General features: G+C 35.0%; 5 protein-coding genes across 5 annotated transcripts; all 5 read left to right on the top strand.

The window, feature by feature from the left end:
• The first annotated feature begins 661 nt into the window (after positions 1-661).
• Positions 662-3,807, top strand: LOC111879241 (F-box/FBD/LRR-repeat protein At1g13570-like). Its single transcript, XM_052763594.1, has 4 exons — positions 662-819; positions 1,185-2,014; positions 3,097-3,261; positions 3,336-3,807. The coding sequence occupies exons 1-4, from the start codon at positions 816-818 to the stop codon at positions 3,624-3,626; spliced, it is 1,290 nt and encodes a 429-aa protein (XP_052619554.1). The 5' UTR covers positions 662-815; the 3' UTR covers positions 3,627-3,807.
• A 4,079-nt stretch (positions 3,808-7,886) lies between these two features.
• Positions 7,887-13,406, top strand: LOC128127623 (F-box/FBD/LRR-repeat protein At1g13570-like). Its single transcript, XM_052766276.1, has 7 exons — positions 7,887-7,953; positions 9,434-10,062; positions 10,183-10,275; positions 10,412-10,582; positions 10,680-10,943; positions 11,689-11,742; positions 13,359-13,406. Exons 1-7 carry the CDS (start codon positions 7,887-7,889, stop codon positions 13,404-13,406), a joined length of 1,326 nt encoding a protein of 441 aa, XP_052622236.1.
• An 83-nt stretch (positions 13,407-13,489) lies between these two features.
• Positions 13,490-14,680, top strand: LOC128127624 (F-box/FBD/LRR-repeat protein At1g13570-like). Its single transcript, XM_052766277.1, has 4 exons — positions 13,490-13,984; positions 14,072-14,176; positions 14,289-14,456; positions 14,516-14,680. Exons 1-4 carry the CDS (start codon positions 13,490-13,492, stop codon positions 14,678-14,680), a joined length of 933 nt encoding a protein of 310 aa, XP_052622237.1.
• A 12,146-nt stretch (positions 14,681-26,826) lies between these two features.
• LOC111879244 (F-box/FBD/LRR-repeat protein At1g13570) lies at positions 26,827-29,864 on the top strand. Its single transcript, XM_023875713.3, has 4 exons — positions 26,827-26,960; positions 27,328-28,157; positions 29,174-29,338; positions 29,415-29,864. The coding sequence occupies exons 1-4, from the start codon at positions 26,957-26,959 to the stop codon at positions 29,703-29,705; spliced, it is 1,290 nt and encodes a 429-aa protein (XP_023731481.2). The 5' UTR covers positions 26,827-26,956; the 3' UTR covers positions 29,706-29,864.
• Positions 29,865-44,402: 14,538 nt separating this feature from the next.
• On the top strand, positions 44,403-45,585 carry LOC111879270 (uncharacterized mitochondrial protein AtMg00810-like). Its single transcript, XM_023875730.3, has 3 exons — positions 44,403-44,583; positions 44,699-44,811; positions 45,133-45,585. Exons 1-3 carry the CDS (start codon positions 44,403-44,405, stop codon positions 45,583-45,585), a joined length of 747 nt encoding a protein of 248 aa, XP_023731498.3.
• The last annotated feature ends 26,504 nt before the right edge of the window (positions 45,586-72,089 follow it).

Consider the following 72,089-nt stretch of genomic DNA (forward strand, 5'->3'; position numbering starts at 1 on the left):
TATCTGAAGTTAGAATTCGCCATGGAGAGTCTCCCTTAAATCTTAAATCTCTGTCTAACTTAAATGAAGTTGCTTGGAGCAACAAATTTGGATCGTAAGATGTTTAAATCTATAAATATTTAGGATTTATGTAATGAGAAATTGTTTGGCATTTAGGAGTTGTAAATTCAAAAGTGGTTAAAAATTTTGAATTTTTAGGATATATGAACTAAAAGAACAAATAATCTATTTAAATAGATTTTTTTAGCATGAAACTTTCCCGTTATGCATATACATGGTACTATACTGGTGGACATTCATGTTCAAGTTTTAAATCAAGTTCTAAATTCAATTCTAAATCAAGTTCAAGGATGGAGGTAGTGAGAGATGGACGGGTGGTGTTGGGAGGTGTATGTATGATGATCGTGCTAGTTAGAGATGGACGTTGGTGTCTTGGTGAAATATGTTCTTTGTAGGTTAGATTTGCCGTTCAAAATAATAATAATAATAATAATAATAATAATAATAATAACAACAACTTAATAAGGTTCTAAGATTTTTGGAAGTATATACTATATATAATTAAATTGGAAAGATCATGTGGATGCCATGTTGACCCTTTCTATTGAAGTTAGCACTACATGAACCCCCACCTCACCGATATTACCCGGAGACAATTTTTGGTGAAACAAAAGAATGTTAAAACATATAGACCAAATTTGTAATTACGTCGATATTTAATTTAGGGGCTGGTAGGCGGGCAACATACCCTAAATTGTAAATTCCCAATTGTTTGACATTCTAATTTGGTCTCTCCGATCGTATCTCCATTGTGAATGGGTAAGTTTCTACTTCATAAACCTAAGTATTCAGTTCTCGTACAACAAATGTCGATATCCTTTTACTGTTGTGTCGATTTATTTGTGAGATTTTGGTCGAATTATGCTCTTTGTGCTTTCTTTTCCTCAATCCAGTTGAATCCACAAACTCTGTTTTTGTTAATTTCATTGTCAATTATCACGTATCCATTGGAAAACATAAATCAAGAAACCGATTTGAGAAGATCTATTACATACGATTTGAAACATAATCGGATAGTTGCTAATTATGCAAGTCAGCAAGTATTAAAGGGTTTAAGCTAGGTTTTTCGTGTATATTATTTAGTCATGTAATTTCATTAGATTTATATCCCATTTTTATGACAGGGAAACGTAAAAGGAGATCTGTAACTTTTAATGGAGAAGATAGAATCAGTAACTTGCCAGAGCACTTAATAGACTCAATCTTAGAGCGGGTCCCATTTGAAGATGCTGTAAAAACAAGCATTATATCAAAAAAGTGGAGGTACAAATGGACCTCAATGAAGGTGTTGACTTTTGATAACCACTTCAATGCAAAAATTGCAAAAAATGGAGCTATTGATTACAATGAATATATAAGCACCATAAACCAAGTGTTAAACCTTCACAAGGGTCCTATCTCAAAATTTGTTATCCATATACCACCTATGCTTCTTGATAGCTTCGAAGAAATTGATGAATGGATGATGTTGTTATCAAGAAACAATGCGACAAAACTCGTTCTTTATAATTCCAATCGACGTTATGAGCTTCCTTCTCATGTGTTTTCATGTTTAGGATTAACAGAGTTGATATTGGAAAATTGTTTCTTCAGTCCACCACTTCAGTTTGAAGGATTTCATAATCTTGAAGAACTTTTTCTTCTGCATATTGATTTTGGGAAGAGTTTAAGTGGAAATCAGATGAACTTACCACAACTTAAGAATCTGCATTTTCTTGAGTGTACGAATGTTCACAATTTCAACATCAAGGCTACAAAGATGAAAAGTTTGATTCTAGTCACGTGTCCTGATGCTAATTTGCTACAATTGTTGGAAAATCCTTCTATTGTTGTGTTTGGTGTATCTTTTCGGACTTTTGAAGATTTTGATAGATTTGAGATGATAAATTCCATCAGCTTTTTAAGTAGCTTAACAAGAATTGAAGACTTCTTAATCGAGGGTAATTTTCTTAAGGTATGATACCAAAGTAAACTTTAAATGCTTTCCATTTACGCATCCTTAATTACCCGTATATAACATTTATCAAAATGTTATACGTGATTGAGTATTGACAAGGCTAATTCAAATTTCAAACTATTTGGTTTTTTTAGTGAATTGCATTTTTGGTCCCTGTAGTATTCAAATAGATAAAATGACAGAAATGGTCATTGTAACTTTTTTTACAAAAATGGTCTTGTGTTTTATATACAAAATGACAGAAATGGTCCCTGTGTGAGATTTTTCTTACAGAAATGGTCCTTCTGTAAGAAAATTACAGAAACGATCCCCGTCTATGAAAAATTACAGAAATGTTCCCTCTGTAGGAAATAGAAAAAGTTACAGAAATGAACCCTGCGTAAGATAAAGCTACAGAAATGGTCCCTCTGTGACTAAATTAACCAAATGATCCGTGTCAAAGACAATTACAGAAATGGTCCCTCTGTAGGAATAGAAGAAATTACAGAAATGATCCTTGTGTAAAATAAAGCTACAGAAATGGTCCCTCTGTAACAAAATTACAGAAACAATCCCCATCTAAGACAAATTTACAGAAATGGTCTCTCCGTAGTCTGTAGGAAATATACAAAATGATAGAAATGATCCCTGTGTAAGATAAAGCTACAAAAATGGTCCCTCTCTGACAAACATACACAAACGATCCCTATCTATGACAAAATTCATAAATGTTGCCTCTGTAGGAAATAGACAAGATTACAGAAATGATCCCTGTGTAAGATAAAGCTACAGAAATGGTCCCTACATGACAAAATTATAGAAATGGTCCCTGTCTAAGACAAAATTACAGAAATGGTCCCTGTATAAAGATAAAGTTACAGAAAGTGTCCCTGTGTAACAAATTTATTTAAATAGTGCCTATATATAGGAAAAAAATTATAGAAATGGTCCGTGTGTGTAAAGACAAAATTAAAGAAATTATCTATGTTTAACAAAATTACAAAAATGGTCCCTCTCACTGCAACACACTGTCTTAAAACCCTGGTTAGATGTATTTCTCACGTTTTTATGCAACTTAAAATCTCACTTTCACCTCATAGTTTTTGTCTACAGAAGAGATTCCAAAGTGGCTTCCATTATCGATGAACAGCTTAAAACGTTTAGTGCTGCAAGATTTTGAAGTTGCTGATTTGGATCAACTTCATGTTGCTCTTTGTTTGCTTCGAAACTCACCAAATCTAGACACATTACGTGTGCACTTTGAGGTTATTAACTAAAAAATGCTAAAATTAGATTTTATTTTATATGTCACAAGAGTTGAATTTTTATGTTTTTTCAGGAGCCTCGATATTTTGTGGGCCTAGCTTTAGATCATTTCAAAGCTGCAAACTGCTTGGACTATACTTTGAAACAGTTAAGGACTATGGAGATAACATGTTTAGAAGGATTAGAAGTGGAACTGCTTTTTATAAAGCTTCTACTTGCTCATTCACCTAATCTTGAGAATATCTCCATTACACCAATTGGACGTCTGACTTTTCGAAGAAGATTTGCGATTGCTAGACATGTTATGAGTCTCCCTCGAGCATCACCAAAAGCAGTAATCATCTACTTGAATCCCGAGAAATAGTTATATAAGAATATGTTCAACTTGAAATTGTTGTTTAGCATTATGCTTTTCATTGTTGTAAACATAGTGGAATTGGTTGTTTTTCTTTTTATTCCCCTTGATTTGTTTGACATGGGTGATTTTCGATAGAAGTGTCAAGTATGATGGATTTTTTTTAGTTTACATTACTTCAAATGGTTTATCGTTGTCTCAAAATCATAGGATCAACTGCAATCTCTATAAAAAAACTGTGATTTTTTTTTTTTCAAAATTTTAAGTACAATGTTATAATTGTGTGATTATTTTGGAAGTGCAATGTTATAATAAGAAAAACTTGAAAACAAATTGCTATAATTAATAAACAAAACAATGAAAGTTTCTTGATATCTCTTGCTTTTAACTGTAAATAAAAATCTCACTTTTGCTTCAGAGTCTAGTTCATGAATGCATGAAAGAGCCCTACACATGCTTGTCCGTATTATAGACTTTGTGGCTAAATTGTCAACAATTCAACATGACAGTTTTATCACCTTCATGGTAAAGATTATCTTTGATGCTTGTGAAAAATATTTAAGATGTTATCCATTGCTTTTTAAAGATGATGACTTAATGTAAAAAATAAAACAAAATAAAATAATTCAATGGTTTTTAAAGGTAAAATGATAAAACACAAGCGGGGAAAACGGTGGGTTTTGTAACAAAAATACAAACATTCAAAATATGGGAAAATTTCAATGTTAAATATGTATCAAATACACGCATTCTAAATTTGGTATCAAGAAGAAATCACAAACAAATCATTTTAGGAATAGTTTCCTTGCAGCTATCATATAAAACTTATTAAGTATTAACCAAGTTATAAAATGCAAATGTCGAGTTAACTTACTTGCTTGAAGACGTTACAGTTAAAGTTTATATAAATAAGGATATAATGATTTATTTTAAAAATATGATAAGGTTAAGACTATCTTATTGACAACCAAAACTATAGAGCTGACAAAAATCGACCTAACAAACAAACCCAACCCGAACCCCGTTTATTTTTATTTTATTTTATTTTATATTCTAGTCGAAAGACACATAAGGGTCAATTTATAAAGTTCAACAAATTTATCTAAACAACATTGTAATGCATTGATAGGATTAAAGACCATCCAAATATTTATTTCTTTAATACAAGCAAAATTTGGGATCTTTTTTAATTTTTTTTAAATAATATTATTAATGTAATAATATAATTTTTTTCAGATTTATCCAAGAAATTATTTTACACAAAACCATCACAACTTACTATTATTTGTAATTAATCTAATCCAACCACTTCCAAAAGGTGGATATAATCACCCATTTTTAACTGTTACATAATCTTATCAGTTTTAACTTTTATGTTAAATTAGGGTAAAATATGATTACAAGAGAGATACAAATAAATCACAGAACCTTGTTGGTCATGAAAAAAGAAAAAATACACCCAAAAAACAAAGTTGCTTAATCTTATCAATTTTAACTTTTATGTTAAAGAAGGGTAAAATATGATTACAAAACAAATATAAATAAATCACATAACTTTGTTGGTCACAAAAAAAGAAAAAATATAACAAATTAAAAACAAATTTGAGAAGAGAGACATATTTATTGCAAACATATATGTGTATTGAATCTATTCGCATGCACATGCTGAAAACAAACCTATTATCTATCAGTGGTGGAGTTATATGGGACGGTGGAGTACTATAACATCGCCAAAAAATGTTTTTTTTATAACTAAAAACATTATTTGTAAACATGTTTTATGTTATTGTATCTCCAACTAAAAAATTATACCATGTTTTTAATACACGGGATATGATAACTATACAAAATATATCATTTACGGTTACTACGATAATGATAGAAAGAGCTTTTCGGAATGACATATGTCAAAAATAAATTGCAGAATAGCACGAATGATCAAGTTGTAAACGATTGTTTATTCATTTTTTTTAAAAGAATGTGTTTTTACAAGTTTTTCATAATAATAGTATTGACCGATTTCAAGACATGCCAAGACAGATTCAATTGTAACGTTTGCTTAAATTATATATATGTATATATATATATATATATATATATATATATATACTAGGTGTCAGACCCGTGTAATACACGGGCTGATTTAAAAAAAGATTAAACATTAAAATGTAAACACAAAATATTTTTTAATATACAACTTTAAAATAAAAAAGGAAGAAATGTATTTATTGCAATTTAATATCATATATATGATATTTAATACTTTACATATATAAGTTTATGATTTTAATTTTAAAAAATTTAACAAACCAAAAATTGACAAGTAGATACTATTTATTTCAAAAGTACCACAAAATGACAAATGTCAAAACTCATGAGAGATTGACATGTGGCAAAAAAAACCTTCATTTATTAAGGAGGATATATATATATATATATATATATATATATATATATATATATATATATATATATGGGAAAAGTGAATATATGGCTGTCATGTATGTAATATAAGGTATAGAACCATCAAAATTGACTTCATTTTGATTAAAAAAACATAACGTATTTTCATTGTTAGCTTATTTCTATTGCTTTTGAGCTCATATTATTTCTGATTTCATAATTTATCCCCAACATCTATGTATTTCGAATGTGCTGTTTATATTAGACCTCTAGTAGACTTCATAACTTCTTTGACATCTACCATATGTATACTTGCATGGTTCTTTTTGATGTGTTATGGGAAGAAGTTTATTAGGTTTTTAGTGATAAATTTCAATCATTCACTATAGTTTTCTATATTAAATTTGAATATGAAGACTTATAGGTAATTGATAATGTATTCTTGTACATGGTTTGTGGTGCAAAATTAAATATTTAAAACTCCATAAAAATATGTACAAAACCTATCATCTAGTCTTATAGATGATACAAGATGGATGGTAAAGAGATTTGGTTGCATTTTGTTAAAACTATGTATTTTTTGATGGTTCTATACCTAATATTAGGTACATAACAGCCACATATTCCCTAAGCCCTATATATATATATATATATATATATATATATATATATATATATATATTTCGATTTACCACTATAAATGTTAAGAAACTCTTTGAACATATAATTTTGAATCTGGAAAAAGATTATATACCCCGTATTAAAATTCCTTGCTCCACCACTGTTACCTATGCCTTCTAGTTGCAACTTTAATGACTTTTGTATACCATATATATCCTGCTCACTTTGATATAACATTTGGTTTGATATGTTTAAGCATTGAAACTATCATACACATGCACACATAATTGTAAACAACAAAATATAAAATATAGCTTAGCATTATAAGCACCAAAATTTTCAAATTACTAAATATTTCTATATATGTTGCAAGAAAAACCATCTCAAGAACGAGCTACAAGCCAGAACAACGGTGACGGGATGTAGTGAGTTGGTTGTCGTGGTGGCATTTAGGGCTTTTTATAGAAAGAAAGAGATGCCAACAATGGAAAGGGTAAACTGTGATGGTGCTCTGTTGGTGGCAGGGTGGTAAGTGGTTTGTGTTTAGGGTTTTTTTAGCGAGGGAGGGAGAGAGTCTTCCAAGAACCAAGCACATCCATATGCTTTTTAATTCCTTTCTACACCCCAATCACCGAAAACATGAAAAGATGGAGGTAGTTTTAACCAAATCTCCTTTTTTCTTCTTCAAAGTTGTTCCTATATGGTTCTATGGAAGTTTATGTAAGAATCAGAAGCGATAATGGACAATTGTCTGGCAGATTAGTCTATTAGTTATTCATTATATAAGGAGAGGGCTGTAAGTGATGAGTGGTGAAAGATGTGATGGTGGTGGTGATTGGTTTCTCGGGTAAGCTTGTGAATGAACTAAGATAGGTTAGGACATATAAAGTAGATATGTGACAGTGGGTTTTCACGAGGGATGAGATAAGGGATCGATTAAAATTTTGAATGGAATGGAAGTCAAATGATTAACGCGATATTATAATGATGGAACATAATTAAAGGGGAGCAAGTCAAAGATATGCATTCGTAAATTGTACATACAATATAACAACCAGACAAAATATACCATGATTACATGATCAAGTATAAGTAACTTACAAACCATGAGTCAAGGCCGATTTTGGATACATATCACAAAAGTAGTATTCATAAGGAAACTTCATAAAAGTCACTATATTTTGAATAACTACTATAAAAGTTTGATACTCAAAATATAATGTCAACAATTAGAGTAACCTAATCATGCCTGTCAGCATTACGCATTATCAAACTTCACATGTCAACCAGTCAAATTTTGACTTGTTAAACGGTAAAAATTAAAACAAAATAGTAAAAGGAGTGTCACATTTGAGACAAAGAATATCACAATATTAAAATTTAATTTTTGTGAAAACCTAGTGTTTTTAATGGAATTTATCCACATAAAAATATACATTGATATTCTCGTATTATACAAGATAACAACCCTAAAAATGAGGGTAACGCATTCAAATTTCAACTTTGTATATGGGTTGGATATAGATCGCATTCAAGTTTCAAATCTGTATATGCGTTGGATATAGATCATTAGATTGGTTGGCAACTATTTGTTAGTTGTTACAAACCTTCTCGTTTGCATTTAAAAAATTAAGATCGCTAGAGTAGTTGTTTTCATCTAAAATTTTTGACATTCGCTCTGAAGGTATCTTCAAGTGATGATGCGTAAGTTTCTACTTCACAAACCTCTATGTATTTGATTCATTGAAAGTCGTATGTGAAATCTCGATATCATGTCACAGTAATTAATATCTATTTGTTTGAAGTCTGTTCTTTATGATCTCTTTCCAGTGGAATAAACAAACTTTGAGAAGATTATGTAGTACTCAGTTACTGGTTAATTCTGCAAGGCAGGGATTAAGCTAGGTCTTGCCAGTAGAATCTATATGATATGGTCATGTTATAATTTCATTTGTTTGAGTTTCTATAAGTTAGGTTTTGCCAGGGGAACCATTGATTCAATTATAAGCTTCAGGATAAATCAAATAAACCGTAGACCAGGGAAATACAATGAATAACATAGAGAGAGGTGAACCCTTTTTAGGGCTTTGCTAATATTTAAAGTATAATGATTAACTCACAAATACTGCAAATATAACAATTCTGTTATGTTACTATACCGAAAAGATTACAACCATTAACTTATAAACAGTGCAAATATATCAATTCTTTTCTCAATCTATTACAGTGTTTTTTAGAACATGACAATTATAATGTGTAATTAATTTATTTAATTTCTAATAATATTTTGTGTTATGAAAACGTGTCAAAATTAAAGTGACAAAGAGGAATCATTGTAAGCACGTTTGTAAGAAATAAAACGTAAAATGGAAATTTACGGATAATAGCAATGGACTTTTCTCGCTATACTAATATGAGCAATACACTTTATTATTCACCCACAATAGGAAACTACGAATATTCACATTTCTATAACAATAACAACAACATAAAACCCAAAACTTGTGAAATGCTTTCAAGTTTCATGCATGTTACGTAATGCTATTATCAATAAAGAAATGAAAGTGCAATGTTATTTTGAGTAGGCATTTAGAAGTATGTTGTTACTATGTGCAATTAGCAACATTCCCTAACAAAATCAGGAAAATTCACATGTTAATCCTTGTTCAAAATCTCCATTGACAATAAAAGGAAATTAAGGGAATACAAGTATTTTCAAGTTTCTCCATGTTTTTTTATTCCTTCTATTTTCTTGGAAATAACCTAGACGTGTTTTTTTATTCCAATAACAGGGACATATAAGAGGAGGTCTTTAACTTGTGTTAAAGAAGATAGAATCAGTAACTTACCAGAGCACTTAATAGACTCAATCTTAGAGAGGCTCCGAATTAAAGATATTGTAAGGACCAGCATTATATCAAAAAAGTGGAGGTACACATGGACCAAAATTAAGGTGTTGGTTCTTGATGAGCAGTTCTCCATAAAATTTGCACAAAATGGAGCTTTTGATCGTAATGGGTTTATAAATACTATAAACCATGTCTTGACCTCTCACAATTGTCCTATCTTGAAATTTCATCTCCATATACCAAACATGTTTCTTGATAGTTACCAAGAAGTTGATCAATGGATGCTACTCTTATCAAGAAAAAGTGTTAGGGAACTTGTGTTAATTACTACTTCAAATCGACGTGATGAACATCCTTCTAATGTGTTCTCTTGTCTAAAATTGACAAAACTTGATTTGAAGAACTGTTTCATTAAGCAACCACTTGAGCTTGAACGATTTATCAATCTTCAAACTCTTTTTCTCCTGAATATTGTTTTTGGAGCTAACTTTTGCGAAACCGAGATCAACTTACCAAAGCTTAAGACGTTGTCCCTTAGTAACTGTACACATGTTTATAGTTTCAACATCAAGGTTACAAACCTGCAGATGTTATTTGTCTATGGTTGTCATGATTCCATGTTGCTCCGGTTATTGCACACTCCATGCCTTCGCCTTACTGATGTTAGTATAGTATTTATGAAACCCATACAGGATTTTGTTCGAGCTGAAAGATTGACATTGGCTACAATGTTATCTAACTTGCCCAAAGTTAGATCTCTAGTTACTGATGGTCATTTCCTTAAGGTATGCTACAAAGTAATTTTTTATTGTTAAACCTTTACTCTTTCTCAAATGGAGATTGCATAAACGGGTCCCACCTTTCCCAAATATCTAATCTCGTTTTTTTCTGATAAGTTAGAATCTGATTTCCTCCTCATAGTTTTTGAGTGCAGAAAAGAATCTGAATTGGCTTCCACATGCGGTTAATGGTCTACACAATTTGTTGTTAATGGATTTTGAACTTGGTGATTTGGATCAACTTCATGGTGCTCTTTATTTGCTTCGAAACTCACCCAATTTAGGAGATCTGGGTATAGTGCCTTGGTACATGGTAATGTAAAGAGTGCTAAAGCATATTTATTTTGCTCATATAGTACACGAATTATATTTATATTCTACAATGTGGTTGCAATTTTATGTTTTTTCAGGGGCCTCAAGTTGATGCAGCACCCGCTTTAAATCATTTGGAATCCCTAAACTGCTTGGATTATACATTGAATGAATTGCAAACTGTGATGATAGTATCTTTAGAAGGATCAAGACCTGAACTACTTTTTATAAAGCTTCTACTTGCTCATTCTCCTTCTCTAAAGAAGTTTACCTTTAGACTAAATGAAGTTGACGTTCAAAAAAGACTTAAAATTGGTGAGGATATTCTGCAGTTCCCCCGAGCCTCACCAAAAGCAGAACTGGTCTACTTGAATCTAGAGCTGTAACTCTATAAGAATGTTCAATATAGCTTTAACTGTTTTTGAGTTATCTTTAATATCTTTTTATTCACCTTGATTTGTTTGTTGTGAGGGTGATAAGTAAAATGGTTCTTGACTTCTTTATGCCTTTCAGGACTGCAATGTATCTAAAATCCAATTTCTGCATATCAGAGTGTTCTTCTTGACATTTTAAGTTTTAACAAGAATAATGGATTCCTCTTCTTCCACGAAGCCCTGCTCTAAACTTCTACCTTCAAATGGTTTATCTTTATTAAAATCAGATGATCATCTAAAATCTATAAGTCAGTGAAGGAAAATCTACAGAAATGTAGACATATACTTGCAGACAAATTCAAGACTTCATCGATTTATTTTGTGAACTTTTATACACAGTCAACGAAACATGGAGAAAGTTCGTTTACGTCTTCATCCCATAAAGAATGTGACATCTCTGTTGAATATCTCTTTTAAATACCCACTTATTGCGCTATCTGCTTTGCTAGTTGCTACATTGCATCTTCCATATTTGTACTTGTTTTATTGCTTAATTGTGGTGTAATACTTACAAATAGCAATACAAGAAATTCCATCAATAAACATGTTACATAGTATGTTATCAGTGGCAGACCTTAGTGGGACATTTGAGGTCCCGGGCCACTGCTCAATTTCCGGTACGTAGTGTAAATTTTATTTATTTATTTTTTATTTTTTTGGTTTTTTGTATTAGGTGCTCCCGCTTGAAGTACGAGGGACACCCCTATTAAAACAGTCTGTGTCCGCTGTGTCCACCACTGTATGCTATATCGTTTTTCTGTGAAAGTAATTTATATTTGTGTTGAAAAGAACCGTAACAAATGGTTATGGTTTTTTTAATTGCGTTAAATAAATAAAAATCATTATATTTTGGATAGTTATTTCGAGTTAAAAATGTTATTTTCGGGAAATGTCGTTTTAACCCGACAATATTTTTTTAACTAAGTCTATTTTGCCGGTTAAATAAATCCTTAAACATTTTTATAAAAGAATTTTTTTAATATGTTCCCTAAGGGCATATATATAAAAAACCATTAATTATAAAAAATATTACCATAATTAAATGTGATAAATATTAATTATGTGTAATATTACCAAATTAAATATAAAATACATTAATTATAAATAATATTATTTATAACTAATATGGTATTTTCTAATATGTACCCTAAGGACACATATAAAAAACATTAATTAATGACAAATATTACCATCATTAAATATAAAATACATTAATTAGTATTACCATAATTAAATATGAAATGCTTTAATAATCTCCATAAAAATTTATTTAGAATATAATTATGGTGATATTTTTCATAATTAATACTTTTTATATATGTTGTTAGGCACATATTAGAAAATCCCAATTAATATTTATAATATATAATTATAGTAATATTCCTCATAATTAATACTTCAATTATTAGTTCTTATATGTGTCGTTAGAGCATCCACAATGACTAGTCTAATGATAAATGATAGAGTTGAATGAGGTGGCAAGTCAATGTGTCATTCAACGCATGAAACTCTACTATTGTGAGATGCGACATTGGCATTCAATGGATTTGGAGTTCAATGACCATTGAACTCTTCATTGGAAAAAATGAAAGTTTTTAATTCTTGAATATTTGCTATAAATTACATTTTGCAACTATCTATTGAATTTTGTAGAGTTCAATGCATTGTAATAAAAAAACTAATAGAGTTGTATAAATTGTAAACAGATGATGTGGCAATCAATTGAACTTTATTGAGTTGAATGCATTGTGGATCCCTCGGGGCATATATTAGAAAATTCCCTTTTCCAGATGTGTTTTAGGAATTTATGGGAAATTTCCTTTGGGAATAGCTATATACTTGCTATGGGTGTCGTAGGGCAGCGAACCCAACGTTCCTGACATTCTAAGTCGTACAAATAAAAAAAAACAATGACAGGTTAGTTTGTACTTCGCAAACCTCCATACTTTTTTACTCTTTGAAAATCATATGAGAAACCACGAAAGCCTTTTACTGTTATAACAATTTATATGAGCGACATTGTTTTAATTATATTGTTTATGATTTCTTCTGATCATCATTCAAACAATGTTTTCTGGTATCTTTTCAAATTATCTCGTATCCATATTAAACTGAAGTAGCCACGCAATATATTCATTATATTTAAGTTGATTTAAATTATATTTTGCCTTGCTACTACAATAAAAGTTTATTTACTCATAACTTATGTTACCACACCCAAAACCTCGATAATAAAAGGAAATTAGGAGTGTTAGTAACATTAAGTTGTTCTATATTTTCCATTGTCCTTTGAAATAACTTAGTCCAACTTGTTTTTTAAAACTAGGGACAGAGATATGTGAGAAGGGATTTGTGAAGAAGATAGAATTAGTAATTTGCTTGAACACTTGATAGACTCAATCTTAGAGCGCCACTTGAAGAGGCTGTAAGGACAAGTATTTTATCAAAAAAATTGGAGGTATAGATGGACCACAATGAGGGCACTTGTTTTTGATGAATACTTCTCCAGAAAATTTGCAAAAAATGGATCTTTCGGTAGTAATGGGTTTATAAGGATCATAAACCTAGTCTTATTCCTTCACAGGGGTCCTATCTTGAAATTTCATCTCCATATACCAACCATACTTCTTGATAGCTTCAAAGAAGTTGATCAATGGACCCTAGTCTTATCAAGAAAGGGTGTTACAGAACTTGTCCTTACTAATTCAGGCCGACATTATCAACTTTCTTTTATGTTTTCTTGTTTAGAGTTGACAAATTTGCATTTGAGGAACTGTTTCTTCAATCCACCACTTGAGTTTGAAGGATTTCTCCATCTTAAAAAGCTTTATCTCAAAGATATTGTTTTTAGGGATAATTTGTGTGGAACTCATATCAACTTCCCACAACTTAACAAGTTGTTCTGGAGAACTTGCATGGATAGTTACAATTTCAACATCAAGGCCACAAAGCTACAGGGTTTGAAAATTGTCAATTATTGAGATGGCATGTTGCTCCAATTATTACACACTCCATGCATTAATAATCTTGATATATATAGTTCTTTCCAATTCCAGGCATCCATAAAGGATTCGGTACCAGTTGAAAGAATAAATTTGGTGAGCATGTTAAGTAACTTGCCCAAAATTGAAGTTCTTTCTATCGATGGTGAATCTCTTGAGGTATGATAGAAAAGTAAAATTTTAATGTTTAACCTTTGCTCTTGCTCCTAATTTTCATGTCTAATATAATACTCATTTTTTTGTAAGCTAAAATCTCACTTGCATTTGGCAGGATGTTATCGAAGAAAATATGCCAAAGTGGCTTCCATATCCGGTTAAGAGTTTAAAGTGTTTGAACTTGCAAGATATGAAACTCCGTGAACTATGTCAACTTCATGGTGTTCTATGTTTGCTTCCGAACTCGTCAAATGTGGAAAGTCTTTGGATGGAACTTTGGAGGGTAAATTCTTTTTATAAATTGAATCATTTGCAAACTGCTTGGACTGTAAATTGAATCAGTTGCAAATTGTGGAGATGACAGTTGTTAAAGGATCAAGAATGGAAATTCTTTTTATAAGGCTTCTACTTGCTCATTCCCTTTCTCTTAAGAAGTTTACAATCACACCGTGTGGAGCTTGTGGTGTTGACATGAGTAAGGATGTTATGCAGTTCCCTCGAGCCTAACCAAAAGTAGAAATAATCTACTTGAATCCCACATCATAATATTTTAAGAATGTTCAATGACATTGCACTTTAGCTCTATTCATCCTTATAGGCATATCAAGATTATATTTATTTTCCGGATTTCTTTTTCATGGATTATATGCTTAAGAAATGCCCATTATGATTAACTTTTTCGGCATTCATATTACTACAATATGTCCTAAATCACCATCCTTGCAAACTAAGTGTTTTTTTGTTCTTTTCACAAGAATGATGGCATTCTCTGCTTCAAAAAGGCCTTCTCTACACTTCTACCATGGAACAAATGGTTTATTTTTTTGTTAAAATCACATGATCAACTACATTTTAAAACTAAGTGAACAACAATGATTTACAAGAATTTGGCCAGATAATTACAGCGAGGCCATGAATTTCTTGATGCAATTTTTAACCATGTATACATTCTTAAATAGACTACATTTCCAACTTAATACTAGAAAAATGTGAGATCTCCTCATCGAATCTCAACTTTAAATATCCTTTTATTTAACCTACATGCATTGAGACACTTGCATTTTCGTACATCGTAATTGACTTTTGCTTCTGTGCAGTTTGTGTCTTGTAGATAGTCGTATGAATTCATTAATCCTCATGTTAAGTATCATCCAACCACCATCATGGCGGCCTAGTGGTGTTCACTGTGTATGAAATTCTCACTATCTTCTCACTACAACATTAACACCCTATCACGACGACAAATTCGGACACTATCTAGACAACAAGTCGTCGGTATAGGATATGCCGAGGACTAGTCGTCAGCAACGAGTCGTTGGCATAGGCGTGTCGGCATAGGTCAATATTTTTGTCGACATAGATGTTGTCGCCATAGCTACACCTATTGCGACGACTTGGCGTCCGTATAGATTTTGTTAATCATATTTTCTGGGAAAAAAATAAAGTTTTTTTAATTACCTGTCGCGACGACACGTCGTCTGCAAACCTCTCCCGACGACTTGTCGTCGCTACACGTTTAATCTATTACGATGACTAGTCGTCGCTATAGGTTTTTCACAGGACTCGACTATATACATATAGCAAAGACATGTCGTCGGGATAGCCACGGGTTGTTTTTTTTTAGTTTTACAAAATTAGTACATTACCATTCTTGCATTTTTAACAAATCCAAAAAACATTGCAACATATATCAATTGAAATAAATTAACTAGGTACCATTGTTCAAATTCAAAACATCAAATTCAAGTTTAATATTACAATAAGTAGCTAGTAACATTGTTCAAAATTTTAAAAAAACGTCAACCATTATTATCATAATCATATCCTTCTTCTTCCATCCTTTCGGCAACTTGTTGAGAGGTACTTGGTTGTGTGTTAGAGTTGAATAGAAAGTTAGGAAATGGTGGTGGTTGGAAGTTCGGAATACATGCCCCCAATGATGCATTATATTGTTGCAAGTATTCTTGTATTTGTTGTGCATCAAATTTGGATTGAGATTGGGACGATTTGGAAGTGGAAGGCCGTTCATTTAGAGTTAAACCGAAGTTAACGGTTGGTCTCCTACCCACCCCGCAAGCATGCCCGTGTCTCGTTCCAAGGGCACGCTCTAAACATTCTTCCTCGTCTACTTCTCCGCCTTCCCCGTCCTTGCTTTGCATTTTCTCATATTTCTCTTGAATTTTCTCCTAAAATAAAGAAAACAATACACATACGTTAATTAAAACAAACAACTAAACTTAAATATTAAAATAATAATAATATTCATTAAACAAAATACTATAATTAATAATAATAATATATTTAAACAAGACATTCATTTCATTTATCACTTACCCAATCTTCTTGTGCTCGACTTGTACACCAACCCAAACCTTCTTTGTAGAGCATTTGTCTCCAACCCTCAATATGTTGTGGCTTGATATCCTATAATAAGTGAAAAATTGTAACGACCGAAAATACGACCCAAAAATTTTTGTTTTAATATTACTAAAAATCGCAACGTCAACTATTAGATAATAAAACCATAGTAAATGTATCGGTTCAAAAATGAAGTTAATATCATATCAAAATATCTAAATAAAACTCCTAGGAATAAACTGCAACTATGGTGTGTGCCATGCCATCAATCTGAGCTCTTCCCCTTTCTTGCGGAAGTACCTGAAACCAAAACTGAAACTATAAGCACAAAGCTTAATGAGCTCCCTCAAACTACCACATACCATACAATAACATATAAAGCACATACTGGGCCTTGCCCACTGCATCAAACCAAAGTCCGGACTAACCAGGGCCTTGCCCCTGCATCGAACCGAAGTCTGGAAACTGCATCGGGCTGAAGCCCGGACTAACTGGGGCCTTGCCCTCTGTATCGGACCGAATTTCGGCTAACTGCATCGGACCGAAGTCCGGACTAACCGGGGCCTTGCCCCTTGCATCGGATCGAAGTCCGGACTAACTGGCTGAACATGGCATAGCATAATCATAACTACTAGCATAAACACATATACTGCATACTGCATCGACCCGAAGTCCGGAACACATAACACAAAAACATGCTTGAATCACAAAGATGTCAAGAACACTGAAGTACTGCATCGGACCGGAGTCCGGAAACTACTGCTAACTAGACGAGTCGGCATTGTGGCCGTAGATCCGTTCCTACTAGAAGGAAAGCTCACCTAAACTACTGAACTCGGCCGATAACCCTCCGAATGTTAACCGACAACTCTCCGAAATGCTGCTCCTCTAGCTCCCCGAGCAACCAATGCCAATGACAACAATTATACTAAACTGTCTTCCCGGGGTCAATTAATTCAACATTGGCCAAAGTTCTGGTCAAAATCAACCTTCCTGATTGACCCTACTCGCCGAGTCAATCCGCCGAGTTCTTATACTCAAAAAACTTCCATAACACGACTCAACTCGCCGAGTCGCCCTAGGAATCGTCGAGTTGAACGATCTCAGAATTCCGTCTTGACCAACTCACTGAGTCACCAACCGACTCACTGATCCGAAGCTTAACCAAAAGCAGTTGGGGTTCTACAACCTGACTCGCCGAGTCCACCCATGTGACTCGCCGAGTCGCTTCAGATCTTAATCCATACAGTGTCTTTTCGAGCCATGCAGGGGCTCCAAACTGTAGATCCACTCTTCTAAGGCCCACCCTTCACATAAAGTTGCAAACTTTACTTGAAACCAAGGAGCTATAGGCTTAAAACACTCTAGGGCTAGGGTTTAAGACAAACATGCTTCACCAACACACCGAGGGCTGCTACTTTATGGTTTTTTGGACCAAGACAAGCATAGATCTGAAGTAGCAACCTCCGATCTGGACTTCTAACTCGAAATGGCTCCTTAACATGCCAAAATGGCCCCAAAACATCATCCAAGAAAAGATCCAGAAGCAACAAGGCAAAGTGATAGATTGTTACCTTCAAACTGATGCTCACAACCAAAGAGTTGAATCCTCCAGCTCCTTAGTGGTCAAATCGTCCAAATCTTTCTCTTGTAAAAGCCCCAAACATACTTTCCTCCTCCTCTTTCTCAAATTAGGGTTTGGAAATTGCTTAAATAATCTTCTGGACGACAAGGGGGATGAGGAGAGGACATAAGGTCCTTTAAATAGGATGCAAAACCTTATATTAGGGCTTTTCTCGTCTAGACCAGACTCGCTGACTCGCTGAGTCGGTCACTTATTCTATAACCCGCATCCAGCTCCGACTCGGCGAGTAACAATACCTACTCGTCGAGTCCCCTCTTCAATCTACACTTTAAGCTCTTAACTCAAACTTCTAAAATTTGGGATGTTACAATTATCCCCTACTTAAATTAGGCTTCGTCCTGGAAGCCTACTGCAGGATACGCTTCCGAACTAACCACTTGCACTGCAAACTCCCTATTCCCAAATAACTCAGGTCCTTCCAAACCCTACCATTGCACCGCTTTTTCAAATAACTTCTTCTCACGTAGCAGCCTTGCCAAAACTCGATGCCGACCACCGGCCTCAATGTCATCACATAACAACCAAGTATCACCCGAGGATACTGTCCCCTTCCTGACAAGAACACACTTTCATGACTTGCGAAAGTTATATACCACAATAATTCACTGGGTTCTCTCTCGGTGCCAAACTATCCTCCCTTTTTCCATATCTGCCGATAACCCGAGCAACTCGCAAGGTTGGAACTCATTATGTCCTCTTCATGAGTCCATTCCTTTCATGCTAACTACCCCAGGTTCTCGCTAAAACAACAGAATCCACAGATCCACTTATTCCATTGATTCACTTATACTTGGGCATAAATCAAATAATCGTGCTATGAGTGGCTTGCCACTCCTCAAGCTATCCATAAAAGTCCAAAATACCATCACCGCTGGAGGCCCAAGACTTTCTGAAAGCACTGAACTGCCTGATCACTGACTGCCTGAAACAATGACTGCCTGCCTGAACATTGAACTGCCTGAAACAATGACTGCCTGCCTGAACACTGAACTGCCTGAAACAACATGCTGCTACATGGCTGCTTTCCTATATCTCTCGAGACCTTTCTTTTCTCAATTCCCTTGACAGTCATCTGAAATATCTGGTTCCAACCCGGCTGCAGAGCCAAAGGACTCCTATTTTTGTCGCCTCACACGACTTCCGAACAAAATCCTTCTCTGGAACTAGTTGCCACTAGTTATCATGTTACTGAGGCTCTAAACGTGATTGCTACTAGACCAATTGTAGCCTTATATAACACGTAATCTGAAGCAATCCATTGCTTCCCTGATCTCAAAACTTCAGTGAAATGCCTACAGTCTTATCTCTGGCTCAACTAGGTCTAATCCATCCAGATAATCCCGACATCCAATTCATGGATTTCCACATCCTTACTGCTACGCCTGATCTGGGAGCTAATGTTTCTTCGACGTCCTAACAATGTGCTCATCCTATCTACCAACCTGGTGGATGCTACGGCTACACCTGCAGACTTACAACACTCTATCACTATCTGGCTGCTAGTGAATGCTACGACTACACCCGCAGACTTACAACACTCTAATACCATCTGGTTACTAGTGAATGCTACGGCTACACCCGCAGACTTACAACACTCTAATACTATCCAATTGCTAGTGAATGCTACGGCTACACCCGCAGACTTACAACACTCTAATACTATCTGGCTGCTGGTGAATGCTACGGCTACACTCGCAGACTTACAACACTCTAATACTATCCAATTGCTAGTGAATGCTACGGCTACACCCGCAGACTTACAACACTCTAATACTATCTGGCTGCTGGTGAATGCTACGGCTACACCCGCAGACTTACAACACTCTCCCTGCTGACTCTATCACTAACTACTATTCCGAGGGTACCCTGACTCACCCGAGTCCTGCTAGCGATCCCCCAACCTGATTTCCACAACCAACCCTCAGTTATCTAATGCTACAGCTATATGGTAGTCTTACATCCTTGCTACATTTTCTTTCTATCGAGAAATTCCTCAACTTGGTTTCCCAAACCAATCGTCTACTAATCCTTAATACATGAAACCGACATTGGGAAGTTTTCCAAACTCCCAACTCCTAAACTCCTGAACCCACTAGACCCTTCGGGTTGCTTTTCCTTCCTACACAAGATTACCAACCCTTTCTAAGTTTAGCATACTACTGACCATGAATCCATTAAGGGTTCTCCCCTACTTTTGTCCGGCTAATTCTTACAACTCACAACTTAAAAAGGATTCCCCATCATTCCTATCATCTAAAGGGGTCGATCTGCTGACAACCCACGTTTATCTCTGCTGGCGCTTCAACTAACCCTTCATCAGACCTACCAATCTTGTCGACGAATCGAGCACCTTTAAATCCATGATTGTTCCTGCTTCATTGACTGCATCCTGATGACCTGCGCTTAAGGGGGGTGGGGACATCTTCGAACTACTATCCCATCATCCTCTGGTTACTCCACTGGGAACTCAAGCATACCATTGCTGAAAATATAACTGATCTATACACAACTAACACCTTCCCGAAAATAGTGGGACACCACCGAGTCACACTCACACTTTGCTACAATTACTGCATCCAAAGTGACTTGCTTACGGGGAACGTCCTTAACTATCATTCTAGATTCCAAGGTATGCAGATGGCATATGACTCAATCCCAAATAGGTAATATAATATTTCAATATAAGTACTTACTAAATCGGTGCAGTAACATAACAACAACATCATAAATCATAATTAACAGGAAGGTAAAAGATACGTACCCCCAACATCCAGTGTTGCTCGAATCCTTGTTGAAATCAACTGGAATACTCTGCTCCGAGCCGTGGGCGCCCTTGCCTGACCCTGATGTCTGCTGGCGGTTCTCGAAGTCCCAAGGGCATGAGCTGGCACCTGCCCTGCTGTATACAAACTCAGACAGTGGGCCTTCTTTTGGCCCCTCTGACTACAACAGAAACATATCAGATCAAGCCCCTGAGCGATGGTAGTAGTACAATCTCTGCTAAAATGACCAGTCTGACCGCACTTGAAACAGCCGAAATCACCACCTCTACTACTCCTACATGCACCCCCGTGCATCCTGCCACACTTACCGCATCGGATGCGGCCCTGGAAGTCTCTCGGTCTCGAACTCGGCCCTTTAGTTCTTTTACCCGAACCTATGGGCCACTGAACCTCATCTGGTTTTCTCTTCCTTTCTGACTCCCGGTAAATCTCTCGCTCCTGCGCTACCCTGTCTTCCCCATCAAACTTCTGAACAACAGTTGTCTAATCCTGAAGCTTCTCAGTCAACCTATCAGTGATCCTCTTGACGATGCCGGGTAGCTCCTTGCGACTGACTCGTGAAACCTCCGCAACGACCAAATCATACAGGGGACTCTCCTGGGGACAGGGTGCCCTACTCACTCCCGACCCCTGATGGCAAGAGCTAAAAATAGGATCCCCCCCTCCCTGATGGTTCCCTGGGATCCATAAGAATCGGGTTCTATACGAGCCCAAACTTCCCTGAAACTATCTCGGCCTTAAAGGCCTCAAGATGACTCTCCAAAAGCTCTATGATGGCCTCCCTAACTGAACCAAATATCACAGGAGTCTGATCAATGATGTTGTGCATAATCTATGAGGAAATGACATCTCTCATCTGATAATCAAACTGTCCGGCTCTAGAGCCTGAGCCAGATACCTCCCCGACACCTGAACTGCTAACTGATATCTCGCACAACGTCACCATGCTGAAAAACATATCACAATAACTGTCAGAATACTCATTGCTACTGAGGGATCTCACACATACTCCACCACTCCCTGGTTTCGTCTTGGCCCCTCTTGCATCGAGTACAAATCCACTACTTTTGGTAGTACGGGCCCATACTACCTTCCACATCCGTACTTTCCTCAAGAGTTACCTTAACTCAACCAAGTCCCTTCTACTGCTACAGATCCCTGCTAATCTCATCCTAGGCTTGCCCCAGGGAAATCTCGGACTCTATCCAAACCAGTCCTCAGCTGCTGAAGGCCTCCTTGTAATGCCAATTAGTCATTACCTGAATACCATCACATGTGACGAGGCTCAGATAATCCTTCGAGTAAAAGATTCATTCCTACAATGGTTGGACTCAAACAAGAGCTGCGCAGTAGGGCCAAATATAGCACTCTGAGATTATTCAACCATGATCACATGTGATGTGACGTATTCACCTAATAACATATAAAGCACATACTGGGCCTTGCCCACTGCAACGAACCAAAGTACAGACTAACCGGGGCCTTGCCCCCTGCATCAGACCGAAATCCGGAAATTGCGTCAGGCCGAAGCTCGAACTAACTGGCGCCTTGCCCCCTGCATCGAACTGAAGTCCGGCTAACTGCATCGAACCGAAGTCCGAACTAACCGGGGCCTTGCCCCCTGCATCGGACCGAAGTCCGGACTAACTGGCTGAACATGGCATAACATAATCATAACTACTAGCATAAACACATATACTGCATACTGCATCGGACCGAAGTGCGGAACACATAACACAAAAACACGCTTGAATCACAAAGACATCAAGAACACTGAACTACTGCATCAGAACGGAGTCCGGAAACTACTACTAACTAGATGGGTCGGCGTTGTGGCCGTAGACCCGTTCCTACTGGAAGGAAAACTCACCTAAACTACTGAACTCAACCGATAACCCTCCGGCTGCTAACCGAAAACTCTCCAAAATGCTGCTCCTTTAGCTCCCTGAGCAACCAATACCAATAACAGCACTTAGACTAAACTGTCTTCCCGGGGTCAATTAAGTCAACTTTGGCCAAAGTCCTGGTCAAAATCAACCTTCCTGATTGACCCTACTCGCTGAGTCAACCCGTCGAGTTGTTATACTCAGAAAACTCCCATAACACGACTCAACTCGCCGAGTCGCCCCAGGACTCGTCGAGTTGAACGATCACAGAATTCCGTATTGACCAACTCACTGAGTCGCCAACCGACTCACAGATTCGAAGCTTAACCAAAAGAGTGTGGGGTTCTGCGACCTGACTCGCCGAGTCCAAGAACAGGCTCGCCAAGTCCAAGGCAATCTTCAACAGACTCGCCGAGTTGTTCTTCCAACTCGTCGAGTTCCTGCCCATCTTCATACAACTCGCCGAGTCCACCCATGTGACTCGCCGAGTCGCTTCAGATCTTAATCCATGCAGTGGCTTTTCGAGCCATGCAGGGCTCCAAACTGTAGATCCACTCTTCTAAGGCCCACCCTTCACGTAAAGTTGCAAACTTTACGTGAAACCAAGGAGCTATAAGCTTAAAACACTCTAGGGCTAAGGTTTAAGACAAACATGCTTCACCAACACACCGAGGGCTGCTACTTTATGGTTTTTTGGACCAAGACAAGCGTAGATCTAAAGTAGCAACCTCAGATCTAGACTTCTAACTCGAAATGGCTCCTTAACATGCCAAAATGGCCCCAAAACATCATCCAAAAGAAGATCTAGAAGCAATAAGGCAAAGTGACAGATTGTGACCTTCAAACTGATGCTCACAACCAAAGAGTTGAATCCTCCATCTCCTTAGTGGTCAAATCCTCCAAACCTTTCTCTTATAAAAACCCCAAGCTCACTTTCCTCCTCCTTTTACTCAAATTAGGGTTTGGAATCGCTTAAAGAAGCTTCTGGACGACAAGGGGGCTGAGGAGAGGACATACGGTCCTTTAAATACGGTGCAAACCCTAAGATTAGGGATTTTCTCGTCTAGACCAGACACGCCGAGTCGGTCACTTATTCTATAACCCAGATCTAGCTCCGACTCGGCGAGTAAGTATACCTACTTGTCGAGTCCCCTCTTCAATCTACACTTTAAGCTCTTAACTCAAACTTCTAAAATTTCGGATGTTACAAAAATCAATAGATTTCTCGAAACCTATGCCGACGACATGTTTTCGACATAGGTTTTCAGTATATCGCGAAGATTTTGGTCGTTCCCGCCGGACTTCTATTTATGAGTGCGACTGCATGTAGATTTTTATAAAATCTTTAAAAATTCATATCTTCTTCATACGAGCTCCGTTTTCGATGCGTTTTATACCCATGCATAGCTACCGATGAGATCTACAACTTTCATTTAGACTCCATCGACTAATTTTAATTTTATTTGTAAAGCTATATTTTGAACAAGATTAGAGTATTAAAGTCCATTAAAAATTCATAACTCTCTTTTCTGACATCTGTTGTTGATTGTCCTTATATCGTTAGATAGGTGTTGACGATATCTTTAACTATCATTTAGATTGTTTTGGCTAAAAATTAACCAATCTAAATTCGATTTCTGCGCTAACACAGTTACTCTGAAATATCAGAAAAATCATAACTTCCTTTCATGAAGTCAGATTTAGGCATTCTGTATATGCACGCTCTCGGTTTTACAATTACTACGACTTTCATTTAGATTTCTTAGGCTAATAAGCAACCTATCTAAAATCCACTTTTTACGACACATTCTGTCGTACTGTGTTGAACGCGAAACTTTAAACGATGATAACTTCTCCATATGAAGTTACATTTAAGTGTTCCTTATATCCCCAGAATCTTCATTACGACCACTTCCTCTTTTCATCAAGGCTATTCGTCTTAATTATTATTCTATTATGGACGTATATTTTATTCTTATTTTATTATATTGTTCTAAGCACGTATACTACATATATCTACCCATAAATCACATAATACTCAGATAATTATCTTTATATATTTCATAAAAGGTTAGAATTGTTGACCATTACAATTATATCATCTTATTAATGTCTAGTGAAAAATGCGAGCGTCACACAATAAAATGCATACAGAGAATGTAGGTTAACTCATTTAGAGTAAGTAATGACAATAATCATCACTCGAGTCAAATCCCCAAAATCAATTGAAACCATGGAAACATCCCAATATACCCAAATTACAAAGTCATATGGGCTAATCAAATGGTTATAAAATAACCAAAATACCCCTTATGTAGGTTAATAATACATTCTATACATCTAGTACACATTACCCGTACAGGTGCGCCATAGAGTCTTATTATGACATTCCATATACTCTATTGAGACGCTGACATAACCAATTCTCATTTTAGCAACATATTTTCCTCCATTTTGGTTTCAAAATAACCCAAATTTTACCAATGCATAGTTATTTAGTAACTCACAAGTAAATCTTAATATGTCCATGTCTAGATATACGAAGTATGTAATATCTTATGGATTCATGGCTATTATGAAGATATTAATCATGCACTCTATGTTTCAAGTGACAAATGACTTCAGTGTGTTAATAAACCACTTTAATAAGACTTTATGATTAATAAGATCTTCCAAACCATAACTCAGGTATCATATTAAACATAAATCCAATCCTAAGTCATGATGTTATCGTTTCCATTATATTCCAAATACAATTATGGAGTTATTGATGCCATTTTGTCATCCTTTAGTAAACCAAAATCATTTTAGCTTTACATTGAATGAATTATTTGAATTCATAATCCATGTTTTAATACTTGACTTTATTTCTAAATCATTTTCGTTCGGTTCCAATGGTAGATCATCACCGGAATCACTAAGTCCAATACAATAACAACGAAAATCATGGAATAATGACTAAGACAAACATATATATGAACATACACTTCAAATAATCTAGATTTGAATCATTTACCATGGCTAGAAGCTAATTTACAACCCAATTGTGAAGTTATAGTTGCAAAAACCCCAATTCCATAATTGAAGTCGGAATTTTACCATTCATTACTTAAATGGAAACCTCATTATGTTCTAGAGTACATTTCAAGCATCAAAATAAACTTGTAATCATTAATGACCTATGAAATTCAGATTTGGTGGTAGGACTAAAACCTAGGTTAAAATTAAAGGAAAGCATGGATAGATTATACCTTCAATGTTATAGTGAGTGATTCCAAGATTTTAAACCTTCACTTGAGCTTCAAACCATAGTCCTCGATCTATATCTGAATTCAGCATGGAGAGTCACCCTTAAATCTTAAATCTTTGTCTAACTTAAATTAAGTTGCTTGGGCAACAAATTTGGATCGAAAGTTGTTTAAATCTATAAATATTTAGGATTTATGTAACGAGAAATTGTTTGGCTTTTAGGAGTTTTAAATTCAAAAGTTGTTAACATTTGTGAATCTTTAGGATATATGAACTAAAAGAACAAATAATCTATTTAAACATAATATATTTTTAACATGAAACTTTCCCGTTATGCAAATATATTGTGCTATAAATGGTGGACATTCATGTTCAAGTTTTAAATCAGGTGCTAAATTCAATTCTTAATCAAGTTCAAGGATGGAGGTAGTGGGAGATGGACGGGTGGTGTTAGGAGGTGTATGATGACCATGGTAGTTAGAGATGGACCTTGGTGAAATATGTTCTGTATAGGTTAGATTTGCCGTTCAAAATACTACTACTACTACTACTAATAATAATAATAATAAGAAGAAGGTTCTAAGATTTTTGGAAGTATATACTATATATAATTAAATTGGAAATATAGTGTGGATGCCACCCTTTCTATTGAGTTAGCACTACATGAACCCCCACCTCACCAATATTACGCGGAGACACTTTCACAACTTTTGCCGAAGCAAAAAAATGTTAAAACATATAGACCAAATTTGTAATTACGTCGATATTTAATTTAGGGGCTGGTAGGTGGGCAACATACCCTAAATTGTAAATTCCCATTTGACATTCTAATTTGGTCTCTCCGAGCGTATCTCCTTTGTCGATGGGTATGTTTCTACTTCATAAACCTTCACGTATTTAGTTCTCGTACAACAAATGTCCATATCCTGTTTTGTCGATTTATTTAGGAGATTTTGGTCGAATTATGCTCTCTATGCTTTCTTTTCCCCATTCCAGTTGAATTCGCAAACTCTGTTTTTGTAAATTTCGTTGTCAATTGTCACGTATAATTGGAAAACAGAAATCAAGAAAAACCGATTTGCAAAGATCTATTAGATACGATTTCAAACATAATCGGATAGTTGTTAATTATGCAAGTCAGCGAGTATTAAAGGGTTTAAGCTAGGTTTTTCCTGTATATTATTTGGTCATGTAATTTCATTAGATTTATATCCCATTTCAATATAATGACAGGGAAACATAAAAGGAGGTATGTAACTCGTGTTGGAGAAGACAGAATCAGTAACTTGCCAGAGCACTTAATAGACTCAATCTTAGAGCGGGTCCCATTTGAAGATGCTGTAAAAACAAGCATTATATCAAAAAAGTGGAGGTACAAATGGACCTCAATGAAGGTGTTGACTTTTGATAACCACTTCAATGCAAAAATTGCAAAAAATGGAGCTATTGATTACAATGAATATATAAGCACCATAAACCAAGTGTTAAACCTTCACAAGGGTCCTATCTCAAAATTTGTTATCCATATACCACCTATGCTTCTTGATAGCTTCGAAGAAATTGATGAATGGATGATGTTGTTATCAAGAAACAATGCGACAAAACTCGTTCTTTATAATTCCAATCGACGTTATGAGCTTCCTTCTCATGTGTTTTCATGTTTAGGATTAACAGAGTTGATATTGGAAAATTGTTTCTTCAGTCCACCACTTCAGTTTGAAGGATTTCATAATCTTGAAGAACTTTTTCTTCTGCATATTGATTTTGGGAAGAGTTTAAGTGGAAATCAGATGAACTTACCACAACTTAAGAATCTGCATTTTCTTGAGTGTACGAATGTTCACAATTTCAACATCAAGGCTACAAAGATGAAGAGTTTGATTCTAGTTACGTGTCCTGATGCTAATTTGCTACAATTGCTGGAAAATCCTTCTATTGTTGTGTTTGGTGTATCTTTTCGGACTTTTGAAGATTTTGATAGATTTGAGATGATAAATTCCATCAGCTTTTTAAGTAGCTTAACAAGAATTGAAGACTTCTTAATCGAGGGTAATTTTCTTAAGGTATGATACGAAAGTAGACTTTAAATGCTTTCCATTTACTCTTCCTTAATTACCTATACGCGAATACGCGATTGAGTATTGATAAGGTTAATTCAAACTATAGGGTTTTTTTAGTGAATTTCTTTTTTGGTCGCTGTAGTATTCAAATAGATAAAATGACAGAAATGGTCGCTGTAACATTTTTTACAAAAATGGTCTTGTGTTTGAAATACAAATTGACCGAAATGGTCCCCGTGTGAGATTTTTTTTACAGAAATGGTCCTTCTGTATGAAAATTATAGAAACGGTCCATGTCTAAGACAAAATTACAGAAATAGAAGAAATTACAGAAATGAACCCTGCGTAAGATAAAGCTACAGAAATGGTCCCTCTGTGAAAAAGTTACAGAAGCAATATCCGTCTAAGACGTTTACAGAAACGGTCCCTTTGTAGGAAATAGAACAAATTACAGAAATGATCCCTGTGTAATATAATGCTACATAAATGGTCCCTCTGTGACAAACATACAGAAACGATCCCTATCTATGAGAAAATTCAGAAATGATCCCTCTATAGGAAATAGACAAAATTACAGAAATGACCCATGTGTAACAAAGTTATTTAAATAGTCCCTATTTATATGAAAAGATTACAGAAATGGTCCCTGTGTAGGAAATAGAAAAAATTACAGAAATGATCCCTGTGTAAGATAACGCTACAGATATGGTCCCTCTGTGACAAAATTACAGAAACCATCCCTGTCTATGACAAATTTACAGAAATGGCCCCTCTGTAGGAAATAGACAAAATTACAGAATTAATCCCTGTGTAACGAAGTTATTTAGGTAGTGCCTATATAAATATATGAAAAAGTTACAGAAATGGTCCCTGTGAGTAAAAACAAAATGAAAGAAATTATCCGTGTTTAACGAAATTACAAAAATGGTCCCTCTTGTTGCAACAAACTGTCTTAAAACCCTCATTAGTTGTAATTCTCACGTTTTTATGCAACTTAAAATCTCACTTTCACCTCATAGTTTTTGTCTGCAGAAGTGATTCCAAAGTGGTTTCCATTATCAATGAACAGCTTGAAGCGTTTAGTGTTGCAAGATTTTGAAGTTGGTGATTTGGATCAACTTTATGTTGCTCTTTGTTTGCTTCGAAACTCACCAAATCTAGACACATTACGTGTGCACTTTGAGGTTGTTAACTAAAAAAAATACTAAAATTATATTTTATTTTATATGTCACAAGACTTGAATTTTTATGTTTTTTCAGGAGCCTCGAGATTTTGTGTTCCTAGCTTTAGATCATTTGGAATATCCAAACTGCTTGGACTATACATTGAAACAGTTAAGGACTGTGGAGATAACATGTTTAGAAGGACTAAAAGTGGAATTGCTTTTTATAAAGCTTCTACTTGCTCATTCACCTAATCTTGAGAAGATCTCCATTAAACCAATTCGAGGTCTGAATATTCGAAGAAGATTTGCGATTGCTAAAAAAGTTATGAGGTTCCCTCGAGCCTCACCAAAAGCAGAAATGATCTACTTGAATCCCGAGAAATAGTTTTATAAGAATATGTTCAAGTTGAAATTGTTGTTTAGCTTTTATGCTTTTTGTTGTTGTAAACATAGTGGAATTGCTTGTTTTTCTTTTTATTCCCCTTGATTTGTTGTTTGACATGGGTGATTTTCGATAGAAGTGTCAAGTATGATGGATTTTTTTTAGTTTACATTACTTCAAATGGTTTATTGTTGTCTCAAAATCAGAGGATCAACTGCAATCTCTATAAAAAAACTGTGATTTTTTTTTTCAAAATTTTAATTACAATGTTATAATTGTGTGATTATTTTTGTAGTGCAATGTTATAATAAGAAAAACTTGAAAACAAATTGCTATAATTAATAAACAAAACAAGGAAAGTAGGTCTATATCTCTTGCTTTTAACTGTAAATAAAAATCTCACTTTTGCTTCAGAGTCTAGTTGTTGAATGCTAGAAAGAGCCCTGCACATGCTTGTCATTATTATAGAGACTTTGTGGTTAAATTGCCAACATGACAGTTTTAGCACCTTCATGGTGAAGATTATTATGATGTTTGTGAAAAAATATTTAAGATGTTACCCATTGCTTTTTAAAGATGATGAATTTAATGCAAAAAATAAAATAAAATAAAATAATTCAGTGGTTTTTGAAAGTAAAAATGATAAAACACAATCGGTTAAAACGGTAGGTTTTGTAACAAAAATACAAGCATTCTAAATTTGGGAAAATTTCAATGTTTAATATGTATCAAATACATGCATTCTAAATTTGGAATAGAGAACAAATCACAAACAAATCATTGTAGGAATAGTTTCCTTGCAACTATCATATCAAACCATAAAGCTGATTAAGTATTAACCAAGTTATAAAATATTGATAATTCTTTAGTTATTACAATCCTCAAAAGTTGACAAATCCATTTGTGTGTCTTCCTTACAAATTGCAATTAATCACTTAGAATGTTAACTCAAGATTACGTTAACATATTAACTTGTTCCAGCGACCGGGTATCGGGGCGGGGGAGGAGGGGGTTAGTTATTTTCTAGGGAATAGTTTTTTTATCAACAGTTACTTATTTTTTATAAATGTGTACCCATGCAAAGGGACGATGACGAATGGTTCCTTTCAAAAAAAAATAGTTTTCTATCGAAAACTTATGATTTTGTGTGTAAACGTCATATTATACTCACGTCATTGAAAACAAAGGCGTATCTTTTAACTGATACTTCCATGAGGGCGTAAGATGTAAAGCTGTCCAGGTAATATGCTTCTAGACAATGACACATAAAGTTGACATGTTTTGCGTGATCGATCTAATCACAATGGTATATTTGATGCTTAACAATAGTTTTAATTCAACTTATTGGTCTTAACTCTTAATGCAAATGTCGAGTCAACTTACTTGCTTGAAGACTTAACCATTAAAGTTTATATAAATAACGATATAATGATTTATTCTCAAATATGATAAGGTTAAGACTATCTTATTCACAACCAAAACCATAGAGCTGATAAAAATCGACCTAACAAACAAACCCAACCCGAACCCTATTTATTTTTATTTTATTTTATTTTATATTCTAGTCGACATACACATAAGGATCAATTTATAAAGTTCAACAAATTTATCTAAACAACATTTTAATGGATTGATAGGATTAAAGACCATCCAAATATTTATTTCTCAAATACAAGCAAACTTTGGGATCTTTATTATTATTATTTTTAAATAATATTATTAATGTAGTAATATAATTTTTTTCAGATTCATCCAAGAAATTATTTTACACAAAACCATCACAACTTACTATTATTTGTAATTAATCTAATCCAACCACTTCCAAAACGTGCATAAAATCACCCATTTTTAACTGTTACATAATCTTATCAATTTTAACTTTTATGTTAAATAAGGGTAAAATATGATTACAAAATAGATACAAATAAATCACAGAACTTTGTTGGGCATGAAAAAAGAAAAAATACACCCAGAAAACAAAGTTGCCTAATCTTATCAATTTTAACTTTTATGTTAAATAAGGGTAAAATATGATTACAAAACAAATATAAATAAATCACAGAACTTTGTTGGTCACAAAAAAAAAAATACAATAAATTAAAAACAAAGTTGAGAAGAGAGAGATATTTATTGCAAACATATCTGAGTATTGAATCTGTTCGCATGCACATGTTGAAACAAACCTATTATCTATCAGTGGTGGAGTTATATGGGACGGTGGAGTACTATAGCATCCCCAATGGAAAGGGTAAATTGTGATGGTGCTCCGGTGGTGGCAAGGTGGTAAGTGGTTTGTGTCTAGGGTTTTTTTTGTGAGGGAGGGAGAGAGTCTTCCAAGAACTAAGCACATCCATATGCTTTTTCATTCCTTTCTACACCCCAATCACCAAAAACATGAAAAGATGGAGGCGGTTTTAACCAAATCTCCTTGTTTCTTCTTCAAAGTTGTTAATATATGGTTCTATAGAAGCTTATGTAAGAATCGGAAGCGATAATGGACAATTTTCGGGCAGATTAGTCTATTAGTTATTCATTATATAAGGAGAGGGCGGTAAGTGATGAGTGGTGAAAGATGTGATGGTGGTGGTGATTGGTTTCTCGGGTAAGCTTGTGAATGAACTAAGATAGGTTAGGACATATAAAGTAGATATGCGACAGTGGGTTTTCACGAGGGGTGAGATAAGGGATCGGTTCAAATTCTGAATGGAATGGAAGTCAAATGATTAGCGCACGATATTATAATGATGGACCAGAAGTAAAGGGGACCGAGTCAAAGATATGCATCCGTAAATTGTACATGCAATATAACAACGAGAAAAAATATACCTTGATTACTTGATCAAGTATAAGAAACTTACAAACCATGAGTGACTTGGTAGGCCAATTTTGGATACCATCACAAAGTAATAGTGATAAGGAAACTTCATAAAAGACACCCTATTTTTAATAACTATTATAAACGTTACTATATTTTATATTTATCAGTTTTGATACTAAAAATATAATGTCACCGAATAGAGTCAGGTAGTCATGCCCAGTTAGCTTGACGCATTATCAAAATTCACATGTCAACCAGGTTGACGGTTAAACGGTAAAAATTATAACTAATTAGTAAAAGGAATCACATGTCAACCAGGTTGACGGTTAAACGGTAAAAATTATAACTAATTAGTAAAAGGAATGTTAGATTTGAGACAAAGAATAACACAATATTAAAATTTATTTTTTGTTAAAACCTAGTGTTTTTATGGAATTTGTCCATATAAAAATATACATTGATATTCTCGTATTATACAAGATAACAATCCTAAAAATAAGCGTAATGCATTTAAATTTAACCTTTGTATATGGGTTGGATATAGATCGCATTCAAATTTCAAATTTGTATATGGGTTGGATATAGATCATTAGATTGGTTGGCAAGTATTTGTTAGTTGTTACAAACCTTCTCGTCTACATGTAAAAAATTAAGATCGCTAGAGTACTTTTCATCTAAAATTTTTGACATTCGCTCTGAAGGTATCTTGAAGTGATGATGCGTAAGTTTCTACTTCACAAACCTCTATGTATTTGATTCATTGAAAGTCGTATGTGAAATCTCGATATCATGTCACAGTAATTAATATCTATTTGTTTGAAGTCTGTTCTTTATGATCTCATTCCAGTTGAATAAACCGATAACTTTGAGAAGATGATGTAGTACTTAGATACCGGTTAACTTTGCAAGGCAGGGATTAAGCTAGGCTTTGCCAGTATAATTTCATTAGTTTAAGTGACTATAAGTTAGGTTTTGCTAGGGGAAACCATTGATTCAGTTATAAGCTTGAGGATAAATCAAATAAACTGTAGACCTGGGAAAATACAATGAATAACATAGAGAGAGGTGAACCCTTTCTAGGGCTTTGTTAATATTTAAAGCATAATGATCATGTCACATATACTGCAAATAAAACAATTCTGTTATCTTACTATACCGAAAAGATGACAATCATTAACTCATAAATAGTGCAAATAAATCAACTCTTTTCTCAGTCTATTATAGTGTTTTTTAGAACATGACAGTTATAATGTGTAATTAATTTATTTAATTTCTAGTAACATTTTATGTTATGAAAACTTGTCAAAATTAAAGTGACGAAGAGGAATCCTTGTAAGCATGTTTGTAAGAAATAAAACGTAAAACGGAAATTTGCGGATAATAGCAATGGACTTTTCTCTACTAATATGATCAACGCACTTTATTGCTCCATGTTTTTTTATTCCTTCCATTTTTTCGAAATAACTTACTTGTGTTTTTTAATCCAATAACAGGGAGATATAAGAGGAGGTCTTTAACTTGTGTTCAACAAGATAGCATCAGTAACTTACCAGAACACTTGATAGACTCAATCTTAGAGAGGCTCTGAATTAAAGATATTGTAAGGACCAGCATTATATCAAAAAAGTGGAGGTACAGATGGACCAAAATTAAGGTGTTGGTTAAAATTTGCACAAAATGGAGCTTTTGATCGTAATGGGTTTATAAATACAATAAACCATGTCTTGACCTCTCACAATGGTCCTATCTTGAAATTTCATCTTCATATACCAAACATGTTTCTTGATAGTTACCAAGAAGTTGGTCAACGGATGCTACTCTTATCAAGAAAAAGTGTTAGGGAACTCGGGTTTACTACTTCAAATCGACGTTATGAACTTCCTTCTAATGTGTTCTCTTGTCTAAAATTGACAAAAATTGATTTGAAGAACTGTTTCTTTAAGCAACCACTTGAGCTTGAACGATTTAGCAATCTTCAAACTCTTTTTCTCCTGAATATTGATTTTGGAGCTAACTTTTGCCAAACTGAGATCAACTTACCAAAGCTTAAGAAGTTGTTCCTTAGTAACGGTACAAATGTTTATAGTTTCAACATCAAGGTTACAAACCTGCAGATGTTATTTGTCTATGGGTGTCATGATGCCATGTTGCTCCGGTTATTGCACACTCCATGCCTTCGCCTTACTGATGTTAGTATAGTATTTATGAAACCCATACAGGATTTTGTTCGAAATATTGACATTGGCTACAATGTTAAGTAACTTGCCCAAAGTTAGATCTCTAGTTACTGATGGTCATTTCCTTAAGGTATGCTACAAAGTACTCTTCCTCAAATGGAGTTTGCATAAACGGGTCCCACCTTTCCCAAATATCTAATCTCGTTTTTTTTCTGATAAGTTAGAATCTGATTTCCTCCTCATAGTTTTTTAGTGCAGAAAAGAATCTGAATTGGCTTCCACATGCGGTTAATGGTCTACACAATTTGTTGTTAACGGATTTTGAACTTGGTTATTTGGATCAACTTCATGCTGCTCTTTATTTGCTTGGAAACTCACCCAATTTAGGAAATCTGGGTATAGTGCCTTGGTACATGGTAATGTAAAGAGTGCTAAAGCATATTTATTTTGCTCATATAGTACACGAATTATATTTATATTCTACAATGTGGTTGCAATTTTATGTTTTTTCAGGGCCTCAAGTTGATGCGGGACCCGCTTTAAATCATTTGGAATCCCTAAACTGCTTGGATTATACATTGAATGAATTGCAAACTGTGATGATAGCATCTTTAGAAGGATGAAGACCTGAACTACTTTTTATAAAGCTTCTACTTGCTCATTCTCCTTCTCTAAAGAAGTTTACCTTTAGACTAAATGAAGTTGATGTTCAAAATAGACTTAAAATTGGTGAGGATCTTCTGCAGTTCCCCCGAGCCTCACCAAAAGCAGAAGTGGTCTACTTGAATCTAGAGCTGTAACTCTATAAGAATGTTCAATATAGCTTTAAGTGTTTTTGAGTTATCTTTAATATCTTTTTATTCACCTTGATATGTTTGTTGTGAGGGTGATAAGTAAAATGGTTCTTGACTTCTTTATGCCTTTCATGACTGCAATGTATCTACAATTCAATTTCTGCATATCAGAGTGTTCTTTTTAACATTTTAAGTTTTAACAAGAATAATGGATTCCTCTTCTTCCACGAAGCCCTGCTCTAAACTTGTACCTTCAAATGGTTTATCTTTATTGAAATCAGAAGATTATCTAAAATCTATAAGTCAATGAAGGAAAATCTACACAAATGTGACATCTCCGTTGAATATCTCCTTCAAATACCCACTTATTGCGCTATTTGCTTTGCTAGTTGCTACATTGCATCTTCCATATTTGTACTTGTTTTGTTGCTTAACTGTGGTGTAATAATTACAGATAGTTGTACAAGAAATTTCATTAATAAACATGTTAAATAGTATGTTATATGGTTTTTCTGTGAAAGTAATTTATATTTTTGTTGAAAAGAACCGTAACAAATGGTTATGGTTTTTTTAATTGGGTTAAATAAATACAATTCATTATATTTTGGATAGTTATTCCGAGTTAAAAATGTTATTTTTCTTGTAAATATCATTTTAACCCGACAAACTTTTCCTATTTGTTTTAAATAGTCAATTAGTTTTTTTTATTTTTTTATTTTTAAATTTTTTTAACTAAGTCTATTTTTCCGGTTAAATATCCTTAAACCTTTTTATAAAAGAATTTTTTAATATGTGTCCTAAGACCACATATAAGAAACATTAATTGAATTATTAATTATAAGAAATATTATCATAATTAAATATGATAAATATTAATTGTGTATAATATTACCATAATTAAATGTAAAATACATTAATTGTAAATAATATTATTTATAACTAATATGAGATTTTCTAATATGCGTCGTAAGGATACATATAAAAAACATTAATTAATGACAAATATTACCATAATTAAATATAAAATACATTAATTATGAGTAGTACCATAATTAAATATGAAACACATTAATAATCTCCATAAAAAATGTATTTAGAATATAATTTATGGTAATATTTTTCATTATTAATACTATATATGCCCTTAGGGCACATATTAGAAAATCTCAATTGACATTTGTTATATTTAATTATAGTAATATTCATCATAATTAATACTTCAATTATTAGTTCTTATATGTGCCCATTAGAGCATCTACAATGGTGAGTCTAATGATAGAGTTTAATAAGGAGGCAAGTCTATGTGTAATTCAATGCACGAAACTCTATCATTATCCGATGCAACATTGGCATTCAATGGATTTAAAGTTCATTAATGACCAGTGAACTCTTCAATGGAAAAAAAGAAAGTTTTTAATTCTTGAATATTTGCTATACATTACATTTTATAACATTCTATTGAATTTTTTAGAGTTCAATGAATTGCAATAAAACAATAATAGAGTTGTATAGATTGTAAAAAGATGATGTGACAATCTATTGAACTTTATTGAGTTCATTGCATTGTGAATGCCCTTAGGGCACATATTAGAAAATCCATTTTTCCAAATGTGTTTTACGAATTGATGTGAAATTTCCTTGGGGAATAGCTATATACTTGCTATAGGCGTCGTAGGGCAGCAAACCCAATGATCCTGACATTGTAAGCCGTACAAATAAGAAAAACGATGACGGTTTAGTTTGTACTTCGCAAATCTCCATACTTTTTACTCTTTGAAAATCATATGAGAAGCCTTGAAATCCTTTTACTGTTATAACTATTTATATGAGCAACATTGTTTTAATTATATTCTTTATGATTTCTTCTGTTCATCATTCAAACAATGTTTTCTGGTATCTTTGCAAATTATCTCGTATCCATATTAAACTGAAGTAGCCATGCAATATATTCATTATATTTAAGTTGATTTAAATTATATTTTGCCTTGCCACTACAATAAAAGTTTATCTACTCATAACTTATGTTACCACACCTAAAACCTCGATAATAAAAGGAAATTAGGAGTGTCAGTAACATCAAGTTGTTCTACGCTTTCCATTGTCCTTTGAAATAACTTGGTCCATTTTTTTTTTTAAACTAATGACAGAGATATGTGAGAGGGGATTTTTGAACAAGAGAGAATTAGTAATTTTCTTGAACACTTGATAGACTCAATCTTAGAGCGCCGCTTGAAGAGGCTGTAAGGACAAGCATTTTATCAAAAAATTGGAGGTACAGATGGACCACAATGGGTTTATAAGGATCATAAACCAAGTCTTGTTCCTTCACAAGGGTCCTATCTTGAAATTTCGTCTCCATATACCAAACATATCTCTTGATAGCTTCCAAGAAGTTGATCAATGGACCGTACTCTTGTCAAGAAAGGGTGTTAGGGAACTCGTCCTTACTAATTCAGACCGATATTATCAACTTACTTCAGTGTTTTCTTGTCTAGAGTAGATAAATTTGCATTTGAGGAACTGTTTCTTTAATCCACCACTTGAGTTTGAAGGATTTCTCCATCTTAAAAAGCTTTATCTCCAAAATATTGTTTTTAGGGCTAATTTGTGTGGAACTCATATCAACTTCCCGCAGCTTAACAAGTTTGTGCTGAGAACTTCCACGGATAATTACAATTTCAACATCAAGGCCACAAAGCTGCAGAGTTTGAAAATTTTCAATTGTTTCAGATGGCATGTTGCTCCAATTATTACACAGTCCATACATTATTAATCTTGATATATATAGTTCATTCCAATTCCAGGCATCCATAAAGGGTTTGGAACCAGTTGAATGAATAAATCTGGCGAGCATGTGAAATAACTTGACCAAAATTGAATTTCTTTCTACCGATGGTGAATCTCTTGAGGTATGATAGAAATGTAAAATTTAAATGTTTAACCTTTGCTCTTGCACCTAATTTCCTTTTCTGATATAATACTCATTTTTTAGTAAGCTAAAATCTCACTTGCATCTGGCAGGATGTTATCGAAGAAAATATGCCAAAGTGGCTTCCATATCCGGTTAAGAGTTTAAAGTGTTTGAACTTGCAAGATATGCAACTCTGTGAACTGGGTCAACTTCATGGTGTTCTAGGTTTGCTTCGGAACTCGCCAAATGTGGAAAGTCTTTGGATGTAACTTTGGGAGTGGGTAAATTAATGAGTGCCTAAAATATATTTATTTTCCTTATCTTGTATGAGTTGGATGCTAAGCAGCTGTTGCATTTATTATGTTTTCATCAGAACCCAGAACTTGATGAGGGTCCAGCTTTGAATCATTTGGAAACTCCGTTGAATCAGTTGCTAACTGTGAAGATGACAGTTTTTGAAGGATCAAGAACTGAAATACTTTTTTTAAAGCTTCTACTGGCTCATTCCCCTTCTCTTAAGAAGTTTACAATCACACCGTGTGGAGCTTGTGGTGTTGACATCGTTAAGGATGTTATACAGTTCCCTGAGCCTCACCAAAAGCAGAAATAATCTACTTGAATCCCACATCATAATCTTGTAAGAATGTTCAATGACATTGCAGTTTAGCTCTACATATTCATCCTTATAGGCATATTAAGATTAAATTTTTTTTTCTGGATTTTTTTCATGGATAATATGTTTAAGAAATTCCCATTACGATTAACTTTTTCGGCATTCATATTACTACAATATGTCCAAAATCACCATCCTTGCAAACTAAGTGATTTTTTGTCCTTTTCACAAGAATGATGGCATTCTCTAGTTCCAAAAAAGCCCTTCTCGACACTTCTATGGAACAAATGGTTTATTTTTTGTTAAAATCACATAATCAACTACATTTTAAAACTAAGTGAACAACAATGATTTACAAGAATTTGGCCAGGTAATTACAGCGAGGCCATGACTTTCTTGATGCAATTTTTTAACATGTATACATACTGAAAGAGACTATGTTTCCAGCTTAATACTAGAAAAATGTGAGATCTCTCTGTGGAATCTGCCCTTTAATTACCCTCTTATTCCACCTACATGCATTGAGACACTTGCATTTTTGTACATTGTAATTGACTTTTGCTTCTGTGCAGTTTGTGTCTTGTAAATAGTCGTATGAATTCATTAATCCTCATGTTAAGTATCATCCTACTGCCATCATGGCGGCCTAGTTGTGTTCACTGTGTATGAAATCCTCACTATCTTCTCCCTCCAAATTCAAGAAACTTAACACAGTTTATGGATTATGTATCATTTTCCGACTTATTTTCACCACACACAATGCAAAATTGCACAATAAACAATTAGGAGCCAACAACTAAATAACAACATAAGAAACATGTTCCATAATTTTGTTAATATAAATTAAAGGTGTGAGAAATACCTAGTTAATCTACAGTAAAAATTGAGAACATTGGATTCGAATGATGAAGGTGCCAAATTAAACAGAGAGATCGATTCCAAACTTAATCAGATGCAAGATTTGACATAAGTTTCTTCAAGTTTCCATGTCATAAAATGAGGTTAAGGAAGTTCCATATAACACAGATTCTTGTGCAAACAAGAAACGATAAGACAACATCAAATGAACAATGCTAACATAGATGACTAAGCTAACAGGAATTGTAACAAAAAAGGAACAAAAGAAAAAGAGTTTGCTGGAAATCAAATTACATGATGACCAATAAAAAAAGGTGCGTTCTGAATATCAAAATGTAAAAAACTATCAGCTCTTTACAAGACGCATAGCTACAAGTTGAAAATAAATGAACAACAACTATTTACTCATCGAAGACAGAAGACAATTGCAACCAAAAATAATACTTTGTTGATGTAAGTTTTAATATGTATATACAGTGAAAGAGAAATTATGTTGACAGCTTTATACCAAAAACCGGCTTATTTTACCTATTTTCTTTGCTACCCTTACAATATCGTTCTTATTTGTACTTAATTTTTGCTTCCATGTGGTACATGTGTGAATATTTCTAAATAGTTGTAAAAGAAATTTTATTAGTCCACATGTTATATCAATGAACCAAAGATTATTTAAACAAAATCAAACCTTCATCCATGACTCTCATCTAGTCAGAACGGAAGTATTCAGACAAGGCATTTAAGAAAAGTAATTCAAAAGTACTTCTAATAGTACAATTAAACATTAACAAAAATCCAAGTATTTCAAGCTTCACCAAAACCTTACTAAACCAAAATCCTTGACAATACCCACTATTACATGTTAATGATTATAAACAATATAATTACACAAACCCAGACATTGAACAAGAAAAGCTTGATTAATTCTTCGGTTTTGTGCTAGGAGGAAGTTGTTGTAAGCTTCCAGGGACATTCATGGAATGCAGTAGTCCTGGAATGACTTCTATTTCCCTTGAACATATCTATGTATCAACTCACCTAAAGAATAGGCATTCACTACCCTATATTGATGTAAACAGTTAGTGAGGAAGTAACCAAGTAAGTAGACTAAAAATCTTTGACAATTATCACTTGGGAAGAGGAGTATAATTGTCGCCCAGGGTTGTTGGATAATCAGGATATTCGAATCGATGTTTTACTAACATGATATGCAAGAGAGGAAACATCGCATTAAAGGTTATATGTATGATTGTGTTGATCGCAACATTGCATATAACTAATAAGTAGACGAGTATCTTGAGGAGAACGATTATAAGTACAATTAAGAAGTTTATTATCTAATTTAGAAAAAAAAAAAGCTAGTAATGAATTTCACAGGAGATTCTCTCTTCTCTAAAGATTATTTTTCCAAATTTGTTTTTGGAATTGATGGGAAATTGTGAATACCTTGTTAAGAATAATTCAGAGTTATTGTTTTATGCACGTTTTTATTAGCTTTAGAATAAATCAAAGTAGCCAGTGAAGTGGTCCCTGGTCTATAGCATCTAGTCAAATTTGTTTCCTAGTTTTTAGCTAAGCTCTAGTTTAAATACACAGGAAAATGTACGTTGTTAATTACTACCAACTTTATTTGTTTTGTTCAGTGAATAAAGAACACTTTTCCTTAATTATCCCCTGTGCCTACTACTTCTTCACTGTATCTTCTCCGTTCACTGTGCAGCTTTCTTTAAAACTGTTTATTCTAGTTTTACCCTTCCTTGCCTTTTATCAATTTTTGTCCCATGTGCAGTTTCCTTTGCTGGGTTTTGTTTCCTATCTTGGTAATAAAAGTCTTTATTACCCTGCAATAAACCAACATGTGGTATTAGAGCAAACCTGGTGAATGCCCAAATATCAATCTCGTGAAGAGATGACAGGAAACAATGGAAGTGGTGAAAAGGATGGAATGGTCACTCTGCATTATCCAATGTTGTCAAGGTCAAACTATGCTCCTTGGGCAATCAAAATAAGGGTATTTATGTAGGCTCAAGGTGTTTGGGAACCTGTTGAACCTAGAACAACAAATACAGTGGTAGAAGTGAAGAAGAATAAATTGGCTTTGGCAGCCATTTATCAAGGTATACGTGAGGACTTGTTGTTGTCATTGGCTGAGAAAAAAAGCCAAAGAAGCTTGGGATGCCTTGAAGACCAGTTTATGGGAGCAGACAGGGTGAAGACTGCAAGGATTCAAACATTGAAGTCTGAGTTTGAATCACTAAACATGAAGGAAACTGAAGGAGTAGATGAGTTTGCTATGAAAGTGACAAACATTGTGAGTACTATGCGTAGCTTGGGAGATACTGTAGATGAATCCTATGTGGTGAAGAAGCTACTTAGGGCAGTACCAGCCAAGTTCCTTCAGATAGCATCAACCCTTGAACAGTTTGCTGACTTGGATGAAATGAAAGTAGAAGAAGTTATTAGCAGACTTAAAGCTCATGAAGAGAGAATGAAGGGGCATGGTGATATAGAGGATAGAAAATTACTCTAAACCCACAAAGAGTCGACTGAGAGAAGCAAGAAGAAAGGAGAAGGCAGTTCAAAGTCAGTCCCAAAAGGCAATCATGGTGGTTCATCACGAGGAAGAGGAAGAGGCCGGAGCAGGGGTGGTCCAAGTGGCGGTTGAGGTGGTCATGGCAGGGGCGGTTCTAACTAGAAAAAAGAAAGAAGTCAAAGTCAAGATAAAAGTGAAATATAATGCTATAACTGTCAAGATTTGGGGCACTATGCAACTGAGTGCAAGAACCCAAGAAAAGAAAGAAATCATGAAAGTAATCTGATCTAGGAAGATAATGAACCTGCCTTGCTGCTGTCATCCTTTGAAGCTAAAGAAGAGACAGGGGAAGTATTCTTGAATGAAGAGAAGGTCAACCCGAAGATGAGATCAAATGGGGATGTTGCATGTTACTCAAATATGTGGTATCTGGACACAGGGGCCAGCAACCACATGATTGGAGATAGAGGAAAGTTTCAGGAACTAGACACCACAGTACAGGGCTCTGTGAAGTTTGGCAACAATTCAAAAGTGAGAATTAAAGGAAAAGGGATGATAATTTTCAGTGTAAAAATGGTCAACAAATAAAATTAAGAGAAGTATATTATATACCAGAATTGTGAAGCAATATTATAAGTCTTGGCCAACTCTCAGAAGGAGGCGATGAGATTAGAATCAAGCAAAACTTTCTGAGGATTTATGACTCAAAAATGAGGCTACTTATGAAGGTACAAAGGTCACTAAATCATCTCTACAAGATACAGCTAAGAGAAGTCAGTTCAAAGTGCCTAGCTGTCAAAATTGATGACCAAACTTGGCTTTGGCATACAAGGCTAGGTCACGTAAACTTCATTGCTTTGAAGTCCATGTCAGATAAGGGAATAATCGATGGAATACCAAAGATGGTCATACCATCCAAACTGTGTGAAGGCTGCCTAGCTGGAAAGCAATCAAGAAATATGTTCCCAGCAAGCACAAATTTCAAGGTTAAGAAGAAATTGGAACTAGTCTATGGCGACCTCTGTGGACCAGTCTCACCTCCAACACTTGCAGGCAAAAAATATTTTATGTTGTTAGTTGATGATTACAGCAGGGTGATGTGGGTGTTCTTAATAAAGACAAAATCTGAAGCCTTTCGTACATTCTAGAATTTCCGAAGCAAAGTGGAGAAAGAAACCGGGGAAAAACTAAAAGTTTTAAGAACAGACCGTGGAGGTGAGTTCCTATTGAAGCAGTTTGTGGAGTACTACAATGAAGCTAGATTGGAACGTCAATACACTGCACCCTACTCCCCATAACAAAATGGGGTAGTAGAGAGCAGAAAACGGTGCTAGAGATGACCAGGAGTTGTCTAAAGGCAATGGCGGTACCTGATGTATTATGGGGCAAGGCGGTGAGTCACGCGGTGTATGTATTAAACCGCCTAAACACCAAGGCTCTAGATGGGACTACAACATATGAACTGTGGACCGGAAGAAAGCCACATGTAGGTCACATGAGAGTCTTTGGCTGTGTTGCTCATTTGAAAATAGCGAAGAATCACTTCAAGAAATTGGATGATCGGAGTAAGAAAGTAGTATATCTGGGCACTGAGAAAGGCTCAAAGGCTCACAGGTTACTAAACCCTAATACCGGTGTGATATATGTGAGCAGGAATGTTATTTTTGAGGAAAATCGAAGATGGGAATGGCATAAATCGTTGAAGATCAAATCATCACCAGTCATATCCTTCACCGTCGAAGGCTTCATGTTTAGTGAAGAGTATTACAGTGACAATGGAGAATGGGTATCAGACACATCTGAGCACGCAAGCGGTTCGGATACAGCTGAGAATGAAATCGGGGCACCCAATAATAATGAAGTTTGGGTCGAATCAATTCAGTCTACTAATTCAATAGCCAACCGAAGCCCACACTTTACACCCGGTAACACACCAACGGGTACACCCATTCCTCTGTTACACCAAATCCCTCAACTCACGTAGTAACTCCAAGTTGAAATGCCACCAGAAGAAATCATGTTGATGAGCAGTGAAGAAGAACCTGCAAGCTATAGTGAAGCAAGCCGAAAGAAGGAATGGATACAGGCTATGAATGATGAGATAGCTTCAATTGAAAAAGAACAACACTTGGAGCTTAGTCGGACTCCCAAGAGGAAGGAAGCCAATTGGATTGAAATGGGTATTCAAAGTGAAATGTGACCCAACTGGAAGGATTGTGAAGCACAAAGCAAGGATCGTGGCAAAGGGTTACATTCAAAAAAAGGGCACTGATTATGAAGAAGTTTTTCCTACAGTGGCAAGAATAGAAACAGTTCGAGTCATCTTGACTCTTACAGACTTGAATAGGTGGTGTGTGCATCACCTGAACATGAAGTCAGCGTTCTTGAATGGGAATTTAAATGAAGAGGTATATGTTTCACAACCCCAAGGTTTCGAGAAGAAGGATGAACCTGGAAAAGTATATAAACTGATTAAAGCCCTGTATGGCTTAAAATAAGCTCCTAGAGCTTGGAATTCATGTCTAGACAAATATCTGAAGAATTTGGGTTTCAAAAGATGCGCCCAGGAGTACTCTATGTATACAAGAACAAAGAGTGGAAGCAGTCTGATTGTTGGAGTGTATGTAGATGATCTACTTGTGACAGGTAGCAATCCAGAAAACATAAAGGATTTCAAGAAGGAGATGAAGGCCAGATTTGAAATGAGTGATCTTGCTTTACTGTCATAGCACCTGGGAATTGAAGTAAACCAACAAGACAAAGGAATCACATTAAAGCAGGAAGGTTATGCCAAGAACATTCTGGTCAAAACTCGCATGTTAGACTGCAATCCCACCAAAAGTCCAATGGAGCATAAACTCTCTTTGACCAAGGATGGTGATGAGGAGCTGGTAAATCCAACTGAGTACAGAAGCATTGTTGGTTGCCTAAGGTATCTCACTCACACTAGACCTGATATAACCTTTGATGTTCATGTAGCTAGTCGATTTATGGAGAAGCCCACCATAAAACACCTCCAAGCTATAAAAGGAATCCTTAGATATGTAAAAGGAACCTTAAGCCATGGTTTAGTCTATTCTAAAGGAGAAAAGGTCAATATTTCAGGCTATACTGATAGCGACTTGGCCAAAGATGTAAATGACAGAAGAAGCAGAGGGGGAATGGTGTTTTATGTAAATTGAAACTTGGTCACATGGGCATCTCAAAAGCAAAGGGTAGTGGAACTTTCATCTTGTGAAACTGAGTATATTGCTGCCACTATGGCAGCTTGTCAGGGCATATGGCTAAGGAGACGTCTTGCAGAAATCACAGGTCAAAGAGTACCACCTGTGACGCTATTTGTAGACAACCAATCAGCTCTTGATCTGCCGAAAACACTATATTTCATGGTCGGAGCAAACATATTGACATCAGGTATCATTTTATCAGGGAGTGTGATGAAAATGGAGAAATTATAGTGACTCATGTGTGTGGGAAGAGCCAGAAAGCAGACATTCTCACAAAGTCTCTAGCAAGAGTGAAGCATGAAGAGATGAGGGACCTAATTGGAGCGAGGGAATTCAGAATTAAGGGGAAAATGTTAAGAATAATTTAGAATTATTATTTTATGCACGTTTTTATTAGCTTTAGAATAAATTAAAGTAGCCAGTGAAGTGGTCCCTGGTCTACAACATCTAGTCAAATTTGTTTCCTAGTTTTTAGCTAAGCTCTAGTTTAAATACACAGGCAAATGTACGTTGTTAGTTACTCCCAACTTTATTTGTTTTGTTCAGTGAATAAAGAAAACTTTTCCTCAATTATCCTCTGTGCCTACTACTTCTTCACTGTATCTTCTCTGTTCACTGTGCAACTTTCTTTAAAACTGTTTATTCCAGTTTTACCCTTTTCTTTAAAACCGTTTATTCCACTTTGCTGTGTTTTGTTTCCTATCTTGGTAATAAAAGTTTTTATTACCCCTGCAATAAGCCAACATACCTATATATATATATATATATATATATATATATATATATATATATATATATATAATATAGGCGTAGTAGGGCAGCAAATCCAATGTCCCCAATTCTTTGACAATTTAGCCATGATAGATAAAAAACCGATGGGGGTAAGTTTGTACTTCGCAAACCTCCGTACTTTTTTATTCTTTGAAAATCATATGAGAGACTTTGTTTAAGGTATGCTGTTTATGATTTCTTCTTTTCATTCCAGTTGAAATCGCAAACTCTTTTTTCTGGAATCGTTGCGAATTATCATGTATCTATGGGAAACAAAATCAAGAATCTGATGTAGTCATGTAATTCATTACTTTTAAGTTGATTTAAGCTAGGTTTTGCCTTACTGCTACAATAAAACCATTATTAGGGTTTAGAAAACCTTTATTAGGGTTTAGAAAACCCTAATCTTGGAGATATTAATTTGGACTTATCGAGACTCATGTTTTGGGCCATTGGAATTGGATTACACACGATCACACCGTATGATTTATCTAGTAAAGTGATGGACTTAATGGATTAAGAAACACATAATCCTAATCGTCATTGTATGTGAAAACCCTAATGTTGCTTAGGCCTTGAGTTGGGCCTTTCTTTTGGGATTTGGTGACTAGGCTATTGATGAGCCATACAAGAACAAGTATATGGACTAAAATAGTTGGATGGGCTTTAGGGTAAAGCCCATTTGAGGGGTTTGGGCCCAATTTGGAAATTTGGGCCATAGATGGGCCATAAGTGGGCCTTAATGATTTTAAGATATTGGACCATCGGAATGCCAAGTTTTGGACTAGAATAAATTGTTGGGCCTTAAGATGAGACCATGAAAAGGCTTGGGCCTAATTTGGAAAATTGGGCCATATGTTGGGCTTCGGTCTATTGGGTGACTTTTGGGCTTTTAGAGTGTGAGTTTGGACCTTAGGCTTGAATCAAGATAAGTTGGAGGTAAATTAGTCTTTTACCCCCAAGCATGCACTTATGGTTATGTAATGGAACCCAATTAGGTGTTGTTTGAGGTTAACAGTTTGGGAATCTGTCATCCAACAACTAGGGTTTTCCCCGCGGGACTTCAGTAGTATGAGGTGAGTTCTCCTCACTATATCAACAGGGTCTAAGGCACCATGGTCGGCCCTTTGGATTGTTATCCTGGTTATAGTATGCTTGTATGACGTTATGATTTTTTAGATCGGTATCCTGGTAGATAGGATATTGTTATGATATTATGATCTTTTAGATCGGTATCCTGGTAGATAGGTTGATGCTATGCTTAGTGATCTATATGATATGTGCCTATTTATTGGATTTTTATGTGTTATGAGTATGTCGACATATATGTGTGTTGGGGTTGAGGCGGTCCTGCTGTGTGCTTAAGGCCAACAGGCCAGGGGCGGTCTGGATAGATTGAAGGCCCTGTGAGGCGGTCCAGTTAGGCTGAAAGCCCGACTAGCGGTCCAGATAGGTTATAGGCCCTGCGATGCGGTCCAGACATGCCGTTGGCTCAGTCGAGATAGACTGTAGGTCCTGCAAGGTGGTCTAGTCAGGCTGAATGCTCAATAAGCATACTGTTTGATATGATATTGTTTTGGTTTGTATGGTGCTGGTATTTTGGGTGTAACTCACAAAGCCTTTAGAATTACATTTATCGATTATTGTTTTAGGTTCTTCTGATGATCGCAGATAGGCGAAGGCGTGACGTACACTTCCTCATATTTCACCTAGATTTCTGGGTACTCTGATATGAAATTATTTTGAAAACATAACTATTATAAATAATGGTTTTTGAATATCTTAAAAAGTTAAAAAAAAAATTGTGAATTTTATGGATGTTACAAGTTGGTATCGGAGCCTTGGTTTGAGGGAATTGGAGGAACATTCATGTGAATCCGATCTCAAACTAAGGGAAAAGGATTTTCAAATATTTTCAAAATGATTTTCAAATGGTTTTCAAAATACTAAAGGAGGATGCAAAGTGTACGATCAGCCGAAGCCAGTAAGCAGACCCCAAAACACCGTACAATTATTTGATATGTTAGAATAGTATGCTAGTGCTAGGCTAGGGATCTTCAGGAATTGCATGGTAGAAATGTCTGATTATATAATGCATGATAGCTGTCACACCACAAAACCATGAACGGCGGAAACGTTATGGGGTGGAGGACGTCATGTACAGTATCACAACAATGAAAACTAGTATACAAGCAACAACATCATCCATTGCATTAATAATATAATTTTAATACAAGTGTGTTCTGTCAAATTATAATAGACACTAAAGTATAAATAAAAAAGAAAGATGAGTCTTGAACGAGCACTGTCTTCTCTAAACCTTGCATTGGTACCTGTCTATGGTTGACATGAGGATACAAGTTATTTTGAAAGAGAGTATCAGCTTTAAAGTTGGTGAGATCATAAGTATTTTAGTGTCTTAATTTGTATGTAACTATTTTTATGTATATGAACTATAAGTATTGAAAATGTATATGAACTGTAAGTGTGGAAAATGTATATGAACTGTAAGTATGAAAATGTTTTGTATGATCCTAGGAAGCCCTATGTTTCCTACTAATCGTATCCTTCTACCAAGGCATCTAGTGTCTCTGTGTGTGGCTCTTGCAAGAGTGTGTATTTTCCCAAATCTGACTATCATTAATCCAAAAATATAGTTTTTACATTACCGTGCGTCCTGTGAATGTTCATGAAGTGAATGTAATGGGAAAATGAAATAGTACTATGGTGTAGTGTCGAACTACAACCGTACTAATTACCTTAAGTCTAGGGTAATTCTTATAAGTACTATAGTATTTGTAATAAGTGACTACTTCTATACTCCTATTGCCTTATTTGAGGGATAAGGCATAATGTGATGGCTAGATCCCAGGATAGACGCTCCCCTGTCAAAGGGATTTTGGGAACTTTACACGACCCCTGCATATTTGCACGTCGTGAACATCCACATTACTATGATCATGTATACCCAATATAACTATCACAATGCGTTGCGATTCATTGGTATAGTTAGATCCTGAACTCGTTCCATGCTATAGCACCTAGTGACGTCTGTCCTACTAACGTATATGTAAGCGCACTCATGTAAACGTATCTATGTATACGTACTCATGTAAGTGTAATCATGTAAAAGTATATGAACGTATGCCTTTGCTACCCAAAGGTACTGAACTGACTGAAGGGAACTATTATGTCCATATATGTACACATGATATATAACTAATGTTTAAACGACCTTCGGACGGGTACCCGATATCCCACCGGACCACATCTCAAGCGCGAAAAGGAAATAGGGTGGATAGCCTTCGTAAGTCCTTTAAACATTGCTTATATAACTATACACATATAGGCATGCTTATAACCGGGTCTTTATGTAAACGTATCTATGTAAATGTACTTATGTAAAAGTAATCAGGTAAACGTACTCATGTAATTGTATAGTAATGTACTGTAATGTTCTGCGTGTGCTAGCTGTAATGTATGTTCTCTCTATCTAGCAAGTATTGACTCATGAATGAACTGACTCGTTGTATGATATCACGTTCTAGTAATGGTTCTAATATCTTCCTAAACTACCCATATGGTAGCTTACTAATAATGTAACTGGTACGTATGAACATGGATGTATACCCTTGCTACCTAAGGGTATTGAATGAACTGGAAGAACCTTTATGACTATATATGTACACAGGATATATAACTAATATTTAACCGACCTTCGGACGGGTACCCAATATCCCACCAGACCACATCACAAGCGCGAAAAGGAAATAGGGTGGATAACCTTCCTAAGTCCTTTCAACACTTCTTGTATAACTATACATATATAGGCATGCAATTGATAATATAAAAGCATAAAATAAGTTTTGTAAAACCTTTGAACACAATTATTATCTAAGAAAAGATCGACTTGATGTCAATCTATAAAACGGGTTGAAAGCATGGGTTTGATAAAACAATTTAAGTATAAAGAAACATTTGTTTGAAACACAATTGTAAATGAGTTTGAAATGATACATATAGAGTAAAACGAACAGTTTAATAAGGAGTTTTAAACATATAAAACGTTTATGAAAAACATTTGAAGGAAACTATTTGGTAAAACAGCTAATGAGTAGCAAATCATTTATATGCTGCTTATTAATCACATGCGATTGATATAATAACTAGCATGATTATATTTGTATCCCCCCCACATAAAATCATGTAAAAACATTTAAAAGGTTAATTCAGGGGTATGAAATCACCTTTTGTGAGTGGTACGGATGAACTGAAGAGGTAGGATGGCTAGGTGTCAAGTGAAGTCTTGAACACACTCTATGATCCTAGTTAACATATAATATCACATATATGTATCAAATTAGTCTATAAACAACTAATAAACAAGTCAAGACACCCTAGGACATGCTAAACACCTTTATCAAGTGTTATTAGCCTCTAGGATTGCATCTAAGTGTTTGTAAGGGAAGCTATTGTGTGTAAGGTTCAAGGAAAACTCCATAATGGAGTTCACGGCCCTAATGACACTACTAAATGAGTTTACAGTCGTAAACTCAAGTGTTTACAGCCGTAAGGTCATACTTATGTTACCATTTTGTTGTTTGAAGCTCTATAAGGCCCTAAGAAGCATTCCCACTTAATGGCTTGGTCTATGGAAAAGTTTAGGGCATTATATAACTCCTTTTAGGAGTTTACGGCCCTGGGACCAAATCCCATGGAGATTACGGCCGTAATCTCCCTTGGATGGGTGTTTGTGGTGTTTTCAAGTCCCTAATTTAACTAGGAACTAAACTATGCTAGTGTACAAGGCTTTAGAAGAGTTTATAGCACCATTTGGCACTATTGTTTGGAGTTCACGGCCCTGGAACTTCTTGGGCCGTGAACACCTTACTCTTGGTGTTCTAATGGTGTTTGCTAGTCCTAAACTTATTAGGGTACATGTCTAAACTAGTCTCTTGGCTTAGGGAAGGCTTTTAGGGTGTTTTGGCACCTAAAAATGGAGTTCACGGCCCAAGAACATCCTTGGCCGTGAACTCACTTCTAGCCTTTGTTTCTTAATGATTTTGTGGTCTAAACATGTCATTGTAGTTTCTAGGTTGAGTTCCAAGTCTTGTAGGGACATTGGGTACACTTTGGCCCTTATAAAAGAGTTTACTGCCCAAGGTGTTCTTGGGCGGTAAACTCTCAGATCTTAGTGTTTTCCTATGATTTCTAGTGTATTAAGCATATAAGAAGCTTTAAAACAAGACTAGATAGAAGTACTCACTTTCCAGAACGAAAGTCCGAAAATCCTTGAGAGAGAATTCGGCTTTTCTCCAGTTGGAAATGTAACTAATGAATAAATATGGTTCAGAATCCTATATATAGTCCTGGGATTTTTGGCAGAAAATATTTTTATTCATCCAATGAACTCTAATATCATAGAGTTTTGGAATAACAGTTTTGCACAAAACCCTAGTATATCCACTCTCCTGATATCTCCTTTAGTGTAAATCCTGAAATACTCAAAATTATACCCAAAAGTCTGGAAGTTCTCTGTAACTATTCTAATGTTCTACTGACTTGATATGGTTTGTACATAGTGGAAATTTCGGGTTGTCACAATAGCCTAGGGTTTTCCTTATATGAAATTAACACCATTACTATAGTTGGTTAGTGTATGCATCATAGTTGTACATAACTAAGATTGTATGGCCTGAGAATATTTGGTTTGGTTTTATTTCCTGTTCCTTGTCTGGTTGTGGGCTTAGAGTAGGACCGGGTATTTGACTGTCTATAGGATCCGGTGTTATATATGACTATCGTATACGAGTGTTGTAGGGTTTGTGGAAGTCTTATGAGCAGGTGCAGTGTATAGCGGCTCAACGTGAGAATTGATTAGCCATACTGGGGAGAGTATGGGCAGGGCGAAGCTGCACGCAAGGTGTAGGATGACTGAGATCGAAGATTTTGCATAAGGATATGTCTGATTTTATTGCATTTAGTGTAGTTGTTTTGCTATTGAGCAGGCTTCACGAGTATTTTATCACTAGGACTTAGAGGATCCGATATGATTCCTATGACAATCCGAAATATTTGGATCAAGAAAGGTCTAAAGTGTAACCCTATTATAATGAAAGCCTTGAGAACTAAAAGGGCATAGGTGCTTGTACATGGAAGTATACGCCTTAGAAATCACATAGAATGTAACCTCTTGAAAATAAACTAGTTTATCAACGCAAACTAGACAAATGAATTTGAATAAGAATCTCGGGTTAAAAGATTGTCTATTAGTATTTAGCCTAGTCTCCCACCCACCTTAGAACATGGAAGGCCATAGGAACAAGGACTTAAGCTAATATATATCGATATAAATACATGTAATAAGCTTTATGGAACCATGATTGAATGCAATCTTGTCAAAGTCAAAAATATAGCACACCATAAGCATTTACCTAATGAATTTGGGCCTAGAACTCCACCTAGGACGAAAACCGCCATAATGGGCCATGGATAGGGCGTAAACACTTTGAGGAATCCATGCTAGGGCGTAAACACTTAAGGAAACTCACTTTAGGGCGTAAAAACCCTAGGTGGACCACCTAGTGGGCGAAAACTCAAGTGAAAACCATCCTAGGGTGTAAACACCTTTGGTGGACCACCCGTAATTCGAAAACAACTTCGTATCTTAAGGGGTTTACGGATCAGGGAGGGAAAAAGACAATTCTATTTGACTTTAAGGTGTGACATTTCATCCCTTTCCATGGCAAGCATGGTTAAACTCATATTAACCATCAAATAACTAAGAAAAATCCTCTAGTAACCCAAGGAAGCATCATGTCCACTTTTACCCTTTTATTAAGAAACAAAAACCCCTCCTTCCATATCACACTTCTCGTATCCCATTACTGAGAAATCCAAAATTTGCTCACTAAGAGTCAAGCGTCAAGTTCTTAGGATACTAAATTCTTCAAGAAATTTCCTAAATCCTAGTAAGTACTTCGAATTTGTATAGTGATCCTACACCTTATCATGTTAATTTCCTTCCATTTACACATACCATTATCTATTAAAAACCCTTAGGATATCATTACTCTCAAGGAAGATCATCAACTCCACCCAAGTGTTTAGGCTTGGAAACTGCTCAATATCTCTTCAAATCAACCCACAAATCCAAACCAAGGTGAGTTCATACCCCCCATATTTTTAATCTTTTTCTATGTTTTAGGGGAATACAAGTAAAACTATGTTTATCCCACAAATAACTACAAGTTTGTCATCTTTAAGCTAAGGTTAAATTATTGTTTCTACAAACTATGGCATACTCTAGTTTGGTATAAATATTTGTGATATATTTATATATATATATATATATATATATATATATATATATATATATATATATATATATATAAAAGAAAAATTAATATGATTAATGGTATAAAATCATAAGAAAAGTTCAGATCTATAAACCATAAGGCTTTTAGGAACCTTTATTAAAAGGATAAATTTACTAGGAAACCTTGGTTCAACATAGTCATCTAGTGGATTTTAATACCTAAATACTATTTTTTTTTATATCATATTTTCATGTTGAAATATGTCGTTATATTTTTATAAACAATTGCATCGATAGTTTCAAACCAACAAGATAAACTATAACTGGTATAGTTTGGAAGTCACAAATCACACTTTTCGTAGATATGTAAAATTACTTAACGGTATAACTATCCTCTTTTCAAGTAAAAGGAATTATAGTTCTCATGAATCTGTTAAGGCTCTTGTGAGATTTTCCTTCGTCGTACCTACCTAGCATACACCGGAAGTATTGTAGTTATAACCAGAGTCTCCTGGAGGTAGAGCGTGAATTTTTTTTATAGATCTATACGGGGTTGACACCATACACCTGAGCTCTTCGCTACAGCTAGACAGGGCCAGTCTAGGGTGACAAATATGTTATTAGAAGTCGATGCATGAAGAACGTCAAGGCCGGCAAATTAATCATATTAGTATGGTTGTAATGACTCACACTGAGTAGGATTATATTAACTTGGGGTTTACGAGAAATATACAACCTACTAGTTTTTCTTATAAAACACCAAAGTATGTTTCATTTACATTGTAAACTGAATTCACCTCTCTGGTCTTAGGGTCTTAAGACCACAACTAGGGCTGTAAATGAATCAAACGAACACGAACAAAGGCTTCTTCATGTTCTTTTATTTAACTTTAACCGAACAACAAACAAACACGAACAACTAAACGAACTAACTTTTTATGTTCGTGTTCATTTGTTAGGCAACTTACTGTGTTCATGTTCGTTTATGTTTGTTCGTTTAATTGATAAACGAATATAAATGAACACAAACAAACATAAACGAACAGAAACAAACATAAACAAACACAAGGTCAAACAAACTTAAAGGAACATATATGAACAAACACAAACAAACTTAAATGAACATAAATAACAACCATGAACTTAAATAAAAACAAACACATGTTCAATATTTCCATACAATAATAACATTCTACTTTGTTGTTGGACAAAAACATAACACTATAATAAAGTTTTACTTAGTTGTTCGTCATTCCATACAAAAATAACCAAATAATTCTTCAAAAGGACAAAAACCATTTCCCTTCTAGCCGATCCTTCAATATTACATCCATTCTTTCAATTCAAGAGCGCCATTCTACTAACAAAAAAAATAAAACATATCAAAATTATTGAAGTTATATCAAAAAGCAACCAGAGTTAAAGTATGAACAATTTATTTACCTCTACCATAAAGAACATCAATTATCATCTTCATAACTAGAAATACAATTTTCTCTAATTGCTGCATGTGATATCTTGTTAAACGCAGGATTAGCTTCTTTCATTACTACATTAAATAGATCATACTCAACAAAGTTAAAAGGCAACTCATGAACCATAAGCATATGAGAAATAACCTCTCTTATCCTAGCATTATAAAATTTACAAGTCTTAACCATTGACGAAGCATCTAACTTTCCTAGAAACATCTTTAAATTTAACTAACCTTGTACTTCTCGTTTTAGCTTTAAAATCGGGCAATCTTTCGCAGCATGCCTAAGAAATGGTGTGGTTGTTCCTTATGTACATTTCTTTATTTTTTCTTTACAGTGGATACATTCACACATTTCTGTTCTGTCCACCAACTTAATAACACGAAAATGTTCCCAAACTTATGAAGTATTTTTCTATTTTATTTTAGTTAGTGGAAATTGTTCTTCTTTGTTAGCTGCATTTGCTTGTTCTTGTCACACCCCAAAACCAGGAACGGCGGAAATGTTATGGGGCGGAGGACGTCATGTACAGTATCACAACAATGAATAGTAGTAAACAAGCAACAACATCATCCATTGCATTAATAATATAATTTTAATACAAGTGTGTTTTGTCAAGTTATATAGACACCAAAATATAAATCAAAACGAAAGATGAGTCTGAAACGGGCTCCATCTTCTCTAAACCTTGCACCAGTACGTGTCTACTAGTGACCTGAGGATACAAGTTATTTTGAAAGAGAGTATCAGCTTTAAAGCTGGTGAGATCATAAGTATTTTAGTGTCTGTATTTGTAAGAAAGTATTTGTAAGTATGTGAAGTATAGGTATGTAAAAGTTTTGAACCTCCTAGAAAACCCTATGTTTCCTACTAAAAGTAGCCATCTACCAAGGCATCTAGTATCTGTGTGTGTCTCTTGTAAGAGTGTGTATTTTCCCAAATCTAGCTATCATTTATCAAAAATATAGTTTTTACATTACCGTGCATCGTGTGAATGTTCACGAAGTGAATGTAATGGGAAAATAATATAGTACTGTAGTATTGTAATAAGTAACTACTACTATACTAACTACCTTAAACCAATTGTAATTTAAAGTAACATGTGATCGGCCTGTATCCTACTACCGACTCTAGTAAAACGACGATGTAAGACGTCGTAAGAAATGACATTTGGCACCCGTAGACTTGCAAGTCCCACTGTAGCGAGCAACAAGGTGTAGGATAGTCAATCTAGTATAGATCTATACGCAAACTCATACGCTCCCCAATTAAGGAGATTCTGGATACAAAAACGGTCATGGCAGGTAGTGCCATGCCCCGTTTAGTGGCTCACATAAATGTAATAATGTATATGTAATGAATGTGCTAGCTGTATTGTATGTTCTCCCTCTGTCTAGCCTGTATGTATTGTAATGTTCTGCGTGTACTAGCTATATTGTGTGTTCTCTCTCTATCTAGCAAGTATTGAAAGGTACTGTGTGTACTAGTTGTATTGTGTGTTCTTTCTCTATCTAGCAAGTATTGTAATGTTCTGCGTGTACTAGCTGTATTGTGTGCTCTCTCTCTATCTAGCAAGTATTGAAATGTACTGTGTGTACTAGTTGTATTGTGTGTTCTTTCTCTATCTAGCAAGTATTGAAATGTACTGTGTGTTCTCTCTATCTAGCAAGTATTGACTCATGAATGAACTGACTCATTGTATGATTCTTTGTTCTAGTAATAGTATTAGTAACTTCCTAAACTACGCCTATCGTAGTTTACTAGTAATATGACTTGTACGTATGAACATGAACGTATACCCTTGCTACCCAAGGGTATTGAATTGACTGATAGAACTTTTATGTCTATATATGTATACATAATATATAACTAATATTTAGAAGACCTTCAGACGGATAACCGATGCCCTAAAGCCACATCCCAACGAGGAAAAGGAGATAAAGCGAGCTAGCCTTCCTAAGTCCTTTAAACATTAGTTATATAACTATACATATACAGGCATGCAATTGACAATATAAAAATATAAAAGAAGTTTTGTAGAACCTTTGAAAAGTTTAATAACTAAGAAAGGATGACTTGATGTCAGTTTGTAAAACGATTTGAAAGCAGTTTGTTTGATAAGAACAGTTTAGAGTATAAGGAAACGTTTGTTTGAAACACAATTGTAACAGAGTTTGAAAAGAAACATTCAGTATGTAAGACAGTTTGATAAAGAGTTTTAAACAAGTAAAAATGTTTTGTAAAGCCATTTCAAGTAATCTGCTTGGTAAAACAGCAAAAAGTGTAGTAAATCCATTTGTATGCTACTTATTAATCACATGTGATTGATATAATAACTAGCATGATTCAACTTGTATCCCCCCATAAAATCATTTAAAAACATTTAAAATATTGAGTAAGGGGTATGAACTCACCTGTAGTGAGTGGTTTGGCTGAACGAACTGTATAGGATGCTAAGTGTCAAGTGAAGACTCAAACACGTACAATGATCCTAGTTAACATATAATAACACATATATGTATTCAGTTAGTCTTTAAACAACTAATTAACAAATTTAAAACATCCTAGGACATGAAAAACACCTTATATAAGTGCTACAAGTCCTAAGGATTGCATCTAAGTGTTGTAGGACATTGCTATTGAGTCTAGGGTTTAAGGGAACCCTTCATTTGAGTTTATGGTTTTTGTGACCATAACCCATTGAGTTTACGGTTGTAAACCCATGAGTTTATGGCTATAAACTCATGCTCCTTAGAAGCATTTCTACTTGAAGTATAAGCCTATGGAAGGGATTAGGGCACCATTTCACTCCTAAATGGAGTTTATGGTCCTTAGACCATTTTCCTTTGGGTTTATGACCGTAAACCCATATGGTTTATGGTCTTTTGACGTTTTCAAGCCCTTAACTCATCAAGGAAGGGATCTATGCAAGTTTCCAAGGCTTAGGAGGGACTAGAGCACACTTTGTCACCCTTTTTAGGGTTTACGGTCCAAGAACATCTTGGACCGTAAACACCTTGATCTTGGTGTTTCTTGTGTGATTTCTTGATATATGGAAGTGTAACAAGGCTTAAGATACTCTAGGATAGAAGTACTTACAAGATAGAAGCTTGAAAAGGTGCTAAAAGTCCAAGAACACTATTGTGTGTTCTTGGTGAAACTTGAAGATCTACACTTTTGGAATGATTTCATGGATGGAAGTGTGTTAGATCACTAGATTAACGTAGATATCAACTTATTAAGGCTAGGAAGACTTACAAGTTGAAGATCAAGAAGGAAAATTCGGATGCTACTTGAGAGGATTTGATTTTTTGCTCTTGAAAAGTGAAAAAGTGTGAAAAATGGCTAAGTGCCATATATATAGTCATTAGGGTTTACGGTCCAAAAGCCATTTGGGCCGTAAACTCCAAAATATTGGAGTTTTTGGAACTTTATTGATGCACAATAAACCCTAGGGCATCCTCTCTCCTGATTTCTCCTAAAGTGCTAATCCTAATATACTCAAACTTATTCCAAAAAGCTTGAAAATTAGCAGAAACTATTCTGACTTCTATTGAAGTGAAGGCTTGTACATAATAGAAATTTTGGGTTGTCAACGTTTTGTACCGCCACCAAGGTCATCCATTACTGCAGCTGTATCGACATCTCCATCATCAGCTGTAATAACAATAATAGTAGGGCAAGGAGTGTCTTCCATCACTGGAGTGTTTGTACTTGATTCAAATTCTGTTGATTCGAATGGCGAGTGTGAGTCTAAATATTGATCATCATCAAAAAGAGGCGGTCGGTTACAAGAAACTGCAGACATCTACCATGCAATAATAATCAAACCTTATCATGGAAGTGTTAAGAAAAATAACGAACATAATGATAGAGCTTAAAAAGCTTCAATAGATGTTTACCTGCTGATGAAACCTCTTGCGTCTGAGTCGGAGTCAAAAATAGAGTTTGAGATGCTAGTCTATGATCAATGGTTAAGCTTGACAAGAAGACCAGAAGCGGCATGACCTGAAGTCTGATGTTCTTGTGACGCAGTTCTATAATTTGAGGTGGAGACGGCTTGAACACAAATTCGATTGTCTCGTCTGAGGCGGAGACGACGTAAGGAAGCAAACCCTAACTAATTGGACAATGACAAAAAAAAGTAATGAATATTTTAACCTGATAAATTGGCCAAGTTACTTTTAAAAACTTGTAACCAATGGTATCGTAACTTAGACACTTTTACAAAAAAATCATTTTTGTTTCTTAAACCTAATCACTAATTCACTTATGCTGGAGTGCTTTGTTGCGTATACATAAATCTACATATATCAATATTTTGATTCGATATATATATATATATATATATATATATATATATATATATATATATATAGGTAGAGGATCATTTGAGACCACCTATATTTTGTAAGACATGGAGACCAAATATGAGCCATTGATCAAAACTGATCTTGTGGCTCATAAGAAAACGTGATTAACAATAATTAATCTAAACGATTAGTTAATTAGGGGTTGATTAGTCACTAGGTTAAATTTTAGATCATCAGATCTGTTATCTTCATGTTATCACAAAACCCAGTTGCTTAGATTCTTTCTACCAATTCACACTAATCGATCAACACTCTGTAATATTCGATTCATGCTAATCAATCTTCTATTTGCTTTGATTTGAGTGATTGAGGTTTATGTTCATCTATCGACATCAATAATTCATTACAAGATTTTTATTGATTTTAGGTCTATGATCATCGATTTCATCTAAGGTAGAAGTTCAAGTGTTCATTCGATTTCTGCTAATCTTCATCTTCAACAATTGCTAATGATCTTTCAAGCTATGTTTTTTACTCTACATCATGATTTCATCAATTGATCAAGGTCTGAGTTTTCTTCCCCTGATTTTTCATCGCTTTCAGATCAATGATTTTTAGTCATTCATCAACATTGGTAATCAGTCTTTAAATGATATCGATTTGCAGGAAATTGATGCTTCAAGTTTACTCTCAAATCAGGTGTTTTATCAATTTAACTTCATCTTAAATCTGTTATCATTTCAAGTATTTGATTTCATCTATCGATTATCAGTTTCAAGCTTTTGGTTTTTTCTGTGCATTCGAGCAAATATTAAATGAAGATATGCAAGCAAAACACAACGTATCTTCGTGTTATTTAGTGCTCATTCTATAAAATAAACATCGTATGTACATAACCATTATTGTTCTTGAGCCAATTCTCTTATATTATACATGCACTCTACCTGTGTGATGAAAATACTGAATGAATAAAGAGCGTGATGTAGATTCTGATATATCACTCCTTCCTTCCCACCCTTAAACTTTGTTACTATTTAATGATACTGACCCCAAATTCCAAGCTGATTTTTCTTACCTTATTGATGATTGGTGTACTTTTTTCAGTGATTGAACGACATACAACTGTCATCTATGCAAATGTCCAGTGCATATGTTGGAAGAAGCATATCATCCCTATCTTGCCACCATTAATTAATGATGAGAACTTATTGACATGTTTCTTTCAATGGTGCTTGGTCCATGCTAAGAAGTTGAAGGATGATGAGGACTTGGTTCATCTTTAGAATCGAAATCTGTAAAGATGATGTTGGTTTTATTTACTCCCTGCACTCTCTTTATTTCTTTCTTGATGAAATTGTTCTCTATATTTGTGCAACATTAAACATTGCTATTGCAGCAAATATATATCCTAATACCCATCAAACCCCTTTCATCCCTTTCACATTTTAAAGTGGTACATACAGTTATGAAATTAGCTAAAACTTTCATGTTTTCTATCATTAAAACTTTTTAGGTAAGTCTTGAAAGGAACTGTAGAGAATGTGGCTCGATAATAATTTTCTGAAGTGTCTCATTCAATGTAGTGGGATGTTGTAAATTTTCTTATATTTTTTTTTGTTTCAAGTGATGTATTTGTGTTAATTGAATAAAATGATAACACTATATTCTAAGTTTTTTACTTTTACATTGATATTTACAAATAAATTGTACATTATTTTAATTTTTTACATATATATTGTTATATTCTAGTTCGATATTTGATGTTAATATAACCGTTTAGTGTTACATTCTTTTTAGAATGTTCTACATATACAATCATTCTATAGCATTATTCTATAAGAATATTAAGTTGTAACTTGAATATAGACAACCTGATTAAATTATTCTGTTAGAATGGTATGTATATCAGAATATTAAATATAACACTAGAATCTTATGTAATATAAGTTCATTTTATATGTTATTACACAATTTAGAATATTACACTTTAATATTAGAATATTCCATAAAAGCATTGAATTCATTTTAGCTAATGGTTATTCATTTTGAGGATTCTAGATATTCAACGTGTAGAGATATAAAGTGTTATATTCTAGTTTTATTTTTTGTTGAAAGAATCAAGTAGTTTGATTCCATTTATTTGGTATATTATGTGGTACATATATAGCATTGTGATATACCATGTCTAATATTCAGTTTAATGTGTAATATTCTTATATGACTGTGTAATATATTGAAATTACGCGTTAAGGGTTAATGTTATGCTATTGAATAACCACCAATGTGTAATATTATTATATCAATATTTATTGAATTATTTTATTATTATAAAAAAGTTCGCTATATTAAATATACTATATATTCTGGTTTCATCAAATATTGGGTATTATTCTTATAGAATATTCAACATACATACAGTTACATTAATTATGATAATAAGTATGTATGATATAGTTACATCAATTATGATAATAGGTATCTATGACTCATGAGTTTATCACAATGGAAAAATAATTCATAAATCCAAGGTAATGTTATCTATTTTTGTACATTAATCTGATTAAATTAATTGGATACCATAACTCATATGTAATTACATGGTGTAGTTGTCTATCAGAATATTACACATTGATTAATTGAATACAATCACTGAAATTTGTGAATATAGTTTTGTAATTCATAAGCAATGCTAAGTTTGAATCACTTATAAAAAAATGTTGTATTTATTTTAATCTATTCTCGATTCTAAAAATTCTTTCATTTTCTTGTAGAGAAATTTAGCCGATGAATCCCAACTTGAAAGCAACTTGAATGTTTCAAACCAGAAGCTTTTGACAAGAGGTGTTGAGATTAATGAGTATGTAATAAATTTTATATATTAAGACATGTTTATGGCTTTTGGTGAAATGTTATCCTACTATAACTTTGTAAGACCCATTTGAAATTTATCATTCCTCCTTTTATCAAACACTGTAATATTACAATAGATTTTTTATGGTACAAACATTAAATATGATTTTCAAACTATTGGGTTTTTAGAATATCTTTCACTTTTAGAGACCAAGTTGAAAGTTCTCCTAAAAACATTCATTTCACTCTATCAACTTATGTGATTTTCACTGGTTTGAAAATTTGTAACTGTGGTTTCGTAGACAGTTGAAGGGAAGGGTGACCCAAATTAGAATATTACACCTTATAACATAACTTCAGAATATTATACATTAATATCATAATATTATGCACAAATTCAGAATATTACACATTAATATCATAATATTATACATAAATTAAAAATATTACACATTAATTTTCGAACATTACAATGTTATATCAAAATATTCCATCCAATTTCATAACAATTACATATTAACGACTTACGATTAAATATTGAACATTTAGAATAACTAGAATAATAACATATCATGAGTAGAAAAGAAAAGCTTAAATTTAATTCATAATTATTATATTAGAATATTCTACATATAACTTAGAATATCCTAGAACATTTTTCTATCAAAGTATAGAAAAAGCCTAAGTTTAATTAAGAATTATTCTATTCAAATATTCTACATGAAACTTAGAGTATCCTAGAACGTTGTTCTGTCAGAATATTCTACATGTAACTTTTGAATAGACAATATACATTATTATTCTATTAGAATATTCCACATATACATAATTAAATATCAACATTATACATCATATATTCTAAAATGACAACGATAATGTCGTATGTACTTGTTTATGTTCTGTTGGTGCCTCTCGATCAAATGACGAGCTATCAGACAATGTATCATGGACTATGATTTTTTTTTCCTTTATCTATTTTTTATGATAGAAGTTGTTGAACATTCTTTGTTTTAGAATCAAAAACTCATTTTCCCTTGATTAAGTAATTTCTTCCTTTCATCTGCATCAAAACGTAAACCAAACTTTTATTAAAACAATTAAATTAGGATATAGAAGTGTAGTTCATTAAAAAGAACATTACTAAAAAATATTATGTTCCAAACTTAATATAGAACAAAATAATAGAATATTTTTAACATTCTTAGAATAATTAACAACATTAAAATTATTTAATAAATAATTTACAATTAAAGAATTGTGTTTTTCACAATTAATTTTACACAAATCTAATATGTAAAAGGAATTATTTACATTATACATAACAGTAACTTTCAGATAAAATAACAAAAGAACATAACCTTCAACATGGTACATACTCCAATAAAGTTTATATTCCTTTAATTTCACTTAGTAACATCTAGTATATTTCCCAAAGCATATTACAAGAGATGATTTAGAATCTATGTTATCCACAATCTGAATCAAAATCTGATATTGACAAACTACATATACAAAGTGATGAATTCGATTATTTTAAAATAAAATAAAAAATGCTCAAAATATATTATAGTTATTTGAAACGAGACTAGGATTACAAGATATTAGAGGACTAAACATTTAAGGGTAAGAATAGATATAAACAAAGCATTATTTAGGAGTATGGTTCTTTTCACCTAAAAGAGAAAAGACACTCTTACCCCTATGCATTCTTCACTTGATCCTAAAATATTGATAATTTATACAATTCAAATATAAACTATCTTTTATTACAAACTTAAAACCCAAAATGTTACTTATTAAAAACAAAATCTTACATTATATTATGTTATCAAACAAATTCATTATTTTTCTAACTGATAATGTAAAAATTTCAAACAATTTGAATATTATATGTATAGTGAGAAGCATATCATCCAATACTGTATTATACTATAAAACTAGTAGATTCTATCACACGTTATCTTCAAAATACCATAATTTCATCAAAACGGAATATTAATCTATCAAACCGTATTTTGCTAATGAATTGTTAGATTATGTTACTAATCAACAAATTAACATAAAAATTTAAACAAATTATTAAGATATTTTGTGACATTCCCAATTTCACGGCCAGAAAAGACCGATTTTTTTATGCTTTGTTTTTTAAAATCAGAGTAATCTTTTAAAGAAAACAGTTGCAGAATTTGTTCCCTAAATATGATAAAGATTTATCAAAGCATTTATGTAAAGAAATGTATTTTCATTTTATAACAAAATCTCGGGATGTCATGTTCAATACATACCAAAAGCATAAAGAGAACAAAATAGACCGTACAATAGTTATTCATAACTAGTGGCCTATAATCAAAAATCTCTCGTTATGTCATCCAACTTATGCTCTCGTGCCATAACATGTAATACAAAGAAAACTGAGAGGGTGAGGCTTGGAAGCCTGGTGAGCATATAGGGTTTTCAACCAACAATAATATAATTATTTTACTTAATTATCAAATAATCAATCCAATTACCCAGCCCCTTTATCTCCATTTATTTCTTAAATATTTATCCTAAGAACCGATTACCCTTCTCCCATTCATTCCTAAGGATTGCTCAAAGGAATTGGCACAAATTTTAGTGATGCAAAGGTTCTTAGATTACCTATGGTGAGCTCGTAGTTCACGATAATTAGTGAACACCTAGTTCAAAAACACCTAATGAACTCTTACTTCAAATATCCTTGGTGAACCCAATCACCTAAGGAACACTGTGACAACCCCAAATCTAATTCCGTTACAAATCCCATTTTCACTAACGGAACGTGTCACTATACGTTATTTTATGTAATATTTGGAATCGTCAATATCCAAATATCTAAATTCAGGCATGGCTTGATATTATTATAAGAAATATAACTCATATGTGTTAACCCCGTTTAACCTAATAGAGTGGTTTTACCTTTTCAACCACTTCACCCGGGTAAAAAGTTTTAACCCAGTTAACTTTAAACATCGGGTAGCCGTGTATCGGGTGCGATACCCGAGACATATGCAATGGGTGTGCACTACATTTGAACACTCATTTACTACACACCCACTCTCTCTCTACTTTCTCTCTCTAGACTTGAAATCGGCCCCGATTCCGCTAATTTCCGACCTCCAAACGTAAGTACTCATCCTCTATCTTAATCTAGTCATGCTTCATTGAATTTAGGGGCCAAAATCATGGAAATCAAGGACCATAAAGGAGTTTACGGCCTAAGAAGCTCCTTAGGCCGTAAACCCCCAAATTCATGCCCAAGGCCAAATTTTTCCTTCTTGTATGTTAGTATACTTATTAAGGCTTACAACTAGAGGGGTTTGGACATTAAAACACAAGAAAATGAGGCTTAAAAAGGAGTTTATGGCCCAAGCATGTGCTTAGGCCGTAAACACCTCAAACACCCCTCAAATCCATGTTTAAGGCTCCTAAAACTCTTCTAGGATGTTAGGTAAATTGGACATGAATCCAAGGAAGGCTTAAAGACATTAAACATCATCATTTGGACATAAAAAGTGGAGTTTACGGCCAAGGCTAAGCTTGGGCCGTAAACACCCAAACTTTTGTGTCAAACAAGCCCCTAAACTACCCTAAGGCATGAAAGGAATTTATCTAAGGCCTATGGAAGTGTGTTGTACCATTAAACACTTCATTTTGACACCAAATGAAGAGTTTACGGCCAAGGATGTTCTTGGGCTGTAAACTCCCCATAAATATGTGCCAAATTACTCCAAACTCACTATAGGGCCTTCTAGGATTTTTCTAAGCCATTTGGGACCATGTTGTACAAGTAAAACCATCATCTTAAAGGACTTATAGGAGTTTACGGCCCAAGAACAAGTCTTGGCCGTAAACTCCCCAAAAATATCACAAAATGTGATGTTTAATCCTTCCCTCTTGGTCCAAAACACACACCACTAAATCAAGGAAGTGAGATAAGGCCTTAAACTCACATTTTGGAGTGTCACAAGAGTTTACGGCCAAGCCTAGGGGGCTTACGGCCGTAAACTCTTAATGAATGGCTTTTAGGCCATAGACTCTAAGAGAATAAACTCTAGGACCCTCCCGTAAATCATCCATGGCCTTGTACCACTCCCGGGAACCCTTTCTAGGCCTTTAAACCCCGAAAACGACACTAGAATGTCCAAATACTATAATGAGAAGCATAAGATGATTAACTTCTAGTAAAATACATATTTTATATGACATTAGGGTCCTAAGAGGTGCTCAAGTGGTTATTTGGTACCAAACGCTCAATCGACACTATTACCCGATTTACCCGATTCACCCGATTTCCGCGATTTCAGGTGAGTTCATACCCCTTTAATGAACCTTTCAAGTGTTTTACATGTTTTAGGGGGGAGATACAAGTTGCTTATGAATGTTTTTGTAAAGTTTTACAGAACGATTTCCGAGTTACAAGGATTAATCACATGTGATTCACTACTCTTAGTTCAAATCACATGTGATTTGCCCCTATGCCTTAAAAACGGGTTTTACCTTTTTTTTAAACTATTTTTAAACAGTGAATCAGAATTTAAATGTTCTTTTGGAAAAATACTTTTATTTAATCAATTTGCTTATAAAATATAACCACTCCGATATATTTATATAAATAAGACTTGGAGGACTTAGGACCGATATCTCGCCTTATTTCCTGTTCTTGTTTGATTGTGGGCTTAGGGTAGTAGTTATCCGTCCGACTGTCGTTGATTTCTTACTTATATAAAATATGTATATCAGTATGGGATACGAATATTACTACTTTCACTTAATGCTAAAGTCACTAACGTGCTAAGAAACATCCCCACTAAGATAACCATAATAGGTATGGTTAGGGTCGCTACCGCTACTACTCGCTAAAGTTATTACTATCTACACTATAATACTCACTATTACTAGACGATACACTAGTAAGAGAATACACTATGATCAACACTAAAAGATTACTACACTATAACAATAGAGAAAACACTAAACAAACAATAATACACTAACCCGCTACGAGATACTCTATTCGCTATTCACTACGCCCAGAGTTTTCCAGCAGGGAGACGACTCTACATGTATAGATCTATACGGGGCAGACGCTATTACATCCTGACTGTTAACTCAGTCCGTGCCGTACAGGCCCAGGGATGCCACTACTTCACTACACTGTGCATGACCGGGAAGGTCATGGGATTCTCTATTATCCTCACTATTGGTAATGTACAAGGAATACCCTACAACTACTCTAAAATACTACACTAAATGTTAAACCACATCCCGAAGTAAGTAAGTATCTATCACTAAAGGAAGCTCGCACCTCTATCATTGATCACGGGCTTAACTTATCCTATCACGTTTGTTATTTGGAGATTTGCCAATGTATTTTTTTTACAATATACTGTTTTCAAAGAAATAAAGAATGCATACTTTTCACAAATTGTCACTTACAATGTATTTCCTGGAAAATATGGGATTTTTCTAAGTTTCTACTACTTATGAACCTAAATGATACATTTTTAACACTAATGCTTGTATACAAAAACTCACACTAAAATCTTATGAACTCACCAGCTTTATGCTGATAATCGTTTTCAAAATAACTTGTATCTTCAGGTCAAAGATAGACAGGTGCAGACGCAGCATTTTTGGAGAAGGTGGAGCACACAAGACCCATCTCTTATTTTTGAATTACTTTTGAGTGATTGTTAAACATTACAAAACACGCATGTAATTAAATTCACTATGTAATACTATGGTTGTATGATTCTTGTTTCTACTATTATGCAATCGTGATGATACTGTTCACTACGTCATCCACCCCGAAACGTGTTCCGCCGTTATCGGTTTTGGGGTGTGACAGATTGGTATCAGAGCATTGTTTATAGTGAATCAAGTATATCAACCTATAAAAGATATACGAACTATAAACACTTCGGGACTAAAACACTCTGACCAAAAATATATACTGTTAAATATCTAAAAGATCTAACTAAGTATATATATACACACATCACTATGAAACACAGAAATCAGTATCATCCTAGAACAAAACAAAAGTATTAAGATTGTTGAGCAGCGCAATTGGGTTTAGAGACATATAGTCACATTCAGGAGGATGTAGCCTGATCAACTACGTTTTCCTGGGAGTGACTAGCATGTGCCTAAGTTTGGTTGTGATGTTGCAACAAGTCTAAAACTTACCAACAATACCACAATAACGCTAACATAAGAATACTATAGGAGTATTCTGTATCTCTAGATTATACGTATGTGTTAACATCAAGGGTCGTTACTAGTAGGACAATAGTTGCTAAGTGGATACACCACGATTACATGTGATTGGGGCGCTATAGACTCAGAATCTGCAGTCTTTGCTTCATTCCCTGTTCTTGTTTGATTGGGGGTCTGAAGTTAGGGTGGTTTATTCGAAGGACTATCTTGCTTCAGTTACATGTAATCGGTATGCACTATGCAAGTATTGGGTCAACTGGTAATGATTCCTCCTATAAGTATCTTAGAATAGTGCGTCTATTAATCTTCTTTCCCCCTTTCTCGCGTAGATAGCATGGCTGGCTTCCACCTACCAGGTGATCCGTACTTTCCGAACCAGGGTAATGGAGGATGGCTCGAAGAGGAGTCAGACGACGATCACCCTATTCCTTTGGATGATCATCATGCTGAAGGCTTCTCGGATAGCTCGAGCTCCGAGCCAGAAGTCAACAACCAACCCCCTGATGCCCCAAACCCTAACCCCCGACCCGCATTTCAGGGCCCCACTCCTATGTGGGCAGTGTCCTTGCGACGATGGAGCGAGGAGCAAGGTCAGCCCTTGCCTTACAATGGAGACCGAAGTTTCTACAACATAAGCGAAGGAGGATCAGCAGATCGGGTTCTGCCCATCATGATCAGAAGAATTGCCAGGAATGTTGAGCAAGGCCAAGCTGCTATTGGTCGAGTTGTAAGAGTGGATGCCAACTCAAACCTCAATACTGTTCGCATCCGCCAACTCGAAGAAGCCGTGGACAGGACAAGGAGGACCAACGAGGCTTTGCAGCATCAACTGGCTGCATCCCGAGCTGAAGTTAGGGAACTCCGAGCACGCCAAAGGACTCATGATCGACACCTTCAAGAAGTTATGCGTCAATTAGAGGATCTGAGGGTTCGCCCGACAAGCAATCGTCGCCAGTAGAAGACATCTAGTTACCTCACTCTTTTGTTTAAAGGACTAGCCTTTTATCTCTATGTTCCGTAGGTCTCTTGTCTGTAAACGTTCCTAGTTTAAAAGTACCCTAGCTGAACCTCTAAACTGCCAACATTTCTCTATGGTATGATGTAAGACCTACTACTAGGTCAATTTTCATGAACTTCTGTTGCATCATTAATACCAATATATTGGCAGATGATTTCTCTATTGCTATAACTCTTACCCTGATCTTGGATTATGTTGATTTAATCCATGAAACACACTATTCATATTTGCAATAGGCTCTTACTATTGCTATCATTTCTATGATCTTCCAGTGAAGGATGCCACCACGAAAGCGTCCTAGCAGAGGAAGACCTGAAACTCAAACCCCTCCTCCACCACCTCCTCCTCCGCAGTTCGATCCAGTGTTGTTCCAAGCGGCTGTGACTGCGGCTGTAACAGCAGCCATGGCCCAGATGAACTCGGGTGATGCGAGCGGTGGAAATTCTAGATTTGGTGAAGTCCACCAACGAGTGCAGGGATGCACTTATAAAGACTTCATGAATTGTAAACCTACTTTCTTTGATGGGACCGGAGGAATTCTGGCATTGTCCCAATGGTTCGAAAGAACCGAAGCTGTATTCGAAATGTGCTCTTGTCCCGAAGAGAGCAAAATCAAGTTCGCCACTGCTACCCTCACTAACAGGGCTTTGTCATGGTGGAACGGCCATGTCAACGCACTCTCCTTGGTCACAGCCAATGCCATGGGCTGGGACACTCTAAAAGATCTTATGAGAGGAGAGTACTGCCCTAGGGGCGAAGTTCAGAAGCTTGAGGAAGAACTCTGGAACCTCAAGATGAAGGGGACCGACATAATGGCTTATACGGCCAGGTTTTGCGACTTGGCGGCTATGTGTCCCAACATGATCCCCTCTGAAAGCAAGAAGATTGAACGTTACATCTGGGGTTTAGTGCCCCCGTATCGAGGAAATGTTCTGGCTTCACGCCCTACCACTTTTGACAGCGCCAAGGAATTGGCCCAGAGTCTGATCAACCACGAGATCTCCTCCACTCCAGTAACAACAACCACAACAACCACTGCACCATCCGGATCTTCCGACAGAAAGAGGAAACGATGGGATAAGAAGAAAGGCAAGAAAACTCAAACCGCCTCCAGGGATCAGCAAATTGTGGCGGTTCATGCTGCCACCACCCCGGCCGTACCAGCTGCTCCAGCCCCACCGAAAGCTTACAGTGGGAATTTGCCTAAGTGTCCCAAGTGCCCTTTTCACCACAACGGTCCATGCCGTGAATTGCAGTGTTCCAACTGCGGACGGAAGGGACATACTGTCCGATTTTTCAAGGCCCCTCCCAAACCTATTACACAGGTTCCTGGTACGGGAGTGACCCCGACGTGTTATGGCTGCGGCGAAGCGGGCCATTTTAAGAAGAACTGTCCGAAGACTGCAAATGCCGGGGGAACTGGAAGGTTACATGCTATCGGTCACAATGAAGCAGTAGCCGATCCCACAGTGGTCACGGGTACGTTCCTTCTCAATAACTCTTATGCCTGTGTCTTATTCGATAGTGGTGCAGAAAGAAGCTTCATAAATCAAAACTTTAAACACTTACTCAAACAAACCCCTCAACCACTAAAAGAAACATTCGTTGTAGAAATGGCTAATGGGAAGACAGAAAGCTCTAATGAAATCTATATAGGTTGTACTCTCACGTTAGATGCTCACCCCTTTCTAATCGATCTTATACCAGTCTCAATCAAAAATTTCGATGCCATTGTTGGTATGGATTGGCTAAGCCTTCACTACGCCGACATTCTATGCTCCGAGAAAGCCATTCGCCTGAACTTTCCGAATCGAGAGGCCCTATTGATATACGGAGATAAGCCAAGTACAAACCTTCGTATCATCTCTAGTATTCAGGCTCAGAAATACTTGCGCAAGGAATATCGCGCCTTTCTTGCTCACGTCGTCGACACTAACCAAAAATCGAAAGATCCAAAAGACATTCCTGTAGTATGCGATTTTCCTGATGTCTTTCCGGAGGATCTTCCAGGCCTACCTCCTAAACGACAGGTTGAATTCAGAATCGACCTAATCCCGGGAGCTACCCCCGTAGCTAAGTCGCCCTACCGACTAGCGCCCGCTGAAATGCAAGAACTATCCGGTCAACTCAACGAACTTCTCAGCAAGGGCTTCATAAGACCGAGTTTCTCACCTTGGGGAGCTCCGGTCTTGTTTGTGAAAAAGAAGGATGGGTCGTTTCGGATGTGCATCGATTATAGGGAACTCAATAAACTCACGATCAAAAATCGCTATCCCCTCCCTCGTATCGACGATCTATTCGATCAACTCCAAGGAGCCAGTTACTTCTCCAAGATTGATCTTAGATCGGGGTATCACCAATTACGGGTGCTTGAGGAAGATGTTCCAAAGACAGCCTTCCGAACCCGCTACGGGCATTTCGAGTTCGTAGTGATGCCCTCTGGACTGACTAACGCCCCCGCAGTATTCATGGAC

Source organism: Lactuca sativa, chromosome 1 (assembly GCF_002870075.4).
Source record: "Lactuca sativa cultivar Salinas chromosome 1, Lsat_Salinas_v11, whole genome shotgun sequence".
NCBI classification, from domain to species: Eukaryota; Viridiplantae; Streptophyta; class Magnoliopsida; order Asterales; family Asteraceae; genus Lactuca; species Lactuca sativa.

Excerpts from the sequence above, each read along its gene's own strand:
- LOC111879270 (XM_023875730.3), top strand. The coding sequence starts at position 44,403 with ATGCCACCAGAAGAAATCATGTTGATGAGCAGTGAAGAAGAACCTGCA. Across the intron at positions 44,584-44,698 it reads AGCCAATTGGATTGAAATGG|TGGCAAGAATAGAAACAGTT; the intron begins GTATTCAAAGTG and ends TTTTTCCTACAG. Across the intron at positions 44,812-45,132 it reads ATGGGAATTTAAATGAAGAG|CACCTGGGAATTGAAGTAAA; the intron begins GTATATGTTTCA and ends TTACTGTCATAG.
- LOC111879244 (XM_023875713.3), top strand. Across the intron at positions 28,158-29,173 it reads TCGAGGGTAATTTTCTTAAG|TTTTTGTCTGCAGAAGTGAT; the intron begins GTATGATACGAA and ends TTCACCTCATAG. Across the intron at positions 29,339-29,414 it reads CATTACGTGTGCACTTTGAG|GAGCCTCGAGATTTTGTGTT; the intron begins GTTGTTAACTAA and ends ATGTTTTTTCAG.
- LOC128127624 (XM_052766277.1), top strand. The coding sequence starts at position 13,490 with ATGAGGGCACTTGTTTTTGATGAATACTTCTCCAGAAAATTTGCAAAA. Across the intron at positions 14,177-14,288 it reads TCGATGGTGAATCTCTTGAG|GATGTTATCGAAGAAAATAT; the intron begins GTATGATAGAAA and ends TGCATTTGGCAG. Across the intron at positions 14,457-14,515 it reads TTTGGATGGAACTTTGGAGG|TTGCAAATTGTGGAGATGAC; the intron begins GTAAATTCTTTT and ends AAATTGAATCAG.
- LOC128127623 (XM_052766276.1), top strand. The coding sequence starts at position 7,887 with ATGCCTGTCAGCATTACGCATTATCAAACTTCACATGTCAACCAGTCA. Across the intron at positions 7,954-9,433 it reads AAATTTTGACTTGTTAAACG|GGACATATAAGAGGAGGTCT; the intron begins GTAAAAATTAAA and ends TTCCAATAACAG. Across the intron at positions 10,063-10,182 it reads TTTATAGTTTCAACATCAAG|GATTTTGTTCGAGCTGAAAG; the intron begins GTTACAAACCTG and ends AAACCCATACAG.
- LOC111879241 (XM_052763594.1), top strand. Across the intron at positions 2,015-3,096 it reads TCGAGGGTAATTTTCTTAAG|TTTTTGTCTACAGAAGAGAT; the intron begins GTATGATACCAA and ends TTCACCTCATAG. Across the intron at positions 3,262-3,335 it reads CATTACGTGTGCACTTTGAG|GAGCCTCGATATTTTGTGGG; the intron begins GTTATTAACTAA and ends ATGTTTTTTCAG.